At 44.4% G+C, this 62,181-nt stretch overlaps 1 protein-coding gene and 3 pseudogenes across 1 annotated transcript; 2 read left to right on the plus strand and 2 right to left on the minus strand.

The window, feature by feature from the left end:
* Positions 1-1,243: 1,243 nt before the first annotated feature.
* On the plus strand, positions 1,244-4,334 carry LOC114082007 (zinc finger protein 333-like; annotated as a pseudogene).
* Positions 4,335-5,926: 1,592 nt separating this feature from the next.
* Positions 5,927-30,917, minus strand: LOC114082279 (adhesion G protein-coupled receptor E2-like). Its single transcript, XM_071618391.1, has 24 exons — positions 30,893-30,917; positions 29,411-29,464; positions 29,117-29,236; positions 28,431-28,586; positions 22,282-22,428; positions 22,103-22,149; positions 21,915-21,992; positions 21,337-21,514; positions 18,648-18,755; positions 18,084-18,307; positions 17,701-17,880; positions 17,333-17,374; positions 17,145-17,222; positions 16,560-16,737; positions 15,301-15,408; positions 14,736-14,959; positions 14,371-14,547; positions 12,093-12,290; positions 10,587-10,822; positions 10,289-10,355; positions 9,621-9,712; positions 8,666-8,834; positions 8,472-8,582; positions 5,927-7,073 (listed from the first exon to the last, which is right to left on the minus strand). The coding sequence occupies exons 1-24, from the start codon at positions 30,915-30,917 to the stop codon at positions 7,065-7,067; spliced, it is 3,006 nt and encodes a 1,001-aa protein (XP_071474492.1). The 3' UTR covers positions 5,927-7,064.
* A 4,943-nt stretch (positions 30,918-35,860) lies between these two features.
* On the minus strand, positions 35,861-36,612 carry LOC139707304 (olfactory receptor 7A40-like; annotated as a pseudogene).
* A 17,782-nt stretch (positions 36,613-54,394) lies between these two features.
* Positions 54,395-61,586, plus strand: LOC114082358 (olfactory receptor 7A5-like; annotated as a pseudogene).
* The last annotated feature ends 595 nt before the right edge of the window (positions 61,587-62,181 follow it).

Genomic DNA, 62,181 nt, shown 5'->3' on the forward strand with positions numbered 1-62,181 from the left:
ATGACCATCACCCTAGCATATCTGAGTCCCAGTGCCCTGCCTTGAGGTAGATACACATGCATGCACATCACACTCTCACCCCTGTGGCCTCTGACCTCCTTACCACACTGTTAGACTCCTAGTGTATACAATGCAAGCTGGCCAGATCAAATTATCTTTCTCCTAATGTAGAAATGGCAGCCAGAATGTTCATTTTGTAAGCCTCCCCTGGACAAATAAACACAGGGCAAATACTATTACATTGTGCTAGATTACACCCTGCATTTAAAGAAACACACATATGGAGAAAGATGTCAATAGACAGGAAAGTAGTGGGATGAAATGGACACGGGGAGGGAGGGGTGAGGTAATCAGCTCAGGGTCCCTGAGAGACCAACAGGAGGAAACTGCTCCCTTGGTTCTAGCAGCATTCCAGCCCAGTCTGTCTCCTGGGTGCCCAGCAAAATAAGAAAGGAGCAGAAATAAACACATCCAAAGTGAAAAATGGAGATGTCTTTATGGTTTCAAAGCGATATAGAAATGATACAAAGATTAAAGGACAAAGGGGAATAAATTAACAATTCACAAAAGGTTTCATAAAAGTACAACAGAATCTTGTCATGGTTTTATATGATAGAGGACCTCTTGTTTTTCCTGTGCCTCTACCAGGTCTCCTTGACCAGTTGGTTTTGATCTGGTGGCTGAGGAGTCCTCTTCCTCACTTCTCTCATGTGGCATCTCTTCTTTGTTATTCTTCAGGTTTGGATTTTAATTTTTTTAACAAAGCCCACAGGTGTACTCTGGCCCTGGTTCTGGACTTCAGCCAACCAGCAGAGGTCTCCCCAGCTGTTCTCCACAAACCCATGCACATGTCATGACCCTCCTGTCCTTTGCTCCCTTCGCATTGCTGGGGGCATTGTGTTATAACACATTTTTCTCTCTGTTGTCAGTCTATGACCTGATAAAACCAGATATAGGTGAGCAGAAACTTCATCTGCTTTGTTCACCTTTGTATTTTCCCAAAGGTAAAGAAGTGTATCTGCAATTACTAGAGAAAAATATAAGAAAGTAGTAAGTTAGGAAATTCAAAAAATGCAAGGAGAATGCAACCACAGCCCATAGAATTGCTTCCAAGCAACTGGGTTCAACAAATTGAACAGAGGTCTTGGAGATCCAGAGGCAGACAGACCGGCCAGGAAGTTCTCATGATGCTTGCAGTGGCCTCCCCATGGAGGTGAATATTTGTCCTCTGCTTTGTCTCTCCATGATTAAAAGCTTCCAGGATTCTCAAGTATGTTTCTGAGCCTGGCCCTAGTTTTGGGACCAAGGATCCCCCTGTCCTTTATGTCCCAGTGAAGAGGCTTGGATTCTGTTCATTAGTGTCCCTCAGGATTCAGGCATGAATTTCTAGAACCTCAAGGACTTTGGGATGTCAGTCTACATCTGGGTCACAGCAGGGCATGGTCATCTCACACTGGGCATCTTCTTTCCCACAAGCATGAGATGAACTAGTCAAACCCAGTATGTTGTCCCCCTGGGAGCAAAGAGAGGAGCTGTGGAGCTGTGAGAGAGGAGTCTTCCCAGAGACCTGTTTAGGTGAGTTCAGGCAGACCTGGTGAGCACTAGCTCTAGGAGGCAAAAGGGGCGTAAGAGTTGGAAATTTTCAACAGGGGACTTTCTCAGTGCCTTGAATGAGAGGGATGTTAGGTTGAGCTCCTTTGGAAAATCAACCTTTCCTTTTTATCTTTAATACTTTCCTCTGATTTGGTAGAAATATTTGTCCCTCCTCCTCTTCATATTTACTTTTTTTATGCATGTATTTTATCTGTACCTCCCCACTGTACATTCTTGCTAATATTTCCTTCAATGTCAGTCCCAGTCTTCATGGAATCTTTTCTCAGCAAATTGTCTATGATTCTTATCCCTTGTTCTGTGAGTATATAACTATGCACATAGTCAAATGACTTCAGTAAACTTTCTTGGCTCTCTGATACATTCTTCATCTTTGCAATAGTCTTCCTATGTTTGGGATCAGTATTGAAAAAAAAAAACATAACTAGCCTTGTTATGCTTTTTGGTCATCTGGATACCAGAGCTTCTTTCTCTGTGCCTTTAATTCTTTTATTAATTCATTTCAGAACCTCAACTTCAACCCCAAGAATCAATTCCTAGCCAAAATATTTCTGCGGGGATTTTTTTCCATTGAAACAAAACAGATAAGATTCACAAGGTGTTACTCTTAGATCTCTATAGTAGGACAAGTCTGTGGTTGCCATAGGGTAGAAAAGCTGCCTAAGAGCTCAGAGAGAGATTGGTGGCAAAGGGTACTTTCCCAGGAGGAAGCAGTTTTTTTTTTTTTTAAAGTCAGTGAATGTCATAAGTTGGAGAAAACATTAAATGTAGATTAAGACTTGTGTCTTGGTGCCAGGATGTAAAGGATAGCACATGGACTTAGCATTGGAGAGACCCTGGGTTCCATCCCCAGCACTGGAAAGAAACCCTTATATCTTCACAGAGTGTCCTTCAGTAATCATTTTCACAGATTGAATGCAGGTATTGGGTGTTCAAAACTTAATTTTGCTTAAACAATTCAGAAAACCTCTGATCTAAGAAGCCCCAGGAAAGTAATGGGGGAAAAGAGCACTGGGGGATAGTTTCCACCCTGTGCCTCTCGAGGGAACTCTGAGTAGATGTAGGACTTTCTCCTGAATTCAGCTTACATGGGGAAGACGATCTCTGAGTTTGATAAATCCTTTGTCTTCACATTTTCCTTAACCGACAGGAGAAACCACAGCCTGGAGATCTCTATGAATATAAGGAGCCAGGGAAACCCTTTAATATTATAGACCACTTTTTCAGTACCAGACAATTCCTTCTGGAGAGAACGCCCCCTCACCCCGCCATGAATGTCCAGAGAGCAGGAAGTCCTTCTTCCAGAACACTCACCTAATCACACCTGAAAAAATCCGCAGCATGGATAAGACTTATGCATGTGACCAGTGTGAAAAGTCCTTCTGCTACAGCTCTGACCTTCTCAGGCACGAGGAGGCTCATACTGCAGAGAAATTCTTCCAGTGCCAAGAATGTGGACAGGCCTTCAAGTATTCCTCGAATCTGTGGAGACACCTGAGAATTCACACTGGAGAGAAGCCCTTTGAATGCAGTCAGTGCGGGAAAACCTTCACCAGGAACTTCAACCTGATTCTGCACCAGAGAAAGCACACAGGAGAGAAGCCCTTTGCATGCAAGGACTTTGGGAAAGCCTTCAACCAGCCCTCATCTCTCTGGAGCCACGTGAGAACTCACACTTGAGAGAAGCCCTTCATGTGGAGCCAGGGTGTGAAAGCCTTCAGGGAACGCTCCTCATTGAAGACACACCTGCGGACCCACACCAGAGAGAAACCCTATGAGTGCACCCAGTGTGGGATGTCCTTCTGGACCAGCACACACCTAAATGTGGACAAGAGAATCCATACGGGGGAGAAGCTGTATGAGTGTGCGACCTGAGTCAGGTCTTCAATAGTCTGTCCACCTTTAAGAGTCACATGCGGACTTACACTGGAGAGAAGCCCTACCAGTGCCAGGAGTGTGGATGAGCCTTAAGTGAGCCCTCGTCCCTCAGGAAACATGCGAGGACTTACAGTGCCAAGAAGCCCTATGTGTGCCAAGAGTCTGGGTGAGCCTTCTGCCAGTCTTCACACCTCATTGTGCATGTAAGGACCCACACCTCGGGGAGACCCTACTAATGCAATCAGTGTGAGAAAGCCTTCAGGCACAGCTCCTCACTTGCCGTGCACAAAAGGACCCACAGTGGCAGAGAGAACATCAGGAAAGGTGGCTTGCCTTTGTCAGCGTCTCACTCCTACAGTGGCCCCTCGTCAGTTAGCAGTGGGTTTGTAGAAGTGTAGACATTTGGGTTGTTAGAATACTTGTTAGTATGTGTCTCATATTTTCACGTCCAGAAGGTGAAACCAGCCCTGGCCTATTTATTTCTCGTTACATGAAAAGAATGCTTTCTTACTAACATAAGACATTGTTTTTGAGGAAAGAATAGGAGAGAATGGGGGTGTGTTTGTTTATTTTACCACAAATCCCTAACTGATGCATTCAGCATGTCCATTTATATAAACACTTCATGGGTGGTTGAAATCAATGTATTAATTTCTACATTTGCCCAGGAATCAAGCATATTATTTGTGTAAACACACACTTATAACTATTGATTTCATTTTCTGAGAGAGGTATATTATACTCCCCACCATGGTGATAGAGTGTGGAATAATTCCATCAGTTTTTAAGTGCATGTGTATATTTTGAAGCAAAGGAATTAAAGAAAGCTGTTCACATTTTGTGCATTTCCTGTGAACCATTACTTTTATAAACTGGCCATTTTCCCCTAAGGGTGGCCGTACAGGCCTGCACCCTGCGACAGCCACTTGCCCTTAAGCTTGCTATTAATAGACTTCAGCCTCTGCTGGAGGCGATGCATCTCTTAGTCTGCTCAGCAATGCCTTGAGGTGGGTCCTGTGTTCACCCCTATCACACGTGGAAGCTGGGGCTCAGCAAGTTGAGGGGAGTACTTGAGGCCATCGGGTGAGGGACAGGGGGTGACTTTCTCATGGTGCTCTGACTCAGCATGGTGTCCATTTGTGTGTCTTCTCACTGTGTTCTTTTATGTTTTATAATACTGTTATTTGAGGGATGATTTACACCAAAATTCATAAGTCTTAGTGTGAACCTTGATGAGTTTTATGTGTGTCTACACTGACTACTACCCCATCAAAAGTAAATACTTTATCACTGCAGAAGTCTCCCTTGGACACCACCCCAGTGCGTAAGCCCTATCCCCAGAGGTCACCACTGCTCTGACTTGTACCACCACAAGTTTTCACTTCCTGTTCATGGAAATTGAAGCATACAGAGCCCTCTTCAGTTGTTTTTTCCACTGTATGTATCCTATATTCACGTGGCACCCCTCAATACCATGTCAGTGAGGTTGATCCATGTGGCGTAGTAACAGTGGCTGGTGTTGCCTTTTAGGGGCTTGAGCTCTTCTGTCAACAGCGCTTCTCCTGGGCCTGTGCAGCTGTGAACTGCCTCAGCGTCTCTGCCTCCATATCGTGTCCACCCCCTTGGTTGCCCCGACCACTGATGAGACTGTTTCTGCTCCATTCTGCATGTGGATGTGTTTATCTTTTCAGGAATGTTTTCCCAAACTAGCAGCACAAATCTGATTTATCTGAACCCTCCCTAATCTCTCTCTTCCCCCTTCAAGGCTGATGATACCAAGATAAGCATAACTAAGACATTTTCAGGATTTATAGGAGCTCCATGATCAACAGGTGGCCAGTGTGGGGCCATTGGAGAGATGTCTAGATGTCTGGTCACCTGTCATTTCCTAACCTAACTCCCCTTCTTTCCCCCTTGCCTGAAGATTGAAAGGAGCGCAAGCGTCTGCTGAGTTAAGGCAGTCTTTCAGGCTGCTAGCCCACCATCAGCTCAGTTTTGTTGACTTAGCAAATAAATGATTTTTCCTCACCCCAACAACTGTCCTTGATTCATTGGACCCTTTTCAAGCAGGGGAGTAAACAGACTTGGGTTTGGTGGGAGATGTAAGATTTCCATGTTTTATATCCTTTTCACTGATTACTGTAACAATATAATTAAAGAGTTCCAAAGAAATAATGGTAACATTGTATTTATGCTAACCTCCCTGTGTATTTCCTAACCTCTTTCTTACCCAGTGCTTTGTGATGTTGTGGTGAACAAAAGCCTGTTGATCCTTGAGACAACATTGGATATTTCCTATTGCAAAAGTGATCTATCCCATTGCCTAAAGGCTTAAAAAATGTCAAAAGCAAAAATTCATTCTAAAACTCATGACCCAGAGATAAACATTCCACACATGGAAAAATATGCATCTGCATTTTATTTAGAAAATTGGGAGTATGAAAATATTTAATGGATTTTATTTAAGGCAAAAATTCTGATTTAAATGATTTTTGGAAAGAAAACAAGATTATTACTAATGTAGCATAGAGCGTGGGGTTGGGTTCTTTCTCTCAAAAATTTAAAGAATGAACTTCTATGGACAAAAGAGTGAGAGCAAAGTAACAGGATTTATTAGGGTAATAGAAAGCAGAGCTCCCCAAGAGGGAGGGGTCCCAGAGAGGGACACTGAAGTGTGGCTATTGTCTAGGGGTTTATATAGATCTAGAGGTTTAAGGAAGTCAACCCCCTGCCCACTCCTGGGCATGGCACGCAGTGTCCATGCAGCCTTCAGTCTATTCAAAATGTCCATCAGGCATTTTTTCTTCCGTGGAGAGGCACGGACCACAGTCACATATGTCCTGACTGAAAAAATAGCCTTTTTGTAAGTTTCTTAGCAAATATCTGAAGGTGCTATTTGTACTCACTGCCCAGGAAGTGACCCAGGCCCATCTCCCTGTCTGCTCAGTCTTATCTCCTCCTCCTGATTTCACTAACACAACTGTCATGACATTATCCAGGGATCTATTTTCTTGGCAATTTGGCCATGACTTCAGCACTATGAAAGATTTAAGCATATGGCATTCTTGGGAGCCTTCCACACCCTGAAAAGTCCAAATCCCACATAGGGCATGCCATCTTCCTTGCAGACACCATAATATTTCCATACAAACCTTTTATGTTTTCTTTTCTTCCTTTTTTTGTTAAAAATTTAAAGCACATTCAAGTCCTTTTAAATGCTGTGGATGTGAGCATCCTGGGAGGCTGGTTTTCTTGCTTCTAGAATTTTTGCATTGAAGAGGTCTCATAGGAAGGGGGGCAGTAGAAGAACATTTAACAGAGAAACTGAGGAATTGGGCTGCAGATGGCATCTGGATGTTGAGTTTGCTCAGCACCATGTTGGGCATGGACAGATTTCAGGTTCTGCAAGAGTTGAATGTTGATCATGTCCTCCAAGAATCCCTTCACATGGCCAACACCATGAATTTCTTGAAACACACAGCACAGAGTCTTTGTCCTTTCCTAATGGCTAAAAAGTAACCCATTGGAGGTTCAGATTTTCCATGGGGAAGGAGGCTGTAGCTCAGATGGTCTTTTTAATCAGTCTGGAATGATAATTATTTAAAAATGACATAGAAGTTTGTAGAAAAGTAAGTTACAAGTTCCATTTATAAAAGGAAAGAAGAAATTTGCTATATAAATAGATTTTAGTTGCTTGGTTTAAAAAAAAGGAATATGAGATGGTGGATAAGTTAATTTGCCTTATTACAGTAACCATTATATTTTCTGTATGTGTCCTATATTCATGTGGCACACCTCAAATATACACAGGGAATTTTAAAATTATATCTATTAAATTTGGTGTGCCTGGGGGATGACCACAGGCATATCTTAGCCAACATCTTGCTCCCTAGTTTTTGAAATGTTTAGTCAGCAAAAAATAATCATATATGTTTATGGGGTTTAATCTCTCTCTCTCTCTCTCTCTCTCTCTCTCTCTCTCTCTCTCACACACACACACACACACACACACACACACTTCAAAGGAAGATTTCAATCACAAAATTGTCTTGCCTAATGGATTTCTCAGGGCTTGATCAACAAACTACATTGGATGTAATTTTGCTCTTTCTCAGAAGTCTCATCTTCCTACATTTCCTAACCCTTAAGTTACAAAAGATTAGAGCAGGTGAATGTGCTCAAAAACACACAAAAATATATCTTTCAAAAGATGGATCTGAACTAGGTATGATGGTCCATGCCTGTAATCCCAGTAGCTTGAGAGGCTGAGGCAGGAGGACCATGAGCTCAAAGCCATTCTCAGCAACAGTGAGGCGCTAAGCAACTCAGTGAGACCCTGTCTCTAAATAAAATACAGTGTGGGGGTGGGATGTCGGTCAGTGGTTGAGACCCTGAGTTCAATCCCTGGTACCTCTCTGCCAAAAAAAAAAAAAAAAAAACGCTCAGCACACTTCTAGTGTTTTAGTGGACAACCTCACTTGAGCTTTATGAATGGTGTGCTTCAGAAAATTATTCAGAACTGATTACAAGTCAAATGTTTTGTTTTTACTAAATGATCCAAGGGAGGGATTCCGAAATTAGAGGAAGATACTCCAACAACTCAACTCCTGGAGACTCCCAGTTTAAGGAGTCACTGGAAGATAAAATGACATCAGGGAACCAACACAGCGGTCCAGTGCCCAGGATGGTAGAAACACCTGAATTTCACTATCTGATGGCTTCCTATTTTCTAGACAAAAAGTTGACATTTCTTTTCCTCAATGTGTATATCATTCCTAGGGCTGTGGTGGAGGGAGGGGGTGGTGAATCTATTCAGTTATCTACAACCAGAGGCAGATTTTGACAGCTCCATGAGAGAGAAACCCAACCTATGTAATTGGTGTGGAGTCCAGGAGGCAGGGGAAGCATGGTCTGTGTACAGGAGGAGAAAAATCCTGCCAATACCAGGAAACATGAGCTTTGGGAGCAGGAAGTGACCTTACCGTGCTGGGTCTGGAGGCATCAGACACAACCTTGCTAGAGAGAGTATAGGACTCAGATTCAGTTGTCCATTTCCTGATCCTCTTGAGCCATGTCCTGTACTGCTCCTGGACCTGCAGAGGCAATCCACACTCTGGGTTAGCTCACAGAGGTGGGTGCGGGTGGGGAGGCATGGGTGGGAGCTGGGCAGGGGTACCTGCTGACTGAGGAGGCAGTACACCAGGAAGATGAAGACGCCCTGCAGGCTGTTGATGATGGTGAAGAGGTAGGCCATGACGGGGCCCAGGGAGCCCACCTGCAGGACACCCAGACACCAGGTGCAGCCCAAGATGAAGAGATGAGCCATTGCTTTAAATGTCAGCACCCTAGGTTGGGGGAGAATGGAGGCTTATAATACACTCTCAACAAAATCAGGCTATTCTCCTCTCCACCCATGGATGCACCTACTCTCCCCTGTAAGCGATTTCTTGGGTGAACTCTGATATTTACTCTCAATGATACCCCACAGTTGAAATGCCATTTTGGGTCCAGGATAGCTTTTTGACTTTGACCCAGGACAATGATAATTCATAAGCTTACTTCAAAGAGTTTTATGATTTTCCATGAAGATTCCTAATTTCATTAATCTAGCATGACTAAGGATGCCCCGTGCTAGGGCTTGGACATAAAAAATCACAAAGGGAAGCTGGGGGCAGGGGTGCACACCTGTAGCCCCAGCTACTCAGGAGGCTAAGCAAGAGGATTGGTTGAACCCAGGAATTGGAGGCCAGCCTGGGAAACATAGTGAGATTGTATCTCAGAAAACAAACACAGGGCAAAATTTCTGTTTTCATTAATCATAGGCTCTGTTCAAGTGTCTAATACAACAAAATGATGATATGCAAAAATTTGAAAGGTTATTCAGAGGAACCCAGAAGAAAGAGCATGGATTTTACACAAGATGTTGAGTGAAGGAACAACCCCACCCCTTGGAGGATTGAACTGGAGTAAGCAGCAGAGCCCTGAGTCTGAGATGGCAGCCATAGAAGCGCAGCTGCATTTGTTAATTGTGGGCCACTCAGAAGCCCCAGAGGAGGGACATGAGGGGCTGTTCAGGCACATGGCTCTGCTCTTGGGCATCATTGTCATCTATGTCCCCTGGTCCATCTCACCTCGTGTTCTGGAGGGTGGATACATCTCTGTTGATGGAGGACAGCTTGCTCTTCACAATACAGAGGGTCATCAGGAAGAAAACCATATTGACCTTCAAAAAACCACAAAAGTAAAGGAAAGGCAGCAGCATGAATCTGACATAATTTTCCTGTGTACATATATGACAACATCACAGAGAATCCCACAATCATGTACATTCACAAGAATGTGCTCCTAACTAGATAAGGTATATTCCATGCTTGTGTAATTATATCAGAATGGATTCTACTGTTATGTATAACTAAAAAGAACCCCCCAAAAGATACCGCAGAAGTTTATGAATATCTTCTTTTCTCTTTTGCATTTCTGGGATGGGAACCCAGACCCTAGTGCATGCCAGGCAAGCTCTCTGCCCTAGGGCTACAATCCCATCCCCCACAGCAAACTTTTATTGAATAAAAATTTAAATCTGTTATCTCTCCATTCTAGTCCTTGCAGCATCAATTCTACACTGGAGCGGGTTTTAGTATTTGACAATATTGTTAGAATTTGTAGATGTAAAAGTCTTGGAAAACCCAATGCAACCCATAACAATCCAGGGATAATCCTGTTCTGTCACCATCCTTATAATCCTGCTCTTGTAGTAACCCTCAGATGGATAGCAAGGAACTCTGATGATATTACTCACAGAAGAGATGGCACAGGCGGGTCCTAGGAAGCCCCATATAAACCCCTTTTCTGTGTGGAGCCAGCATCTGAGCAAGAGAGAGAACAACATCACTTTGCTGTGTTCATGTAGGAATCCATGACCAGTGTCACTCCACACCAGGAACAACCACAAGAATGGCAAGCCAGACTCCCTGTGTGTGTGATATGTCACAGTATACTCTACTGCTTAAGCTCTGAAATACTCAAAAGGCTACTTTGGTTCAAGTGTTGGCCGTGGACATGCTCAAGAGGAGAAGGACAAGTGGGTCCGCATTTACCGAGCAGGGGTGCCATACAGGTGAGGTCTGGTTGCTGCAGACACGGCCACGATGGCGGCCGGGACCCCGTAGCCCACAGGGAACATGAGCCTCTTCACGAGCCTGTTTCTGCTGGAGGAACTGAGCACGGTCAGGTTCCTAGCGGTGAGGAGGAGAAACAGCCCCTCCAGCAACATCCAGGTGAAGGAGGCCAGGTAGAGGTAGTGCAGGGCGCCCGCGGTGACAGCGCAGAGCACCTGGGGAGGAGAGAGACCCGGGGCAGCAGTCAGGGTTTGGGCGTGGCCCGGGAAGCACCCTGAGCCCTGTGGTGGGGGATTCTGCTGTGCACCAGGCTCTGCACTGTGTTGCTTCAGCCATGGGCTGCGTTTGTGCTCCCATAGATCACAGCAGAGCTGGAAAGGGCCTGCTGCCCAGTGACGTCACAGCCTCTCATCGCTGTGGAGTTCCTCATGCAGTAGTGGTGACATCACAATCTCCCATTGCTGCCCTACGGAGTTCCTCATGCAGTAGTGGCTATGCTCTTGTGAACAAACCCACTGTGCTGCCCTTTCGGGAACAGCAGAGCCACACAAGGATGGGCAGGACCTACTACTTACAAATGGCAACCAATGATCATGTGGCAGCTTATGCATTTACTACACAACGCTTTTCACATTATTTTAGATGTGACTGTAGTTCACAGGGTTTAGTATATTCTCTCCAAATGGTGCTGATCCTGGGCACAGCTGAGGGCGCACATTGAATGACAATATCAGTAGCTGAATATTCTCCCATCCCTGGGCTCTTAAGAGACAGAAGCTCATTAAGTAATTCTTTGAATCAAAGCAGAGAAGATAATCAACCCAGAAGGTGGGCAGACCTACAATCAGCAGGAAAGAGCAAGGGAGCAAACCACACAGCCCACAGCACTCCAACAACTGACTCTGTAGGCATGACAGCAGAGGAAATTTGGGGGAAGAATTTAGAAAGCTCCTAGTTAAAATGTTGAAGGAGCTAAAAGAAGATGTAAGGGATGAAACTGGAGAAGATACAGGAAATGGAAGTTCGTTTCACTAAAGCCAGATTCTAAAAATGAACCAAATAGAAATTCTGAAAATGAAGGACTCGATTAACCAAATTAAAAATTCAGTAGAAGCTCCTTTTTCTCCTTGTGAAAAATGTCTGCTGTAAAACGGGGTGCCACGTGACTCCAGCCCAGTTGCCTCCATTGAATTAGGAGGCCACTTCCGGTGATTGACAGATGCCATCTAGAGTTTGCATCAGTTCACCCTACTGGTCCCTTAATGAAGGAACTCCCCCAGGATGCAAGCCCTGTTGCTAAGCAACACGAGATGTAGGCGATGGAGTTGTCAAGAGGGTTCGATTTCTCGTTGAATCTGTCAACGTGAAATGGGCATCGACCTCCTCTGGACATTCCCGGAACCCAGGCTGTTTGATTAGAAGCCCCGGCAGCCTGGCTCCTGAGTACAGCACCCCTGGGCGGGCCGGGCGGGGACACCTGGGTACCTTGGGCTGGGTTCTGTCGATGGCCGTGAGGAAGAGCAGGTGGGCCAGCAGGAGGCAGAGCGAGAGCTGCAGGTGCAGGGAGGTGCTGGTGTTCTGGATGGCTCTGCACAGGAGGAAGGTGAGGGCGGCCAGGACCAGGCACAGCAGCGACACGCCCAGCCCCACGCAGGTGATGAGGCTCAGCACGGGGTCGTCGTCCTGGGGCAGAGGGAGGAGCCTTCACAGCCACGTGCCCTGCTCTGGGGTGGGGGATCCTCTGCTATCTGTGTCATTTGGTGCAGCAGATTCAGGAATGGAGGGACCAGGTCCAGGTGTGAAGCTGATGGGGGAGGGGCTCCAGGTTCAGAAGGTTGGACTGTTAGGTTTTCTGATTGGAGCAGGTAAGCGGCTAGAAGGGCCCGGATGTGTAGAGTCGTAACTCAAGGAGGAGCCCCGCGATTCCTGACTTTGGGGCACAGTAAGGCACGTAAGTGATATGTAAGTGAGTGTGTGTGAAGCCCTTGCTGAGGGTTCCTCTGTCCTTATTCCATGAGGCCACAGGGCAGGACCTGAACCTCAGTGTCCAGGCATTAACTGGCCTCAATCCAGCTGTGCCTGTTCCTTACTGGCCACAAGTCCCTCTGAAGTTAGAATTAGGTACTTGGTTAAAAAAATAAAATGAATGATAACAATAGCTTAAAATTCACCTTTCCCCCTTTTCTTTCTGAATGTCATCTTAAAGCCGTAAGGACATTTAAAAGCCCACCATCAATTCTATTTCAATGTAATTGAGGGGAAGAGGAGAGAAGAGGAAAGAGGGAGGGGAAATGTTCAAATGGTAAATAATGAAGGTAAAATTTCAAAGCAGGTGCATCTGGATCAAGTGCACTCAGTTGTTGTTTGTGTGAATTTTGTTTTTGCAACATATCTGTCAATTTGAAATGGTTTCCCAAGAAAATGTTTGAAAACAAAGTTCAAACCCTGCAGGTGACATTTGTTCATGCTACATTTGAGACCCTGATGTAAAGACAAAATTGGGAAATTAGGAGGCAGGACAGGGGAGGAGCAGAGGGAAAGAATGACACCTGATAAATGAAACAGAGGTAAAACTTTCAAAATAGATGCCTCTGGGTAAAGAGTAATGGGGTGGTCGGTTTTCTTTTCATTTTCTCATGGTTTTAAGAGGACTTGGAGAAATAGGTGGGAAAGTGTAAATTTAAAGTTACTATCATCATTAACTTTCTTCCTTTAACCAAGTATCTGATCTATTTCTTCTATTTTTGTTCTTGAAATGTATCTAAAAAATAGAAATTGTTTCCTAAGAAAGCACTTAAAAATAAACGGTCCTCCAAGTGATATTAACATGTGCTGAATTTTGAGAACTTCTGATATAAAGACAAAATCTAACTTCAATAATATATTAAAAGCTCTTGGCTGAGATCTTTGTCATGCTCATAGTCACAGGGTGCTCACAGTAAATGCCCATAAGTGGGCTCACCTGAGAGTCTGAACCTGGGGAAGCAGAAGTGTCCACTCACCTGGCTAGAGGAGGAGGTAAACAGCCCCTGGTCCAGCCATCCTCTCTGACTCCCCTGACCCCCTTTGACTTCCACCCTCACTAGAACTTCCTTTTTTGTAAACCTGAAACCCCGACCACGGTTGACTTACAGACCCTGGTGGTAAGTAGAATTCTAACTTGGTCTTCATATGCCCACGTCCTGCTGTTAAACAAACCTTCTTCTAATTATTAAATTCTCTGATAAACTAGGTGTTGCTGTAGAGGGATTTGCAGGTGGAATTTAGGGCTCCATAGGTTGATTTTTAGATTAGGGTGTTTATTCTCCTGGATCTGGTCTGATCAGGTGATTGCTTTAAAGATCTGGACTCTTCCTGGGAAAGCAGATTCAAAACTTGAGAGGGTTTCCATACAATGCACATTTTCATGCTGGTTTTCAGATAGGAACACTGATATTTTGTGAGAAGGCCAACCAGGAGTCATAGGAGAGGAACTGTGGGTGGCTCTTAGGAACTGAGTGTGGTCCCCCCTGACAGCTGCTAAGAGAAGGGAACTAAACTCTGCCTGCAACCAGGGAGCTGGAGGAGGGCTGCAAGACCCAGAAGTGAGTGCGGCCTGGCTGAAGTGATCTTGTCAGTCTTTTAGAACCTGTACAAGGAACTCATCTCCCTGTGCTGGGTTGCTAACCCACAGAAACTTCGAGTGAACAAATTTGTTTTACATCAGCAGCAACATCTGCATAAGTGTGTTTTGTACCAATCAATGCTGAAGGCAGCCTCTCACCTGAACATTGTAGTGGACCATGAGGACAGCAAAGCTGCTGAGGTGGGTACAGTGGCAGGTGGTTCTGCCACCTCCAGTGCTCACTGTCCTGCAGCCTGCAGTGGTCCAGTGACTCCCATTCTGGCTGTGGTCCCAGAAGACACAGAGCACCTTGTGCCTTGGTGCAAGGGTCACTGGCTGTAGTAACAGGACAGGGATGTGAGCTGGTCTTCCTGCTCTCAGAGATGCTGACCCAGGAAGGGCTGGCTTTCCTGTGTGGGGTGCACCTGTGGGGAGTCCTGCTGAACCTCAAGGTTAAGAGGACAACGAGGGTGTGCCTGGGCCTGGGGCTCTTCCCACACCATGGTCTGCCCCCCACCACTCACAGGATGGGAGAAGGTGAAGGTAACTGATGAGCTGAGGTTCGTGGTGTCGTTGCTGCTCAAAAAGGCTGAGATGACATCTGAGAGCAGGACAGATGAGACTGTGGGCAGCAAGTCCTTGTGTGTCCCATGGGGAGCCACCTGCTTCTCAGGCTCCAGGACCAGGGGAGCCTCGTCCAGCAGCTTGGCCATCCCTGGGGTGGAGACCAAGCCCACCACAGAAGGGCCTGCAGGATGAGGCCACGGGTGAGTCTCAGGGTCTCCTCCAGGGCCTCCTCCTTAGATGGCCTCTCCTCCTTTTGAATTATTGTATTATAATGATACACAATAGTGGGACTTGCTGCTCCACATTCACACGTGCACACAACAGAATGTGGCCTCATCACTCCACAGAACCTCCCCTTTGGATGCTCTTCTAGTGACCTCTTCCCACCCACATAACCCTTTAGTCTTTAATTCTGTATTTTTTCACATCCTTGGGCATATTTTCTCACTTGGAGGCCTCTTCCAAACAGTATGGTATTGGTGTAAGGTGGACATTCCACCTTCTCCCCATCTCAGATGTTACCTGTGTAACAAGATTCCTGTGCCAGATTCCAGTTCAGCTGCATCTTTGCCTGATTCAGACTCAAGGTGACATTGCAAACTCCTTGCTTCTGTACCTCTAGGGACAGTTCTATGAGTCACAGGAAGAAAAAGAGTTATGTTAGGAATATATATATATATATATATATATATATATATATATATATATGGATATTGTATATGTACACATATATGTCACATATATCAAGGGCCTATGTGTAACTTCCAATTCACTATAACCACATATATGTGTATGTATATGTGTGTATATAGACACATATGTGTGCACATACATATATGTATATAATCCTTTGTAAATTCAAATTTTATATGTATGTGTATATGTGTGTTGTGTATACATATATGTGCATACATACATGGGTATGAAATCTGAAATTATGAAGAATTGTAACAGTAGGAGCAACTGTGCACCAACATATTAGATAACTGTGATGAAATGGACACATTCTGAGGGTCATAGAAACTACGAAAACTGACTCAAGAAGAAGTGGAAAATTTGAAGAGACCTATAATGGGTAAAGAGATTGAATCAATAGTGAAAAACCTCCTAAATGAACATGAGTGACCAGAGTTTTACCAAATCCATATGGCTGAATTTCACTAACCATATAGGGAATAATGAATATGCATTCTTTCTAAACTCTGGTTACAAAAGCATTATTCTAGGTGAAAGAAGCTAGAGGGACAGGTCACACTTTGTATGATTGCTTTTTACTAAATGTAGAATAGGGAGCTCTATTAAGACAGCAAGCAGGTGAGTGGATGCCAGGGTTGGGGGAGGGGAGGAATGAGGGATGAAAGCCGAGGAGGCACTGTGTTAAATTGTGGAGAAAAATGTCTTAGAAATGAAGGAGATGGCTACATCAGTTTGTGAATGTTCTTGATTCCACTGAAATGTAGAACTGGTGGATTTTATTTATATATTTTATTTTTGGGTGAATGATAAGTGGTGAACTTAAATGGTGAATTTTATGTGATGTGAATTTTACCACAATGAAACAAAGCATACTGAAAAAAGATTCATTTGTATTCTTCCACATTAGTTTTTTGAATCTGTTTCTATTTTACTACTTATATGTTTACTATTTGTGGTTTTCTGCCTTTTTCATGTTGTGATTATTTATGTGAGTCACACTGAGGTACAGTGTGGCCACTCAGCTCTAGTGGGATCAGAAGAGGATGAGGCTAGAAACAGGGGCTGGCGCAGAGCCAGGGACTTACGTGTGCCTGCAGAATAATTGAAGGTTGCTGTCCCCTCAGGCAGACCCCTGCTCAGGAGTGTCAGGGCACTCTCCAGTTCTGTCAGCAGGTGAGTGGCCACGTAGTGCTTCTGTGAGGGGGGCAGGGTCTCCAGGTCCCCAGGGGTCTCCAGCAGCTCATCCACCTCCTGCATGAGCCCCTGGAGGGATGGGGCACAGAGCAGGTGGACTTGGGCCAAAAGGTCCATACAAAGAGCTTGACCACTCAGCCTCAGAGAGCAGACCCAGACGCTGTCCAGTTGGGGACAGAGAGAGCATGATTTGGGACTCCTTGGGTGGTCCTTGCTCCTCAGAGGTCAGCCCTGGTGTGTGACTGTCAATGATGACAAAACCCAAAGACCAGGATCAGAGCAAGAGGACAGACAAGGCACGTGGGTGTCCAAAAGTGTGTGTGGCTACCTGTGTCCTCTTCCACCTGCCCTGGGAGAGTGGCCAGCTCAGAGCAGGACCCCACTGTGCTTGGGCCTGTCCCCCTTCCCCCAGACCACAGCTGCCCCCCTCCCTCTATGGGAGGTCTCCACCAGCTTCCCCTGGATCCTGCCCTTACCTGGATGGTGTCCTTGGCCACAACTGGCTTGAAATCCCTGTGCAGATTGTTGACTTTGTCAAAGAAGTGGGATAGACTCTGGGGAGGTGAGATGAGGGGTCATAGGTGGGTGGGAGGCTCAGGTTCAAGGGGTGGATGCTTGGCCATGCCAGGGATTCCCACCTCCCTGTCTTGGCTGGGGTGCTCACCTTGCTGTTGACTTCAAGGGGCAGAGGCCTGGTGAAGAAGGCCTACAAGAGGTCATATGAGAAGAAATGTGGGTGGCTCTTAGGAAGGGAGTGTGGTCCCCTGCTGAAAGCTGCTAAGGGAAGGGAACTGTATTCTTCCTGCAACCAGGGAGCTGCGGGGGGGGGGGGAGGGCTGTGAGTCCCAGGTGAGACTGCAGCCCTGACCAATGCAATTATTTCAGCCTTGTAAGACCATGTGAAAGGAACCTATCCCCCCTGTGCTGGGTTGCTGACCCACAGAAATGTGAGGTAACAAATTTGTTTCACTTAAGCAGCGATATTTGCATAAAACTGTTTTGCAGCAATTGATGATGAACACAGCCTCTCACCTGCACGTTGTAGCTGGCCATAAGGATTGCATGGCTGCTGAGGCGGGTACAGTGGCAGGTGGTGCTGCCATCTCTGGTGACCAATGTCTTGCAGCCTGCAGTGGCCCAGTGACCACATCCATTCTGGCCATGGTCCCAAAAGACACAGAGCACTTCACGCTTTGGCTCAGAGGACACCAGCTGTAGGAACAGCACAGAGGTGTGAGCTGGTCTTTTTGTCCTTGGAGATACTGACCCCTTAGGGCTGGCTTGGAAAGGGCTGAATTTCCTGGATGGGGGGCACCTGTGGGGAGACCCACTGAATCTCAAGTTTAAGACAAACAACAAGGGTGTGCCTGGGCCTGTGGCTCTTCCTACACCGTGGTCCCCCACCCCCGACTTACAGGATGGGAGAAGGTGAAGGTAACTGGAGATCTGAGGTTCTGGGTGTCCTTGCTGCTCAAAAAGGCTGAGACGACATCAGAGAGCAGGACAGAGGAGACTCTCATCAGTGAGTCCTCTTGTGTCCCATGGGGAGCCACCTGCTTCTCAGGCTCCAGGACCAGGGGAGCCTCGGCCAGCAGCTTGTCCATCCCTGGGGTGGAGACCAAGCCCACCACAGAACGGCCTGCAGGACGAGGCCATGGGTGAGTCTCAGGGTCTCCTCCAGGGCCTCCTCCTTAGATGGCATCCCCCCCTTTTGAATTGTTGTATTATAATGATACATAATAGTGGGACTTGCTGCTCCACATTCACACGTGCACACAACAGAATGTGGCCTCATCACTCCCCAGAACCTCCCCTTTGGACGCTCTTCTAGTGACCTTTTCCCACCCACATCAACCTTTAGTCTTTAATTCTATATTTTTTCACATCCTTGGACATATTTTCCCACCCTGAGGCCTCTTCCAAACAGTATGGTACTGGTGTAAGTTGGACATCCACCTTCTCCCCATCTCAGATGTTACCTGTGTGACTATATTTCTGTGCCAGATTCCAGTTCAGCTGCATCTTTGCCTGATTCAGACTCAAGGTGACATTACCATCTCCTCGCTTCTGTACCTCTAGGGACAGTTCTATGAATTGTGGTAATAAGATGACTTATGTTAGGAATATATATGTGTATACATGAATATTGTATATGTACACATATGTAAAAAGATATACATGTATTTGATTAACCTACCATTTACTATAATCACACATGTATTCAAGTGTATATAAAGACACATGTATATATGTATATAATCTTTTGTAATCTCAGATTTCATATATATGTGTTGTGTATACAGAGGAGTGCATACACACATGTATATGAAATCTGAAGTTATGAAGAATTGTAACAGTAGGAGCAATTTTGCACCAACAAATTAGAAAACTTAGATGAAATCGACAAATTCTTAGGGATGCAGAAACTACTAAAACTGACTCAAGAAGAAGTAGAAAATCTGAAGAGACCTATCACGGGTAAAGGGATTGAAGCAATAATGACAAACCTCCTAAATGAACATCTGAAATCAGATGGTTTTGATTGTGAAATTCACCCAAAATATAGGGAAGAATGAGCATGAGTTCTTTTTAAACTCTTTCAAATAACAGAAGAGGAACACCACCTGATATTCCTGGAGGCCAATAGTACTCTGATGCCCAAACCAGATAAAGACATCACAAGAAGAGACTTTATTGCTTATGAATACAGATACAACCATCTGTAACAAAATATTAGGAATCAATATTCTTGATTCCACTGAAACTCAAGAATTGTACTTACAGAACTATAGAGGGTATTGAAAGGAGACCCCAAATGAAGGGAAAGACACCTTATATTCATGGATTGGGAAACATTATATTGGTAAGATGGAGACACTCTCCAAAGAGATCTACAGGGTCAATGTCATCCTATCAATGTCCCAACAGCCCATTAACATTATAATTTGCTTAAATGGAAAACTCACCTTAAAATTAACACAGCATTGCAAGAGATCCAAGTAGTTAAAGCATGGCTGAAAATAGCAACAAAGGTGGAGGACTCACACTCCTGATTTCAGAACTGACCGCAAATGAGAGGATCCCAAAGCAGCGTGGTACTGGCATGAAGACAGAGGGAAAGGTGAGCCCAGAAATAAACCTACACCTCTGCGGTCAATTGGTTTTCAGCCAGGGGACCAAGACTATTCAATGGACATAAGAACAGTCTCTTCAATGATTGATGAGGGATTACTGGATATCCAAGGAAAAAGAAGGAAGTGGGACCCCTACCTCACACCACACACACAGATTAACTCAAAATACAAAAAGGCCTCAATCTAAGAACTGAAGCCCATAAGAGGACCTTGGATTTGGCAATGGATTGTTAAATACGACACTGAATGTACAGAATTGAAGGAGAAAGTAGATAAAGTAGACGTCCTCAAAATTGAAAACATCTGACATTAAAGTGAAATGATTATCACAGATGTGAAAACATAAATCTACAGGGTGGAGAAAGCATTTCCAAATTGCACATAATGGTCATAATGGTCTCCTGTCAAAATAGATGAAAAACTCTTACAACTCAAGAACCAAAGGACCAACCCAATAACAAATACACAAAGGATCTGAACAGACATTTCTCCAAAAAGATACACAAATGGCCCAGAGGCACATGAACATATGCTAACCATGACCAGTCAACAGGGAGATGAAATTTAAACTGGCAACGAGACATCACCTCATATGCACTAGAACAGCTGTGATAAAACCAAACATGATGGAAGTAACACTTTTTGTCAAGGCCATGGAGAGGGGACCCTTGTATCCCTCTAGTGTAATATACAAAAGTGCAGCCACTTTTCAGTCTGGTGGTTTTCCCCAAAATTGAACACAGAACTACCATGGTACCTAGCAAGTCTACTTCTCAGTAGATACCCCAAAACTGCAAATAGTTATTCAAACAAACACTTATACATTAATATCTTAGCAGCACTATTCACAGTAGTCCAAAGGTGGAACCAACCCAAAAGTTCAACAGTGGCTTAATGTTTCAACTCAACATCCATAGGATGGAGTAATATTCAGCCATGAAAAGGGATGGAGTGATGCTATGCCATGCTCAACAGCATTATTCTAGGTGGAAGAAGCTAGACAGACAGATCACACTTTGATTTACCCTAAATAGTAGAATAGGCAGTTCCATTAAGACAGCAAGCAGGTGAGTGGATGCCAGGGTTGGGGGAGGGGAGGAATGAGGGATGAAAGCTGAGGAGGCACTGTGTTAAATTTTGGAGAAAAATGTCTTAGAAATGGAGGTGATGGCTGCATCAGTTTGTGAATGTTCTTGATTCCACTGAAATGTAGAACTGGTGGATTTTATTTACATATTTATTTTTTGGTGAATGATAAGTGGTGAACTTAAATGGTGAATGTTATGTGATGTGAATTTTACCACAATGAAACAAAGCATACTGAAAAAAGATTCATTTGTATTCTTCCACATTAGTTTTTTGAATCTGTTTCTATTTTGCTACCTAAATGTGTACAATTTTTGGCTTTCTGCCTTTTTCAGTGTTGTGCTTATTTATGTGAGTCACGCTGAGGTACAGTGTGGCCACTCAGCTCTAGTGGGATCAGAAGAGGATGAGGCTAGGAACAGGGGCTGGTGCAGACCCAGGGACTTACGTGTGCCTGCAGAATAATTGAAGGTTGCTGTCCCCTCAGGCAGAGCCCTGCTCAGGTGTCTCAGGGCACTCTCCAGGCCTGTCAGCAGGTAAGTGGCCACGCAGTGCTTCTGTGAGAGGGGCAGGGTCTCCAGGTCCCCAGGGGTCTCCAGCAGCTCGTCCACCTCCTGCATGATTCCCTGGAGGAATGGGGGCACAGAGCAGGTGGACTTTGGCCAGAAGCACCTCACAAAGGGTTTGACCACTCAGCCCCAGAGAGCAGACCCAGACACTGTCCAGTTGGGGATAGAGAGAGCATGGTTTGGGACTCCCTGGGTGGCCCTTGCTCCTCAGAGTTCAGCCCTGGTTTGTGACTGTCAAGGATGACAAAGAGCAGGATGAGAGCAAGAGGACAGACAGTGCACGTGGGTGTCCAACAGAGTGTGTGACTCCCATTGTCCTCTTCCACCTGCCCTGGGAGAGTGGCCAGCTCAGAGCAGGACCCCACTGTGCTTGGGTCTGTCCCCTCCCCGCATCCCCAAACTGTCCCTCTCCCTCTGTGGGAGGTCTCCCCCTGCTTCCCCTGGATCCTGCCCTTACCTGGATGGTGTCCTTGGCCACAACTGGCTTGAAATCCCTGTGCAGATTGTTGATTTTTTCAAAGAAGCAGGAGAGACTCTGGGGAGGTGAGATGAGGAGTCATAGGTGGGTGGGAAACTCAGGGCCAAGGGGTGGACAGGGTGCTGCCCCAGGGATCCCCACCTCCCTGTCCTGGCTGGGGCGCTCACCTGGCTGTGGACTCCAGGGGGCAGAGGCCAGGTGAAGAAGGGCATGACTGCGGGGACAGGACAGTGGTTCATTAGGAGGCATGCAGGTGTGCGTGCATGGGTGTGTATGAGCATGTGCATGTGGGTGTGCACGTGTGTGTGGGGTGGGGGAGGTTCTGGGGTCAGGGAAGGCTGGGTACCTTCGCAGATGTTGTTGTGGAAGCCATTCTGTCTCCCAGGAATTGGCTCCCAGCCTGGGAGGCAGTGGCACCAATACCACCCCCAGGTGTTGGTGCAGGTGGTGGAGCGGTGGCACTTATGCTGCCTGGAGCTGCACTCGTCCATATCTGGAGACATAGAGAGACGGGTAGGTTCCTGCTGAAGCCAGGACCAGTGCTCTCCACCATCCTATCTCTACCCACTTTCCTCCCATTAGTGCCCTGCCTGGGCTGTGGTGCTGCCACCCAGTGACCCACATCCTTGTGTGTGTGTGTGTAGAGGAGTGTGCAAGCCCTGATGTGCCCCAGGCCTGCCCTGTACTGATGCAGGTTGTGAGGCTGCAGAAACATGTCCTCCCAGGTAGTTTTTTGCTGCTTCCCAGGTCCCCCGGGAACCTCCCATCAGAACCCCTGTTCCTTTCCCAGGACCCTGGTATTTCCATACAGCCCTCTGGATCCTTTGGCCAAGGCATGTACACATGGCACAAAGTGCACCCATAGAAACCTTGTGTCCTCAGAGTCCCCTTGATCCCCAGTTTACCCCTGTGTACCTCCTACATTCATGCACCTTCCATTTTCCCTCTGTGTACTTGGCACTAACATCTTCTCTGTGGGTGGGTCCTGGCTCCTGCCCACCCACTGCTGGATTCCACCTGGCCCCATGGGTCCTGGAAGCAGATTTCTCTGCCTAACCACCTTGCCCTGGAAGGAGGCAAATCCTGCTCATGCATGGAAGTTACTCCTCCTGGGAATCATGGTGTCAGGCCAGACCATGGCAAGGACCAGAGCAAGTTGTGTGGAACTAGCTTTCTTCTGAGTGGCAGGGACATGGCCTCCAGGAAGACCCAAACTCTGGGCAACTCCTTAAATGGATGAAGATGTGCTCATCTTTTAATCACATAAGATGAGTCCAGCACCCACCATGTGCCAGGCTCTCTTACAGGCACTTGTAATTTTCATAATCCTCCTGGAAGACACAGGAGGTAGGCACTGTTATGATCACCTTCATGATACAGATGGGTAGACCAAGTTCAAAGACAGGTAGTGATTTGACTAATAACATGCATCTAACAGGTGGCACAGGCAGGTTTTGGACCCAGGCAGCCAGTCACCGAGCTGGCCCCTGGCATTCATGCTACCCTGCGTCTGTGCTTGGTGACAGGTACATGCACACCTGCCTGTCTCAGACCAGGGCACCACTCCTGTAACCAGGGTTGTGCCTTCTAGATGTCACAGGAAAGGGTCTGGCAACCTCAACCCTGAGATGCGGAGGTGGGGGAAGGGCCTACCTCGCAGCTGTTCTCCTCTCATTAATAAAGGATTCTTGGCTCCAGAAATGAGCACACAGCCTGGGCTGCACGTGCAGCAATTATATGACCTGGCTGTCTGCAGATTTTCCACGGGGCACTCTCATGGCCCTCATTTGGTGATGTCTGCAACATGACAGGTCAGAGGCTCACCTTCCAAAGTAGTACTTTCTCTGAGGGAAGAGACCCTGGTGCTCAGCCTGACCCTGCTGTGAGATGTTGACAGAACTAAGACCCCAGGTGGACCTCCTGAGGCTGCGCTGCTCTGGAAGTCCCAGGACTACTCTGCTCTCTGGAGCTGAGCCTGAGGACATGTGGGTTCAGATTCTGTGCCATGGTGGGGCCTGGCAAGGGATCTACATCTCGTCTCCATCCTGGAGTGGCAGAGGGAGGCCCAGCCATTCCCTGGACCCTCCCCTCTGGGAATCTTTGCACCACTGGGGTCCTACAGGTGGTCTATGTTCAGGGAGAAGGTGGCAGTGATGGCCACCCTTGATGCCTAAGCAGTGGGGGGTGGGAGATCATGGCCCAGGGCTTCCCAGAGTGACACTCATCATTAACACCTGAGGATAAAGCCAGGTGCTCAGATAAAGAGCAAAGCTGGGCACACCCCATGACTTGACTTCAGAAACTACTGTGAAGCTGTAGTGACAACACAGTGTGGTTCTGCATGGGGACAGACACACACAGCCACGGAGCAGAACAGACAGCCCAGAAAAACCCACGTATTTACAGCTGATTTTTGATGAAGGTGCCAAGAGTGCACAATGGGAAGGACCCTTCAGTAAAAGGTCTGGGACCCTGGACATGCCAACCAGGAGAACATCAGACCCTCCCCTCACACCACATAAAAATCACCTCAGATTAAATAGTGAAGGTCAGATTGGAGCTGCCCAGCTGCTTAGCGGAGAGCACAGGGGAGAGCTGCGTGACGGTGGCCTGTCAGTGATGGTTTGGAGGGGACCCAAGGCACAGGCAGCAAAATACGAAGGGACCAAGGGGATCGTAGCCAACTAACAGCTTTTGAAAAGCAAAGGAAACAGTGGACAGAGTGAAGGACAACTCAGGGTACGCGAGGCACACTCACAAGCCCCACATCTTATTAGGTGTCAATATGCAAAGTATCATGAGGAGCTTGATCAAGCAACTCAGCAGTAAGAAACCCGCTCACCCCATCCGCAAATGGGCAAATGACCTGAACAGATGTTTCTTAAAGGATGACAGGTGAAGGGCCCAGAGGCCAAGGAGAAATCCCGTGCCATCGCCAATCCTCAGGGGACTAGAAATGAACTGTAGTGAAATGTCACCTCACACCTGCTGGGTGGCTGTTGGGGAAGCCAGATGGTCACACGGGTGGCCAGCAGGCAGAGCAAAGGATGCTGTGCACACCATGGCTGGGAACGTAAGTGAGCGCGTCTGTGATGGAAGGCAGTGGGGACGGTCCTCAGATATTAGAAATAGAACTGCATGGGATCCAGAAATCCTTCTGCTGGGTATGCATGCAAAGGAAACAAGAGCAGAATATTGATCTGATGTTTATCTATCAATAGAGAGATGAACACGCTTCATGTTGCAGCACTATTCACAACAGCCAAGCTCTGGAGTCAACCGAGGTGTCCATCCATCCACAGAAGAGTGAATAAGGAGAACACCCACCCACAGTGGGGTGCTATTCAGCCTTAAAAAGGAAGGAAATTCTGACAATCACAACAACACAGGTGAACCTGGAGGACATATCTTAAGTGAAATAAGCCAGACACACAAGGAGAAATACCACACGGTGTCACCTCCACGTGGGACCTGAACAGTCAAGCTCCTGGAAGGGGAGGGTAGCATGGTGTTTCCCAGGGGTCGGGGAAACAGAAGGGGGGTTGGAGAGATGTGCATCCAAGGTACAAAACTTCAGGTAGGAGGAGCTAAGTTCAAGAGATCTATTGTTCATAGTTATTTATTTTTGGTACCAGGGATTGAACCCAGTTTACTCTACTTCTGAGCCGCATCCCCAGAACTTTTTATTTTTTATTTTGAGGCAGGGTCTCACTAAATTGCTCAGGGCCTTGAGTCTGGCCTGGAATTTAAGATCCTCCTGCCTCTTCCTCCTGAGCTGCTGGATCCCAGGTGTGCACCACTGGGTCTGGCCAATGGTCTGTATTCTTGAAAATCACCAAGGGATTAGATTTGAAGTGTTCTTACCACAAAAATAAGTACCTGAGGCACTGCATATGCTAATCAGCTCCACTTAGCCATACCAGTGTGCATATATGTTTCAAAACATCATTCTGTACCTGATCAATGTGTACAACATTTTTATTTGTCAATTAAATAAATACAGAAAAAAAACAGGATTATATTCCTGGAGAGGGATGACTGAGATGGCTGTGTAACAGGAATGTGCTCAGGGCCACAGAACTAGTATACTGGAATGTGGTTAAAATGATAAGTTTTATGGATGCAGGTTTTATCACAATTAAAAAACCCTGCCAGTGAGCAGCAGCAAGAAGAACTAAAGTGAGGTGCTCAAGCAGGTGAGGTGGCACAGGCCTGTAATCCCAGTGACTCACGAGGCCAGGGATTTGGTTAGTGATAAGGCCCCAGGGTTAGGTCCCCAGGACCAAAACAAACAAACAACTAGAAAACCAAAAGCCCCAGGTGCCCAGGCCCCAGCAGGTCCCACCTGCCTTTTCTCACAGTGACACAAATGCACCCTCGATCGTCCCCAGGAATCCCCCAGCTCCTAGTGTGGCACTCAGAACTGTGGGTGGACACTGACAGGCCTTTCCAAGGTGCCCAGCTTGTCTCTGGGGAGTCTTGCTGTCACCACCCCTGGAGGAAGTTCCCCCTTATCAGAGATGGCCACAGACAGGAAGTGAGGAAGCTTCTGGAAGCAGCTCCCAGCTGAGGCCCTGGGGGTGTTTCCTGGCTTCTTATCTCTCCTGGTCTCTAAATGTGAGGGGGACATGCTCAGGAAGCAGGTCCCCTTTGAGTGCCACAGGGACCCACAGGACAGAGGCCTGAGGTGAATGGCCAACACAGCAGCCTCAGAGAACCCAAGACAGGAGTGAGTGACAGCTCATGGCAGAACGGCCCTGGGTGTCCCAGAAAGGGGCCAAAGATTCCCGGAGCCCAGAGGATTCCTGGGGTCAGGATGAGGCAGGGAGGGCTTCTGGTCTCCCTGGACCAATTTTTGCACCTGAGGATGCTCTGCTGGGACCCCTCATCTGGGCTGTGTGGATCAACAGCAGGACGGGCCAGGACAGGGGCTGATGCACCCTAAGGGCCCCTGTCCAGCCCCCATGGGGCGATCACAGTCCCCTCCCCTGTTCCCACCTGTTAGCAATGGCTGCAGAGGTGTGCCATAGGTGGAAAGGATGAGGTGGGGTGGGGTCACGTGGGGACACCTGGGAATGAGGAGCAGCAGCACCCTCAGGGGACCTTCCACCCAACTCCCACATTTCCCCACATCCTGGGCTCAGCCTCCCCTCCCCAGCTCCCTGGGTTCCCCAGTAATGAGCCACTGAGAGCCACCACCTCATGGGATCTCTGGGGCTCCAGGCTCCTGGGGGCAGATGCAAGGAGGGCTCCAAGAGAGGAAGTGGTTTGCTGATCCCATGCTGCTCACGGGTGGCCAGTCCAGGCTTTGGACCCAGGGACCTGATCCCTGGCTCTGACCTTGGCCTCCACACCACCCTCCCTCTCTGTGCTGGTGGGACAGTGGCCTGGAGTGGGCACCACCTGTGTCAACCATGGCCTTGGCCCCTGGATGCCACAGGATACCTCTGTCCCAGTCCTCTGGCTGACACCCCTGGATCTGGACCCAGGGGACAATGCTGAGGTGGGCGTGGGCTGGAAGCTCCTCATCCCCACCCCCAGACCTAAGGGCAGGATAATACCAAGTCCTGGGGCCCAAGCCCTGTTCAGTTCAGAAGCCATTGATAATAGCACTTTCTGGGAGCCAGGACCTGCTCAGTGCCTTTGGATCTCGTTTCCCTCCTTATGACTCTCCCCTCTCCCCCTTTCTTCCCCTGGTGCTGGGGACTGACCCAGGGACTCACACCTGCTAGACAAGTGCTCTATCACTGAGCTATGCCCCAGTACCAGGACTCCCCTTCTACAGATGGACACACTGCAGCACAGAGAGGTGAGGTGACCTGTCTGAAGTCACACAGTGAACCAAGAGCAAAGCTACCTCTGGTTTTGGTTTCGATTTTCTCAGTGCTGGGGAGGGAGCACAGGGCCCTGCTCATGCCAGGCAAGGGCTCTGCCCGGGAGCCGCACCCCAGCCTCTACCTTTGTTTGTAGCTTTAGAAGATAGGGGCTCCATCCTGTGGTTTTCTTTTTCTTTTCTGCCTCTCCCCCACATTTCCCCTCTACGGATGGGGTCTTTCTTTTTCCCAGGCTGGGTTAGACTCTTGGGCTCTAGTGGTCCTCCCGCCTCAGCCTCCCAACTAACTGAGACCACAGGCACAGGCCACTGGAGCCTGGCATTTTTTTTAAACAGAAAACAACAATGATGTTGACATCTCACATGTCCACAGGGTTTCCTTATAAGCACCCTGGTCATCGTCACAAGCAGAGCTATCAGGATGGAGCCAAGCAACTGGTCCCAGAGTGCCCTGACCCTCCCCTGAGCCTGGCAAGCTCTGGGCTCCAGCCGTGGCTCTCCTGGCCTGTGGTTGGGGGACTGGACTCATGCTGGTGATGGGTGCACGCACAGCTGCCCCATCTCACAGTCCAGATGCTGAGGCTATAACTGGGCGCTGTCCCCAGATCAGCTCTGGTGCCGTGAACGGCATGTGGCGGGGGGAGGTGAGGAGTGAGCCTTACCTTGACATGTGTTCTCACTCGCATTAGTGAAATTTTTTGCCCCAGAACGGAGCTCAAATCCTGGGAAGCACGTGCAGTAGTAGCTCCCCTGCACATTGTGGCAGTCAGCAAAATATCCACAGGACACTTTCCGGGGCAACAAACATTCGTTGATGTCTGCAACATAATTGGACCAAGGGTCACCTCCCAAAGGTGTGTGGTCTCTTAGGGAAGAGACTCATGTCCCCTACCTGACCCCCCAGCATGGGGTCTGATGTTGAGTTACTATCTTTTGCACAGAATCCTGGGATGCACTGCTGAGGCTATGCTGGGGCAAGCCATTCCTGAAGTCCACACAGTCTGATCTGCTCAACACAGTCCTCTGACTAACACCCCCAGGAGATAATTGGACAATTGGACATTGTCCACAGGGGATAATGTCAAGGTAGTGTGTGGACTACAAGCTCAGTGTCACCCTCCCAGACCTAAGGGCAGGCTGAGACCAACTCCTTGGGCCCAGGTCTTCTCTGTGACAGAAGCCATGTGATTCCCTGGTTTCTCTGCCATCTTACTCTTTCCTGTCTCTTTTCTGTCTTTGATGATGGCCTTTAGGTCAAAGGCTCAGCCCTTGACCCTTACCCATGACCCCACTGGCACTGGGCACCTGCAGTCTCTGATGTGCCTTGCCCCTCCCCCATCCTCTTTACCATCACAGATGTCCAGGGGGTTGGTGAAGATCTCTGTAGATGAAGAGGCAAACCCGGGCTTGCAGCGACAGGCGGTGGCGTTGACACATTCTGAGTTCAGAGGGCACCAGGGGGCACAGGCTGTGGGGGCACAGACTGGTCAGAGGCTGAAATGGGGCAATGTGCTCCCCAGAGGAGGTCCCAGGAGGTGGGGAGATGCCCCGAATCTCCCTGCCCAGGCCTCTCCTCCCTGGTCTGCGGGTGCAGGGCCCCTCCCAGGCTCTGGCTGTGGACACGCTGCTCCCCCACACTCACCCTGAGAGCCGTGGGCTCCAGCTCTGGAGAGACTCAGCAGGACAGACAGCAGCCCTGAGACACAGAGAGGGCAGGTCAGTGGGCCCAGCAGGCAGAGGAGGCCGGAGGTGATGCACTGGAGGGCAGGGGCTATGGACCCTCCTGGGCTTGGACCTGGTCCACTCCTCAGAGGGACCCAGGTGGCAACTCCCAGAGGGTCTGGGGGATGGGAATGGGGCTGAACCTGGCAAGCTCTGGGCTCTAGCCATGGCTCTCCTGGCCTGTGGGTGGGGGACTGGAGCCTGGTGGCCCTGGTTCAGACCCTGGAGCACAGGCAGGCTGCCTCACTGCCCTGCCTCAGTTTCCCTTTCTGTGGAGTGGGGACAAGATGACACCCACATCCTAGGGTCACGTGGGAACAAACCCCAGTGTGTCAGGGTGTTTACCACCATCGCTGACCTTTATGTGGGAAGGGAGGGTCAGGGCCAACTGTTCTCTCAGGTCCCCCAGATGCTCTGGCCCTGTCCCCTTCCTCAGGGACACACACCACACTAGCCTCCTGGACTGCAGCTGTGGTTGGAGCACCTGAGAGCCACATCTGCCACCACCACTGTCAGCCCCATGGCCTGTCCTGGGACCCCGTGGTGCCCTATTACCCCCCAAAGGTGCTGTGGACAGGTGCTGGGCTCAGGCTGGGGGGTCTCCTCCTGCTGTTCCTGCCTCTCAGCAGCTGCCCCCTCCAGAAGCACAACCTGGGGACCCTCCTCAACGGGGCCTTAGGTACATGATCCTCTTGCTGTTCAATAGAGAGACAGGCGAGGAGTCAAGGAGAGTCTGGTTCTCAATCCCTAAAATAAAGTCTAGGGGTATTGGTGGTTCCTTCTTGGTCAGTTTATCTAATGCGCTGCCTGGACAGCTGGTCAGGCTCTAAACATTGCCATGAGGCCTTCATCAGAGGAGACCCCATTGAATGTGAAGACGACAAGTAAAGCAGGATCCCCTCTCCTGTGTGGGCTCATCTAACCCATGGAGGCCCTAAGAGACCAAGACTGGCCCCCTGAGGAGGACGGAGTTATGGCCCAGACTGCTTCTGGACCTGAGATGGAACATCAGCTCCTCCCTGGTCCCCATCCTGCCACCTCCTCCCTGGTCTCCATCCTGCCACCTCCTCCCTGGTCTCCATCCTGCCACCCCTTTTCTGGGTCTCCATTTTGCCTCCTCTTCTGTGGATTTCCATCCTACTACTTCTTCCCTGGTCTTCATTCTGCCACCTATTCCTTGGGTCTCCATCCTGACACCAGTTCCCTGGGTCTCCATCCTGACACCTCTTCCCTGGTCTGGATCTTGTCAGTGCTTTCCTGATGTCCATCTTGCCACCTCTTTCTTGCTTCTCCATCATGCCACTTTTTCTCTAGGTCTCCATTCTGCCACCTCTTTCCTGGGTCCCCATCCTGCCACCTCTTTATTGGTCTCCATCCTGCCATCTCTTCCCTGGTCTGGCACCTGCCACCTCTTTCTGGATCCTCATCCTGCCACCTCCTCCCTGGTCTCCATCCTTCCACCTCCTCCCTGGTCTTTATCCTGCCAACTTTTCCCTGGCCTGAATCCTGTCACCTATTTCCTGGTCTCCATCTTACCACCTCTTCCTTGATCTTCATTTTGCCATCTTGCTACTTCTTCCCTAGGCCTCCGTCTTGCCACCTATTTCCTGGTCTATCCTGTCATCTCTATTTGGGTCTCCATCTTTCCACCTCTTCATTCAACCCCTTTTCTTGGTCTCCATTTTGCCAACTCTTCCTAGTCTGGATTCTGTACCTCTTTCCTAGTCTCCATTCCTCGACCTCTTCCCTGGTCTCCTCCTGCCACATACCCAGTATAGTCTGCACTTCTCAGCCTCTACAATTGCATGAGCATATCCTTAAAACAATCATCCTTCCCTCTTTCTGTATAGTGCCCTATTGGTCTTATTTATCTGGAGAACCCTGCTGCACGTGGGGAATATAATGACAAATCCCTGCTAAGTCCCAAAGTTTTTACTAAGAGTAACTTTCTAGGAATAAATTTCTCCTTTAAGAATTTAAATTTTTTTAAAGAGCTGATATCTTTTAAAAATATCTTCCCTTCTCTCTCTAACAGCGACAGTGAGAAAACCAGTCAAACATGAAGCAAAGGACTTGCTGGTGGCTCCTAGCTCCCTTTCTTGCCTGTCACATGGTCACGATTCCACTAACCATGGAGCAGTCTTTGACATCCGCTTCTCATGGTGCTGAGACCAGCCAGCCCAGTGATGGAGGACTTTCGGTTCTGGTTGGAGTTAAGAGTGCTTCCTGTTTAAATATGACTCGTGACGAAGTTGACCACAGTGAGGAAATCACAGTCTAGATGCTTTCTTCCTCCGATCAGTTCCCTGGTGAATTTCTCAAAACTCAGAGGTTTGTTTCCAAATTTTTGCTTAGTTTGGGTAATAATCGTGCTGAAGCTCTCCTGGAGGTGACCCACATCTTCTGAGACAGGAAGGTGGGGCACTGTGATTAGAAGCCTCAAGCATGAAGGATCATTCTCCTGGTCTTCTTGCCCCATAAGGACCTTGGTTTAGAATGAATACCATATTAACTATCCCTAGACTTACTTGTGTAACTTACATGAAAACAAGGTTCATGATTAAATATAGAACTCAGGGCTTCAGTAGATGGGACAGGAGAAGTCAAACAGCCCAACACGTGACTCTCCTCCACGGCAGGGAGAGAGAGAGTCTATGTAAGCTCATGTCTTACCATTTCCCTTCCACCAAAGCACCGTGTGCCCAGCCTGAGACAAGACTTGGCATTCCCAACACTCACATTTAGAAAGTCTGAGAAGGCAGTTCCCGAAGAGCCACCTGGTCCTCACACTACTATTGTTCCTTATAAATTTTAGCAGTATTTTTCTCTATTTATCTTTCATAATCACACTGAAAGAAAAATGGGTAATTGTTGTGAAAAATTAATCTATTCTTTCAAATATCTGGTAGACATCTTATTATTTGCAGTCTTTATTTTTAAGTGTACTAGTGTGCCATGGGGAATATAATGAAAAATCCCTGTAAGTTCAAATGTCCCCATCCCCAGGTTACACCAAATTCTGTATTGCTTCCTGGCCTAATCTGAGTTTGCTAGGCAGAAGTCTCATCTATTATGAATATGATGTGTGTTCTCCCTTATAAGCCCTAAGCCAACTCTTGTAACAATGAAATAATATTAATAATTATATATGCTATTGAAAAAAAATCATGTTACCAATGGGGGCTGTTATATTTAAAATCATTGCTCCTAAACTCAGGCTCTTCATCTTGCACTTATAAAAAGATACAATATTATACTGTAAGTATTAACTTGATAATACCATATGGATTATATTTCAACTTGTTTTCCCATTCAACTTCGTGTATTGGAAGATTTTTTAAATTAATTTTTTATTTGTTTTAATTAGTTATACATGACAGTAGAATGCATTTATGCCCTATGGCGGGGGGCTATAGTGGAGATCTTTTCAATATCTGTGTAGGAGCTATATCATGCACAGGTGTATCCTGTTTTTAAAATTTATACTGATATACCCTATTCATTTTGTTATTCTTTATTGGTGGTTACTTATATGTAATGAAATTTTTCACTCTTGCAAATATACTGCAGTAAATCTTATAAACAGCTTTCTGTGAACATGGGATTGTTTAACGTGACATAGATTAAAAGAGGTGTGATTGCTGGGCCTTAGGTACATCCAGATTAAATTTTCATAACAGGTACCAAATTGCTGAATAAAATGTCTATGTAAGTTTACTCTAGTACCTACCATATAGGAATATCCATTTCACCCCTGGTCTAACAACTATTGAATATAATCAATTTGGTAGATATTTCCTAAACTAATGCTTGAAATTTTAGCTCCTTTTTAAAAAATTAATTTCAGTTTCCTTGATTGTTGTGTATTTATTTGCCAGTCATTCTTCTTTTTCAGTTAAGAACATATAAATTTGTCTTTGTCCCAGTGGCTCAGGAGGCTGAGGCAGGAGGATTGCAAGTATAAACCAGCCTCAGCCACTCAGCACTAAATATGTGCTATGAACATTGGTGTACAAGCATCTATTTGAGACCCAGTTTTCTATTCTTTGGGGTGCACACAGATGGGGTGGAGTTGCTGTGTGATGTGATAATTCTATGTATAACCTTCTGAGCAACTGCCAAACTGTTTTCCACACTGGCTGGACCATTTTCCATTCCTAGCAGTAATGTATGAGGATTCAAAATTCTCCCCATTCTCACCAATATTTTTATTTTCTTTTTAAAAATGTTACTGTTTATATTACTTATTGACACCTATTGTCAATAATGTGTAATGATCATTTCAGGATAATTGACACATGCATCACCTTAAACATATATCACTTTTTTGTGCTGAGATTATCCAAAATATTCTAGATTTAAAAAAATTACATTCTGATTAGCTTTAGTCACTCTAGTATGCACCGGAACGCATTCCTCCTAACTGTGACTTTGTGCCTGTTGACGACCTTTACTACCCTTCCTCTTCCCTGTCCAGCCCTGGTAACCATTAGTTTCCTCTCTGCTCCCCAGACACCAGCAGTTCTGGGTTCCACCTCCAAGGGGGATTCTGCAGTCTTTGCCTCTCTATGTTCATTCTGGGGTGTGAAGTGCATCTCACTGTGGTTTTGCATCAAGTTCAAATTTTGGTCTCCATAAGTAAAGTTTTGTTGGGAGACAGCTACACCCACTCCTTTGGTATCTATGACGGCTGCCACGCTCATGGCAGAGCTGAGTCACTATAAGACACCATGTGGCCTGTGAAGCACAAGACATTTACTATCTGCCTCTTCACAGAAGTTTGCTGGGTCCCCCATTCAAGCAAGTAGGCAAGGTGAGAACCATGTTAGTGAGTGAGTGTGTCTGTGTGTGTGTGTGTGCGCGTGTGTGTGTTTGCATGAGCTTCTCTAGGTCATAGCTTTCAGAGCTGCTGGGTAAGTGGGGGATGTGATGGACAGAAGGACAGTCCCCCACAGGTATCCAAGCTCTCATCTTTGCAACCTGTGACTACTTTACCCCACCTTTTATATCCAACTGTGAATATTGTCTTTAAAATCAGAACAAATACCAAAGAAACAAACTGGCAGTTTATTACAATTACCCTCAGCTCTGTTCTCTTTAGTTATTGCAAGGGCTAGCTATTGCTGTAGAAAAAGCAGTCCTCAATGCAAATGGTTTAATAAGGTTTTTTGTTACCCAATGGGACTACCTGTTGGGGTTTTCTGAGTCTGACTCAGGAAAAGAACATTCATGTTCATAGGAGAGCCTGTGGCCAGAAATCACATGAAGGGCAGGAATCAACCTTTGATCTTGAGGACTGAAGTCATTCTGAGCCTGAAGACACACATAATGGAGCATACGGATATAGCACTTCTATTGCTGTGGCAAAATTCAGAAAGCGGAGAATATTTCACTTAGAACAATGGAAGGATTAATATTTCTAGGCAGCACTGGACATTTTGAAGCAGAAACACATCAATGACTCAATAGTGCAACTAGAAAATGCCGATTAACCTCAACGATCAAACCCCTGACACACGAACACCAACTTCCACACCTTGGTGATTGTACTTGCCAGATGAAAAGACATATTTTACATAGCAATACAATGTGTAATGTAGAGGTTTGTCTCATCATATTTAATGTCCTCTCTGCTTCTGAGACCAAAGTAACCAAACTTTCATTTTAAGTTTTTCTTTCCACGTAGACTTCAAGTGGAGACATATATTTGAAAATAAGCTTTGCCAGTGATTATGGTAGAGACTGTGGACACCAAGCTGGCCAAGAGAAAAGAATCCCAATGGTGAGAAGAAAAGCCAGTGCTCAGCCATGAAGCTCACTGGTCTGTTAGAATCTGCCTCATCAGGAAGAGCAGCTGAGATGGGGACACGCGAAGGCATGAGGGATCCACAAGGGCAAAAACCATGCTGTGGGATTCCCTCCAGTATAGGCTTATTACACAGGCCATCTTAACTGTCAAATGCATTCTCCCAACAGGAGTACCATGCATGACTGTGTGTTTTAGTATGAATAAAAGAAAAATTACTCCATATGATCCATCATGGGAAAAGAAATAGTTTTCAGAAATGCATGTCAGCCCATGAGATTCGTTAATTTCCAATATCTCTCTCCAGGATTGAAAATAATTTGAAGAAGTATGCAAGTGGTTAAGAGGAACACTGTTCATATCTCAGAGGGAACAGGAAGCTTATCAGGGTGTGCTTTATAATTTTCATAGGGAAGTTGAAATCAAAGGAAGAGAAACTCCAGAAAATGAACAGAAGGAACAAGTTGTACTTCTAAAATCAGATGAAAATATTGTAATTTTTTGCAATGAGGCTTTGAGCTCTGTGATCCAAAAAAATTTTCAGACCCAGCAACATGGGCCCTTTTATAGTTTTATCTTGAAATTGTTTTCCAGAGCTCTCTTGATGTCTCTATTCCTCAGACTGTAGATGAAGGGGTTCAGCATGGGGGTGACCACTATGTACATCACTGAGGCTGTGGCAGTAGAGCATGAGTTTTGGGTCACAGCAGAACTAAAATCCAACCCCAGGAGGGTGATATAAAATAAGGAGACCATGAAGAGGTGAGATGCACATGTTGAGAATGCTTTGTATTTTGCCTGAGCTGATAAGATTGCACTCATGGAAGACAATATTCTGGAGTAACAGTAAAGGATACCCACGAGTGGGCGTCCATCCAGTAGCAAAGGTGCAAAATACATCACTTTGTCATTAAGAAAAGTGTCAGAGCAGGCAAGTAGAACCAGTTGATTAAGTTCACAAAGTGTGGGATTTCCAGGTCTGTGCAGAAGGACAGCCACAATGTCACTAAAGTTTCTAGTAAGGAATTCAGGACATTTGTGACCCAGCATGCCAGCACCAGCACTCCACAGATCCTGTGATCCATGATGAGAGTGTAGTGCAGGGGGTGGCAGATGGTCACATATTCGTCATAGGCCATCACACCCAGGAGGAAATTTTCCAACCCTACAAATAATACAAAAAGGTAAATCTGTATGAAGCAGTCTTCATGTGTTATGGCCTTGCTCTGTGTCTGGATGTTCACCAGTATCTTTGGGACGGTGGTGGAGGTGAAGCAGATGTCCACAAAGGACAGGTTGGAGAGGAAGAAGTACATTGAAATAAAACAAAAATAAAATAAAACTTCAATCAAAAGAACTAATGTAGACCTTAGCTCTGTATCCATCTGATCCTGGGCTTTTCTTGGTTGGTAGGCTTCTCATGGCGTCTTCTAGTTCATTGCTTAAAATTGATCAGTCTAACTTGTGTATATCATCCTGATTGAGTTTGGGCAAATCCTATGACTCCAGAAATTTGTTGATGCCTTCAATATTTCCTATTTTATTGGAATACAAATTTTCAAAATAATTTCTAATTATCTTCTGTATTTCTGTAGTGTCCTTCATATTTCATTTTTCATCGTGGATGTTAGTAGTTTGACTTTTCTCTCTCCTTCTCTTCATTAGCATGGGTTATCTATTTTATTTATTTTTTCAAAGAACCAACTTTTTGTTTTGTCAATTTTTTCAATTCTTTTGTTTCAATTTCATTGGTTTCAGCTCTGATTTTTGTTATTTCCTGTCTTCTACTGCTTTTGGTGTTGATTTGTTCTTCTTTTCCTAGGACTTTGAGATGTAATGGTAGTCACTTATTTGTTGTTTTCTTTTAAGAAATGAACTCCTTAAAAAAATAGCAGGATATAAAATCAACACCCATGAATCAAAGGCATTTCTGTACATCAGTGACAAATCTTCTGAGAGAAATGAGAAAAATGACCCCATTTACAATAGCCTCAAAAATAATACTTGGGAATCAACTTAATGAAAGAGGTGAAAGACCTCTACAATGAAAACTACAAAATGCTACAGAAAGGAATTAAAGAAGACCTTAGAAGTTGGAAAGATCTACCTATCTCTTGGTTAGGCAGAAATAATATTGTCAAAATGACCATTTTTCCAAAAGCCCTAAACAGATTTCATGCAATTCCAATCAAAATACCATTGGCATTCCTCATAGAAACCGAAAAAGCAGTCATGAAATTCATCTGGAAAAATAAGAGACCCAGAATAGCTGAAGCAATCCTTAGCAGGAAGAGTGAAGCAGGTGGCATCACTATACTAGACTTGAAACTAAACTATAGAGCAATAGTAAAAAAGATGGCATGGTATTGACACCAAAATAGACTTGTAGACTTGTACAGAATAGAGGACACAGAGACAGCCCCACATAAATACAGTCATCTCATATTAGACAAAGGTGCCAAAACATATGTTGGAGAAAAGAGAGCCTCTTCAAGAAATGGTGCTGGGAAAACTGGAAATCAATATGCAGCAAAATGAAATTAAGGCCCTATCTCTCACCATGCACAAAATTCAAAGTGGAGCAAGGATCTAGGAATTAAACCAGAGACTCAGTGCCTAATAGAAGTAAAAGTAGGTCCAAATCTTCATGATGTTGGATTAGGGATAGGGCCCAACTTCCTTAATAAGACTCTGATAGGACAAGAATTAAATTCAAGAATCAATAAATGGGATGGATTAAAAAGTTAAATTAAAAGTTCTTCTCAGCAAAAGAAACAATCAATAAGGTGGATAGAGAGCCTACAGAATGGAGAAAATTTTTACCACACACATATCAGATAGAGCACTAATCTCTAGGATATATAAAGAACTCAAATATCTTAACACCAAAATACAAATAACCCAATCAATAAATGGCCCAGGAACTGTACAGACACTTTTCAGAAGATGATATACAATCAAACAACAAATATACAAATATATGAAAAAATGTTCAACATATTTAGCAATTAGAGAAATGCAAATCGAAACTACTCAAAGATTTCATCTCACTCCAGTCACAATGGCAGCTATTAATAATACATACATTAATAAGTGTTGGTGAGGATGTGGGGAAAAAGGCACACTCATAAATTGTTGGTGGGACTGCAAATTCATGCAGCCAATATGGAAAAGCAGTATGGAGATTCCTTGGGAAACTTGGAATGAATCCACCATTTGATCCAGCTCACTCCTCGGTCTATACCCAAAGGACTTAAAAACAGCATACTACAGGGACACAGCCACATAAATGTTTACAGCAGCCCAATTCACAATAGCTAAATTGTGGAGCCAAACTAGATGCCTTTCAGTAGATGAATGAATAAAGAAACTGTGGTATATTAACAATGGAATATTACTCTTCATTAAAAGAAAATAAAATCATGGCATTTGCAGGTAAATGGATGGAGTTGGAAAATATAATGCTAAGTGAAGATAGCTAATCCCCAAAAAAGCAAATGCTAAATGTTTTCTCTGATATGTGGATGCTGATTCATAATGGTGATGGGTCAGTGAGCATGGGAGGAATGGAGAAACTCTAGATAGGGCAAAGGGGAGGGAAGGGAAGGGAGGGGGATGAGGGTAGGAAAGATGGTGGAATGAGATGGACATCATTTGCCCTAAGTACATATATGAACACATGAATATGTAGAACCAGAGACATGAAAAATTGTGCTCTATATGTGTACCATGGATTGAAATGCATTCTGCTGTCATGTATAACTAATTAGAATAAATAAATTTAAAAAATAACCATCATCATGAGTCTCTAGTTCAAGATCGACAAATACCTGTAAATAAAAATAATAAAAAAAATACTTTTTTAGGAGCAGTGAAAGAATTGGTATTCCAACTTCTAATTTCAGCCTGTAAAAACATAAGTGGATCCAAATGTGCTTAGGATACTGGACACAACGGCAAGAATGATGGAGTGAGTAACCACCATGGTTAGAGCATCACCACGGCTCCCTTCATGAGTTCCCACCACACACGTGGGCCAGGAGTGCTACCTGCATCTTCCCACCTATTCCCAGCAGTAAAGCTATGAGGCTAGGTGCCTATTCCAACTGTGCAGAGAGGAAATCTCTGTAGGCATAATGAAACTCCTGTGTATTTAACATGGGCTTCTGAGAAAGACACAGTCGATTTTCACTTGAATATAACAGAATATGTTCCACAAAAGGGGAAAGGGTGTTGCTACTCATAAAAATAGAACCACCCCAAGGAAAATGGGAATAATAAGGAAAAACAGATAAGAAATTAAATGAGAATGGCAAAAAAGGAACTTGATTACTACACATCATGCAGAGGAAGATTAAATTTAAAAAGTGACGTGACCAACTCTTAGATTTGGCTACATGAAATTCATAAATTCACATGTTCCCTCTCTAAATTTCAAGACGTATTGTTGAGGGCTGTGCACCTTGATAGCAGCCGCTCCATGGCTCCTCTGTCCTCCTCCGTGTCCCCGCCTTCCCTCGCGGTGGCTTGCCCTGTCTCCACCTCCCTCCGCAGCCCCAGCGGTGGCCGTCTAGCCTGGTCCCGGGTGCTGCGTGCAAGCGGGCCGGGGATCCACGCTGCCCAGGACGCCTCCTCCAGGCGCTGGCTGAGGCGAGAGCGGGCCTGGCCCACAGGCAGCGGAGCAAGGCGGAGCAAGGAGCAAACCACTCTGAGGAGGCAAGATAGAGGGGCCGGGCTCCACCGGCTCAGCTGATTGGCTCCTCTGCGGTGAGGCTTATTGGGATGTTTCCCCGCCCTTTCAGACCACAGAGCTGCTCATTGGGGGACTCTTTTGGCTCCGCCCACACGACCCAGCCAATCTGCCTCAAGAGCGGGAAAATTGAAAATAACCTAAGAATTCCGGTTGAGTGTACTCCCTGGAAGTGCCAGAGGTGGTGGTTGGGCTCTTGGGGAATTCCTGGAGAGCTCACTGTGGTGCGTGGTGCAGCGTGGATGCTAAAAATAAAGTTCGTTCCTGCTTGACAAGTGGCTAGTGAATTGTGCCCAGCCAGACTGCGGCAACATACATAAAGAGCTCAATGGCAAGCAGCAATCTTAGTGAAAATAACTTCCAATTCTTTCTTTGAATGCAGAATATAAAGATGCCCAGTTCCCACAAAAGCAAAGTATCTGCAGTTGCAAATCAAAAGAAAAAGGCTTACAAGCTAAAAAATGAACTTACCCTGGGCAGTAAGGAAAGAACTGCAAAATAAAGCCCTTTAATTTTCTCTTTTGACCCATCAAATAAAAACTATTTCACTCAAATGAATACCCAGATTTAGAGAGGATGCTGTGAGATGTGTGTCCCCTGAAGGATGGTGGCAAGGCAATATTTGTAAGAAGCCCATTAGTCTCACCTTTGTAATGAATATGGAAATGGCTTGAATACACTCTAGGCTGAAATTAAAGAAAGAAATGCCCTCACCTCACTGCACAACCCGACACCCCTGAGACTCATTTTGACCAACCTGCTACTGGGGAGCTCCCTGGATATGTTCTTATTTTATGGAAAATACTTTATACACTTTCCCAGTCTTGTCCAATTGGACTCTGTTCCCATTATATGTTGTCAGCAATGATGTAAGCATTGCAGAGTCTGAGAGTTGCTTCTCTTTTTAACATGTTAACCAGATGCAGATGAGTGACTCAGCTCTCAGCTCTCAGCTCTGGGCTGGCTGAGTCAATGTTGTCAGCTTCCGTTCTTGCTGAACATTTCCTGCAGGACCTACCAGGTCTGAGACTCACATGGATGGGATCTCTGAGAAGGTCTTACTGTGAAACTCTGGAGTCTGCCTCATTGATGGTGAAGACTGAAGCTTTGTCCCCTGACAAGACAGCAGGAGAGAGAAGCCCAGGCCCCTGAGCCAGACTTAGGACTACAGAACAAGCCACCACATCCTGCTCAGCCTGCGATTGCCTGCTCTGAGGGACAACATCAGGGTATCTGCATGTAGCTCCCTGTCTCTGCTCATTAGGTTCAGTCCTCTCCTAACTCCTTCCCCTGAGCACTTGGCTTCCCTGGGAGACATTGTTGTGAGCAGCAAGGAAAATGTTCCTGCTCCTTTTATGTTCCCAGGAGATCAGAGCATTTAGGTGAAACCAGGCTTTGCTTTTTTTGTCCGCAAAATCCTCCACATTCCAGAAGCGAAAACTACTTAGCATTTGTGCCCAACCCTTAGCTACAATTCTCTCAAATGTCTGAACTACTTGGCTTCCCTAGATTCCGTGGATCTCCCAAGCATGGTCTTGTAGAGGGGCACATTTCCCATGATCTTTAGGAAATTGCTATTTCCTCTTCATCAAGGGAGAGAACTGTCTTCATTTGTTAAAGTCATGGGAATTTGCTAGAACCCTTGGATTCCTGATGCTTTTTACAAGGCACTTATGAGTTTCATGCTTGGATATCAAGTTAAAAATTGTCATTTATGCCTTCATTTATAAAACATTAGGTAATTATTAGAGATATATTTAGAGATATTCTTGAGTGTGTGCAGCATAGACTGAAGTTAAAATCTTACAAGGATTGCTTCATTTCATTTTTACAGATGTACGAGGATTAATTTTTTATATCTGCATAAATGAGGCCCAGAGGCTAAGAGATTTGCCTCTAATTATGAACTGAGTAAGAAGGAGCTTTCCTCCTGGTGTTGCTGTTTTCTTGCTCCAGGGCACTGGTCTTCCACCAGGCATGATGATGGAGACAGGTGGCAATGGTTGAGGAAGTCTGGGGTTGCTACAACTTGGGATTTTTACTGTGCCTAGCAGGTTGAGGCCAAGGATGCTCCTCAGTGTCCAGCAAAGCACAGGACCCCTCACACCAAGGTGTTGTTTAGCTCAAATGTCAATGGTGGGAAGTTTGAGAAACACTTTTCTGACCAGAATCTTTCCAACTTCAGTGTGAATATGAATCACTTGGGGATCTGGTTGAAATGCAGGTTGTGATTTGACACGTTAGTGAGCTGAGAATGTGTTAGTCTAAGAGCTCCCAGTTGGCATTGAGGCTGCCAGTTGGTGGTGGATAACTCTTATTAAATATACAGGAAAATTGTGTTTATGGCATATGGCAGAATATTTTCAAGAACACATGCATTGTGGAATGACTGAATCCAGCTAATTTTCAGGTGCATCACTTCACATAATTGTTATATTTTGTGGTGAGACACTCAATATCCACTCAGTATTGTTAAAGATTCTGTAGCTAACTAAAGTCACCAGTTGTAGAACTCTGAACTCTTCCTCCTGTCTAGCTGAACTTCAAATCCTTTGACCAACATCTCTCCCCACAACCACACAAACCACTTCAGTCCCTGGTGACCACCATTTCACTCTTTTTATTTCCATGAAATCAGTGTTTTTAGATTCCACATATGAGATTCCATATTTGTCTTTCTGTCTCTCTAATTTCACTTATTTAGGGAACTTCCATTTCCATCTGTGTTGTCACAATTGACAGGATTTCTTACATTTTTATGGTTGAACCATACCCCCTTAGTATACATAAGGTGTTTTCTTTATCCATCCATCCATGAATAGATACCTAAGTGGATTCCATATCTGCCACCTTCATTTTCTTGGATGACCATTTCCATTGGTGGGACTATAGGGTCACATGGTGGTTCCATTAATTAGCACTGAGGCTGTGGTCTAGTGTTAGAGTCAAGTGCAGGCATTCAAAGGTCTTCTTCACCATGAAGGCCTCCATTACCTCAGTTCTGATTTTAGGAGGTCAGGGTCTGGACTCTCTAGCTTGGCTTCTGTCTAAATAAGTTGACACTAGCCTCTTGAAGGCTTCCCTTGTGACAGGAAATCAAACTTACAAACATAGCCTCCTTATAGACATACTTGGCAGATTCCCCCTTCATCAGTTTCTGTGTGAACTAAGGTTAAAGCTCACAGGAAATGACCTGCCCAGAGCAGATGCTCCACAGATAGCTGCCATTGTGACCATTATCTTGCTCCTCATTGGCTCAGATCACTGTGACATCACAAGGGTTTCCTGGCAACCCTTATCATGAGTCCAGCACTGAACGGCTCCTGGGAGACAGTGATGGTGGAGGTGGAGCGGACGTCCTCCCAGGACCCAGGCAGGCAGCTCAGAGCCTGAGTCCACCTCCCTGTGCTGTGCTGGACTCACGGACACCATCTCTGACCCACTCAAGATGGCTCCAACTAGGCACAGTAAGGATTTTCAGACTCTTTTCCGTTGTTTTACTATTTTCCACTCTTGGGAAAATCTATAAAACTGATATTTCTTGGTGCATCAAATTACTTTGCTTCTCACCTTCCTGGTGCAAATTCATAGAATATATTTCATAAACTTTTTTGGTGCCACTGGAAAAATAAAGTATTTTCTTCTCTGATTCTGCCCCATGGAGACCTTGTTTTATATTTTACAATTAGTCATCACTTCCACATTTTCTGCAGAAGGACTGTCCAATCCTACAGACTACTTTGGGTCTTGACTGTGGATGGAAGCCAGGGATGTCACTCATCAGTGCACAGGAGGCCACACCACAGGGTTCCCTCGCATAGAGGGCAACATGGGGAGTTGAGAAACATCCTTTCTAGACCAGAACTTTTCCAAAGTCAATGGAAATATGAATCACTTGGGGATATGTTTGAATGTAGATTATGATCAGGGAGGTCAGGGTGGCCCAGAGATTGTGCATTTGAAACTAATGCCCAGTTGACCTTGAGGCTCCCAGACTTGATTGGTGGACTACTTTTTTGAATTGACAGATAAAGTTGCATTCATTTATAGCATAAACCATAATTTTCTGAGTATATATGTACATTTCAAATATATATGTCTATATGCGCACATTCCTAGGTACATATCAAATATAGGTACATATGAATATTCATATACATTATGTATTTATCATTTGTGGTGTAGAATGACAGTATTAATATCTAATTAAAAGCTTAATATCTACTCCTAATACCTACTCTTGGTGCTTTTAAAGATTCAATATAATTAACTGTATTGACCATGTTGTACAGTAGAGCTCATGAACTTATTCTTTATCTGATGGAAATATGTATTCTTTGGCCAACATTTCCCCAACTTTCTCTCCCCCAAACCAACTCATCCCTCATACTTGAATCTTCAGTTTGATGAAATTAAAATTTTTATATTTCACACAGGAGTGAGGTCATGTGGCAATTGTCTTTCTGTGTCTGCTAATTTCTCTTAACATTATGAACTTTAGTTCCATCCATTTTGTTCAGATAGGACTTCCATCTATTTTTATGGATGAATCCTGTTTCATTGTGTATATGTGCTGCGTTTTCTTTATCCATTCATCTGTTGATGGGTACTTAGGTGGATTCCAGGTCTTGGCTACTTTGAATAATGTTGTACCAAATGTAGAAGTGGAGATGTTTGAGATACTTCATTCTTTTGAATGAATACTGACTGTTATGGTTTAGATATGAGGTGTTTCCCAAAGGCTCATGTGTTAAACAGTACAAGAAAGTTCAGAGCTGAAATAACGTAATCAGTGCACTCATCCACTGATAGAGAATTACTGGGTGGTAACTGAAGGCAGGTATGATGTAGTTGGAATATTAGGTCAGTTTGGTTGTACCTTTGGGGATTATGTTTTGTCCATGGTGAGTAGAGCTGTCTCTTATTCCTTATTATTTTCCATCTCCAAACCGTTCTGTGATAATGTTTTGCCTCATCTCAGATTCAGAGTAATGGAGTCAGCCATCTATGTACTGAGATCTCTGAATCCATGAGCCCTAAATCAACTTTCCCCACTCTGTGTTGCTCTTGTCAGGTCTTTTCCTAACAACAATGACAAGGCTGACTAAGCAAACAGCAGTGGTGGGATTGTGGGTCACATGGTAGTTCCATAATTTAGCACTGAGGCTGTGGTCTAGAATTAGAGTCAGGTGCATGCATTCCAAAGCTTTCTTCACCATGAAGGCCTCCACCAACTCAGTTCTGATTTTAGGTCAGATGCTGGACTTTGTAGCTCAGTTTCTGCCCTAACAATTTGACATTTGCCTCTTGAATGTTTCCTCATGACAAGATATCAAACTTACAGACCTTGGCACATTATGTATAAACGGGGTAGATTCTCCCTTCTTCATGGAGGATCTGTGTAAACTAAGCCACAGGTTAAAGCTTAGAAGAAATGACCTGCCCAGGGTCACCAAATAGTGCTAATTTAAGTTCATTTTTATTATATATATCCCTTTAATTTCTTTCGTCTAATTGTTCTGGCCAGTGTTTCAAGGACTAAGTTAAATAGAAGTGGTGAAAGAGGCCATTCCTGTCATGTTACAATTTTTGGAGGGCATGGCTACAATTTTTCTCCATTTAGAATGATGTTGGCCTGGGGCTTAGTATAGATAGCCTTTACAATGTTGAAATATATTCCTGTTATCCCTAGTTTTTCTAGTGTTTTGAACATGAATGGATGCTGTGTTTTGTCAAATGCTTTTTCTCCATCTATTGAGATGATCATATGATTCTTATCTTTGAGTCTATTGATGTGATGAAATACATTTATTGATTTCCTTATGTTGAAGCAACCTTGCATCCCTTGGATGAATCCCACGTGATCATGGTGCATGATTTTATTGATATGTTTTTGTATTCAATTTGCCAGAATTTTATTGAGAATTTTTGCATCTACGTTCATTAGGATATTGGTTTATTTAAAGTTTTCTTTCTTTGGTGTGTCTTTGCCTGGTTTTGGAATCAGGATGATATTGGCCTCATAGAATGAGTTTGGAAGTGCTGCTTTTTTTTCTATGTACTGAAATAAATTGGAGACTATTGGTATTAGTTCTTCTTTAAAGGTTTTGTAGAACTCGGCTATGTAACCGTCTGGTCCTGGGCTTTTCTTGATTGGTAGGCTTCTGAAGGCATCTTCTATTTCATCACTTGATACTGTTTAAATTGTGTATATCTTCCTGATTCAGTCTGGGCAAGTCATATGACTTAAGAAATTCATCAATGCCTTCACTAGCTTCTATTTTATTGGAGTATAAGTTTTCAAAATAATTTCTAATTATCTTCTATATTTCTATAGTGTCTGTTGTGATATTACCTTTTTCATCATATATGCTGGTAATTTGAGTTCTCTCTCTCCTTCTCTTCATTAGCATAGCTAAGGGTCTGTCAATTTTATTTATTTTTTCAAAGAACCAACTTTGTTTTGTCAATTTTTTCAATTGTTTCTTTTGTTTTGATTTCATTGATTTCAGCCCTAATTTCAATTATTTCTTGCCTATTTCTGCTTTTGATGCTGACTTGTTTTTCTTTTTCTAAGGCTTTGAGATGTAAAGTGAGGTCATTTATTTGTTGACTTTTTCTTCTTTCAAGGAATAAACTCTATGCAATGATCTTTCCTCTTAGATTTACTTTCAAAGATTTTGATATGTTGTGTCTATGTTCTCATTTACCTCTAAGAATTTTTTAATCACTTCTTTGATGTCTTCTGCAACCCATTGTTCATTCAGTAGCATATTGTTTAGTCTCCAGGTGTTGGAGTAATTTTTATTTTGTCATTGATTTCTAATTTAATTCCATTATGATCTGATAAAATACATAGTAGAATCTCTACTCTTTTGTATTTGCTAAGAGTTGCTTTGTGGCATAGCATATGGTTTATTTTAGAGAAGGATCCATGTGCTGCTGAGAAGAAAGTGTTTTCACTTGATGCAGGTTGAAAGATTCTATATATGTCAGTTAAGTCTAAGTTATTGATTGTATTATAGAGTCCTAGAGTTTCTTTATTCAACTTTTGTTTCAAATATATATCCGATGTTGAGAGAGGTGTGTTAAAGTCACCCAAGATTATTGTGTTGTGATCAATTTGACTCTTGAACTTGAGAAGAATTTGTTTGATGAACATAGCTGCACCATTGTTTGGGGCATATATATTTATGATTGTTATGTGTTGTTGGTTTATGGTTCCCTTGAGCAGTATGTAATGTCCATCTTTATCCTTTTTGATTAACCTTGGCTTGAAGTCTACTTTATTTGATATGTGGATGGAAACCCCTGCTTGCTTCTGCAGTCCATGTGAGTGGTATGATTTGTCCCAACCTTTCACCAACAGTCTGTGGATATCTTTTCCTATCAGATGAGTCTCCTGGAGGCAGCATATTTTTGGGTCTTTTTTTTAAATCCAATCTGTTAGTCTATGTTTTTTGATTGGTGAGTTTAAGCCATTAACATTCAGGGTTACTATTGAGACATTGTTTGTATTTCCAATCATATTTATTTATTTTTGTTATTTAACTTGACTTGATTTTCTTCTTTGATTAGTTTTTTCCTCTAGGGTACTACCTCCCTCTGCTGATTTTCTTTGTTTTTTGTTTCATCTTCATGGAATGTTTTTCCAATGATGTTTTATAGTGTCGGTTTTCTAGTTATAAATTCTTTTAACCTTTGTTTATCACAGAATGTTTTATTTCATCTTCAAATCTAAAGCTTAATTTTGCTGGATACAAGATTCTTGGTTGGCACCCATTTTCTTTCAGAGCTTGATATATGTTGTTCCAGGATCTTCTAGCTTTTGGGGTCTGAGCTGAAAAATCTGCCATTATCCTAATTGTTTTTCCACTATATGTAATTTTATTCCTTTCTCTTGTGGGTTTTAAAATCCTCTAATGATTCTGTATGTTGAGCATTTTCATTATAATGTGCCTTGGTGTGGATCTGTTGGGATTTTGTACATGTGTCATCCTGTAGGCTTCTTGAATTTGGATTTCCAATTCATTCTTCATGTTTGGAAAATTTTCTGGTATTGTTTCATTGAATAGATTGTTCATTCCTTTGGTTTGGACCTCTATGCATTCCTCTATCCCAATAACTGTTAAATTTGGTCTTTTTATGCTAACCCATAATTCTTGAACATTGTGCTCCTGGTTTCTTACCATTATCACTGTGTGCTCTATATTCTTTTCAAGATTATATATTTTGTCTTCATTGTCTGATGACCTATCTTCTAAGTGGTCTACTCTGTTGGTGGTGCTTTCATTTGAGTTTTTAATTTGGTTTATTGTTTCTCTCATTTTAAGGATTTCTGTTTGTTTTTTTAGCACCTCTATCTCCCTGTTGAGATGATCTTTTGCTTCCTGTATTTGTTTATGTAGCTCCTGGTCGAAGTGACCTTTCACTTCCTGGAATTTCTTTCTTATATCTTCCTTGAGTTCAAAGAACACTGTAACCATGTACATCCCAAACTCCTTCTCTGTCATTTCTTCTTCTATGGCTGCCAATGATTCTAATGATGTGGTGTCTTGATTTGTTTGTGGCACTTTCTTCCCTTGTCTTTTCTTGTTGCTCATGTCTACCTTTCCAGCTCTGTGGGTCTAGATTGTTATTGTTTTTACCCTATAGGTTTGTACGGCTCTTGTAGGGCTCCAAGACCTTTCCTTTGTGGGGAAGGACAATGTTAACAGATCCCAATATCAACAATATACCACCTATGAACAATTTCTTGTTATTAAAATGTTTACAGTTTAGTCTCAATGTAGAGAAATGTTGGATTCAATTATTATCTAAAATATAATGGGTAGTTTTTAAAAAGGTTTACAGTTTCTGACAGTGGACAATAAACTGGGGGTGTGGATTAGGACGATGTGCTGAGGAGGTAGGATGTGAGGATATAGAGTTAATATATCTTAGGAAGTGTGCAGGAGAATTCTAGTGAAGAGGGTTAGTAGCAAGAGGAGTAGTTAAGTACATGGAATGACAGTAGAGTACATAAAACAAACACACACAGGTATTTAGAAAAATACATATGTTAACACAGTAAAAATTGGAGGGGGGAAAGAAAAATGAAAGAATAAAAAGGAAGAGAAAAGAGGGGCATATACAACACCTCTATATTATATTATTCAGATGACTCAGTCCTCAAAGTCTTATTTCATGCAAAGTTCTTGGTTTCACATATATTGGGGATGTGAGGGCTGGAGAATGGAGGGGTAGAACAGAAAAAAAATCAACCAACCAACCAACCAAAACCTCAAAGGAATAAGCCTGTGTCTAGTTTTAGAGATCCGCATCTGTCCTGATTGTCTTCTCATCCAGTAGGTGTCGTCCTCTGTTGTAAGCTGGTGCCTCTGACCTCTGGATGTTGGAGATAACCAGGGTGGGAAGACAGGTCTTAGAGCAGGGCTCCTGGATGCGAGGAGTGGCACCACCAGTCCCTGCAGAAAGACTGCACCTCACGGGTCTCCTTTTGGGACTGCTCGTATGACTTGAGTGCCCTGTACTATCTCCCTCTCTTGCCTGGAGATTTCCCGGTTACTGGTCTCTCCCTCTCCGTTAGCAGTTCCCAATTGAGGAAACTCTCAATTGAGCTGTGGGAAGCTCCCTGGTCTCACTGCACACCTGTTTGGGTAACTACTGTGTTGGGTTCCCTACGTTGGGGAGAGGGGAAGGTTGGAAATCTGGTACCTGGCCACTAGAGATCGTGTCTGAGATCTGCCCCCAGATAATATGGCGAGAATGTTGAGCCAAGATGGTGATGGCCTGTTTTCAGTGCCTGGGTGTCTGGTGAGGTGGAGGGAGCCTGGTGAGGTGGGGAGAGCTTGTTGATGGCATTGGGCTCTAGGTAGTTAGCAGCTGAGTGACCTGTGTGGGAGCCGAGTGACATCTTGGCCATCTCTGATTGTGTTCATAGGTGATTCTGCTAAGGCCCTCACCCAGGCTTAGGTCCTGCTCCAATGCTGGATAACCTCCTGGAACGCTGAGGCCCGGAGCCCTGCATGGGGTCACAGCGCTGGTGATTTCTGCAGAGAGCAGCTGGATAGGGGTGCTCCTACACCTCAGAGATGCAGTATTCTGACTAGGTGAGATCTGCAGGTCTGGCAGCACAGGGCCCTGGTGGCTCACTCCCTTCCCACCACCATGTTTTTCCCTCCCAAATGCCTATTGAGCACCTGTTCAAGGCAGGTAGTTCCTGGTCTGGGGCAATTCTATTCTGTTATTGAATTAATATTTCTGCCTCTTCCAAAATTCATGTGTTGAGATCCTGACTCTCAATGGGCCCAATGGACACATCACTTAACCATTCCAAGCCTCATGGATAAGATATGTTCTTCCTGTCAGACTCGGAAGAGAACCTCAGCTTGGGGTGTCATGAGGTTAAATCTCTGGAAGGAAGAAGAGGGCGTGAGATGAAGTAATAGGATGAATTCTGCTGACTTTAATTCTGTCTCTTAGGAATAGAGAATCTACTTGAAAAAGAAACATTCTTGTGTACAGAACAGTGTCCAGCAGGGGAATTGGTTGTGTGCCCTGTGTTGCCATAATGAGGAACACGCCTAATGAGCAGTCTGAGGAGCTGTATATGTCTCCTCTGCTGCCGTTCCTCAGAATGCTCCACCTTGGACTGACAGGACGTGGCTGTTCTCTTCCTCTCATGGCCAGAGAGCAGCAGCCTCAGGGAGGCCATTCCCTTGCTGTTCCGGGGAGAGTGTGAAGAGTATTTGTTGTTCTTGGTAAACTTCTTTTTGTGGGTTGTTGGCTTGCAACATTCAGTTTGTCTATTTGAATGTGTATGTTTCTGGACGCTGAAAAGATGCCCTTTCTTTATTTTGATCCCTTATATTTTTGCTGGCCACCGAGGGAAACATGGAAGGGGAAATGCCACCAGAATCAAGGCAGCTTCTCCTTCCTTGCAGCATCCTAGGGACCCCTGCCTCCTTAGACGGTTCCTCTCTCAGGTCCCTTTTGCATCCCCTTCCCTTTATGGAACATATTTCTTGTTTCTTTAAATGCAGAGCAGATAATGACCATACCAAAATGGATCTCCAAGGTTACCTGTGATGGGAGACTGCGAACCTGGAGTTTCTGAGCACCATTGCTTCATTCTTTAGGGGAATGTGAAACTGAATTTGACAACTTGCCTTGTATCCATTCCTGTTGGATAGTGCGGCTGGGGTGAGAAAAGCATGATATGAACACATTGGGCTATTGTGTGTATGTGTGTGTGCGAGTGTGTGTGTGGGCTCATCAGCGTGAGACTCAGAAAACATTTTCCGGCAAAGCAGTAATGAAGTGCCAGGAGGCAGGACCTCTGGAAGGCAGGTGGGTCCATGGAGGAGCAATAAACTCTAGGTTTCATGGGTTATAAATAGGTCTCCTGGGAACAGAGAATCAGCAGGAAGAATATCCTGTCTTTCAAGGCCAGTGTCCCTTGGGGGAATAAGAGGGAAATGAGCTAATGAGCAGATATAGGGAGCTGTGGCTCTCTGCTCTGATGTGGTCCCTCAGTGCACAACCCTGTGCTGGACAGGACATGGAGGTGTCTTTGAGGTCTTCAGTATGCCTAGGAGCCCAGCACTTGACTCCTTCCTGGTGTGTTTTCTGGGGACAGAGCTTCAGTCACCATCAAGCCCACCCAGGCAGGACTTTGAACTTTCACAGAGAGACCTTCCTCTCAGAGCTGGTCTCCAGGTGGGTCTGAGAGCTCAGTGGACACTGCAGGAGAGCAGCAGAGAGAACCAAACCCAAGACTCTTTAGCTGAGGTCAGGGGAGAGCCAGGCTGAGCTAACCCACAGCAGGGCTGCTGTGGCTGCTTGCTGTCCTGATGGATGATTTATTCACAGGCTGCATTGATTCATAACACTTCCAGAGAAGTGAATGTTGCACTAACACAGGGTTCTCTGCTGACCATTAAGTGGTCCTTATAGTGGCTGAAGAGAAGATGGGAGGGAGGTGTCCAGAGCTTCCAGAGAAAAAACAGAGACCCAATAATCTTTGCAATGAAGGGGATAAAGGAATAGGCTTCAACTATGAAGGGTAAATAAGTTAGATTAGGGAATTTAAAAAAATGTGTTTGCTTCCAATTATAAATATTTGATTATGTTTGTGTATTGTTGGCAAGGATCCATATTAAGGATCTTGCAAGTATTATCTTGCAACAGAAGTTCATGGACACACTTCTGATAGTATTGTCTCTCCCTTTGATATTCACATGAAAAATCATTATGTCACACCTGAATACATATATATCTAGGAGTCTTACTTTGCAATATCTGTGAGGCTGCACATTTGTGTGTGTTGGTAGCCAGTTATCACTGTCCCCACCCCAAACTCCCTGTTTGCATTTTACTTTATTTGTTTCAGGTGTGTATAGAGATATTTGTGGGAAATGTGTGAAAATTTATGAACTTTGTGTAGTTCAATATGTCAATTGGATTATGTTCCCACTTTATTTCTGAAAGAGCCCAACGATCGGTATTCTTTACTTGTGAGTTCTTGCTTCACAGTTCTTGTGCATCTCTGGTGCTCGTGGGTCATGTTTTATGTGTATTTACAACTTGTTTTCACATATCTGTTGCTGTTTTTTGTGACCCTTACCTTTTTGTGATCAGGTACATTTCTCAGAGAGGCATTGGCTTCAGCCCGCCCTGGGAAGGCATTCCAGCTTCCTTCCCATTTGATGAAAGCTCGTCCTATCTATATTGTGTGTATAAAACCAATTCAGACATTCAACATTGTTACCACTGTGCATTGTAGAGGATTTTGTTCATATTTTAATATTTATGAGTTTTTGGCAATTTATTCCTGAGTTAGGAACCCGGGTGGATATTATTAAATCATTAATATTTCATAACTTTTCTTTTAGATTTTCATTCAATTTTGTTTCAGTCAGTGTGAGCTTTTTGCTTGTATTGGAAAATGACATGAATCCCATTAATATGCACAATGAGTATATACAAATAAAAATGATAAAATCAACAAATTAAATAGTGAAAAATAGAATGTGTGCTCAGTGGAGCGGAGGAAGTGTGGAGGAGAGTCAGGAGGAGGTTGTTGATGGACACCAACACACACTTATATAAGAGCCATAAATCCTGATGTTCACAGGATAATGACTGCAGCTCATCTTATTCTGTATTTTTATAGCCATAATTTTATATTTATGTGCAAAACATAAAATTACTTCAAAACAGTAGACCATCTTTTAATTATATATTCTTATAAAGAATTAGAAGAGAGAAATTAGAAGTTTCCCAACACTGAAAATTGATAACTATTGAAGGAGAAGGAAATGCTGATTATTCTGATTTCAACATTTCATTTTGAATACGTATACTGATTTCTCACACTGCACCCTGTTAACATGTACAGGTATTGTGTATCAATTCGGGCTAAAGTTGTAGTTCAATTGTAGAGAGCTTGCCTAGCATACACAAGGCCTTGGGCTTGAGACCCAGCCCTGCCAAAGAAAACAAAAACCAAAATATAATGAATAAATTGATGTCTGGGTATTAAATAAACTTTTAAGATAGAAATAAAACCCATAATCTTATGCCTTAAAGAAAAAAGCACTATACTTGTACTAATTCAATCTATGCTGCCATTCTATGTTCTATAAAATCTCAGGCTATTTTAAAACTTTTCTTTCTATGTTATGCATACACACATGCTCTTACACTTTTATGCAAACACATGAGTACAATCCTATGCACATCATAAATGCTCTCTGCAGTGGTGCAGTATTCTTTTCTAGTTTATCCCCACTTACCTTCTCACTCCATAATTCCTGTGGACTTCCTGCAGTCAACTAACTCCATGCAGTTGAAGTACTTCAAAGGATGCACAGTATTTCATAATGTTATTGTGCTACTCATACTTTCTAGGCCTTTCATATTTGTTCTCATTAATTCAATGTTATATCAATGTTGCAAGAATAGGTTGCTATTGTTAAGTTCAAACAAGTGCTTCTCAGCCAGTGTTGAGTTGATCTATGTTCTATGACCATTACCCTGGCCTATCTGAGTCCCAGTGCCCTGCCTTGAGGTTGGCACACATGCACACACATCACACTGTCACCCCTGTGGCCTCTGACCTTCACACCACACTGTTAGACTCCTAGTGTACACAATGCAAGCTGGCCAGATCAAATTATCTTTCTCCTAATGTAGAAATAACAGCCAGAATGTTTATTTTGTAAGCCTCCCTGGACAAATAAACACAGGGCAAATACTGTTACATTTTGCTAGATTACACCCTGCATTTAAAGAAACACACATATGGAGAAAGATGTCAATAGACAGGAAAGTAGTGGGATGAAATGGACACAGGGTGGGAGGGGTGAGGTAATCAGCTCAGGGTCCTTGAGAGACCAACAGGAGGAAATCACTCTCTTGGTTCCAGTAGCATTCCAGCCCAGTCTGTCTCCTGGGTGCCCAGCAAAATAAGAAAGGAGCAGAAATAAACACATCCAAAGTCAAAAATAGAGATGTTTTCATGGTTTCAAAGTGATATAGAAATGATACAAAGATAAAAGGATAAAGGGGAATAAATTAACAATTCAGAAATTGTTCCATTAAAGTACAACAGAATCTTGTCATGGTTTTATATGATACAGGACCTCTTGTTTTTCCTGTGCCTCTTCCAGGTCTCCTTGACCAGTTGATTTTGACCTGGTGGCTGAGGAGTTCTCTTCCTCACTTCTCTCATGTGGCATCTTTTCTTTGTTATTCTTCAGGTTTGGATGTTATTTTTTAACAAAGCCCACAGGTGCACTCTGGCCCTGGTTCTGGCCTTCAGCCAACCAGCAGAGGTCTCCCCAGCTGTTCTCCACAATCCCATGCACATGTCATGACAGTCCTGTCCTTTTGTTCCTTCCCATTGCTGGGTAATTTTGTTATAACACATTTATCTCTCTGTTGTCAGTCTATGATCTGATAAAACCAGATACAGGTGAGCAGAGATTTCATCTGCTGTGTTCACCTTTGTATTTTCCCAAAGGTAAAATTTGTATTTGTTTATGTAGCTCCTGGTCGAAGTGACCTTTCACTTCCTGGAATTTCTTTCTTATATCTTCCTTGAGTTCAAAGAACACTGTAACCATGTACATCCCAAACTCCTTCTCTGTCATTTCTTCTTCTATGGCTGCCAATGATTCTAATGATGTGGTGTCTTGATTTGTTTGTGGCACTTTCTTCCCTTGTCTTTTCTTGTTGCTCATGTCTACCTTTCCAGCTCTGTGGGTCTAGATTGTTATTGTTTTTACCCTATAGGTTTGTACGGCTCTTGTAGGGCTCCAAGACCTTTCCTTTGTGGGGAAGGACAATGTTAACAGATCCCAATATCAACAATATACCACCTATGAACAATTTCGTGTTATTAAAATGTTTCCAGTTTAGCCTCGATGTACAGAAATGTTGGATTCAATTATTATCTAAAATATAATGGGTAGTTTTGTAAAAATGTTTACAGATTCTAACAGTGGACAATAAACTGGGGGTGTGGATTAGGACGATGTGCTGAGGAGGTAGGATGTGAGGATATAGAGTTAATATATCTTAGGAAGTGTGCAGGAGAAATCTAGTGAAGAGGGTTAGTAGCAAGAGGATTAGGTAAGTACATGGAATGACAGTAGAGTACATAAAACAAACACACACAGGTATTTAGAAAAATACAGATGTTAACACCTTAAAAATTGGAGGGGGGAAAATGAAAGAATAAAAAGGAAGAGAAACAAGGGACATATACAACACCTTCATATTATATTATTCAGATGACGTAGTCCTCAAAGTCTTATTTCATGCAAAGTTCTTGGTTTCACATATATTGGGGATGAGAGGGCCAGAGGATGGTGGGGTAGAAGAGAAAAAAATCAACTAACCAACCAAACAACCAACCAACCAACCAACCAAAACCTCGAAGGAAGAAGCCAGGGTCTAGTTTTAGAGATCCATATCTGTCCTGATTCTCTTCTCATCCAGTAGGTGCGTCCTCTGTTGTAAGCTGGTGACTCTGTCTTCCGGATGGTGGAGGTAACCAGGGTGGGATGACTGGTCCTGGAGCAGGGCTCCTGGATGGAGGAGTGGCACCACCAGTCCCTGCAGAAAGACAGCACCTCACGGGTCTCTTTTTGGGACCGCTCACTCATATTACATGAGTGCCTGTTACTATCTCCCTCTCTTTCCTGGAGATTTCCCAGTTCCTTGTCTTTCCCTCTCCCCTAGCAGTTCCAATTGAAGAAACTCTCAATTGAGCTGTGGGCAGCTCCCTGGTCTCACTGCACACCTGTTTGTGCAACTACTGTGTTGTGTTACTGCCGTTGGGGAGGGGGGAAGGTTGGAAATCTGTACCTGGCCACTAGAGATCCTATCTGGGAACTGCCTCCAGCTAATATGGCGAGAATGTTGAGCCAAGATGGTGGTGGCCTGCTTTCAGTGCCTGGGTGTCCGGTGAGGTGGAGGAAGCCTGGTGAGGTGGAGAGAGTTGGGTGATGGCATTGGGCTGTAGGTAGGTAGCAGCTGAGTGACCTGTGTGGGAGCTGAGTGACATCTTGGCTATCTCTGATTGTGTTCATAGGTGATTCTGCTAAAGTCCTCCCCCAGGCTTAGGTCCTGCTCCAATGCTGGACGACCTCCTGGAACGCTGAGGCCCGGAGCCCTGCATGGGGTCACAGCGCTGGTGATTTCTGCGGAGAGCAGCTGGATAGGGGTGCTCCTACACCTCAGAGATGCAGTATTCTGACTAGGTGAGATCTGCAGGTCTGGCAGCACAGGGCCCTGGCAGCTCACTCCCTTCCCACCACCATGTTTTTACCTCCCAAATGCCTATTGAGCACCTGCTCAAGGCAGGTAGTTCCTGGTCTGGGACAATTCTATTCTGTTATTGAATTAATATTTCTGCCTCTTCCAAAATTCATGTGTTGAGAACCTGACTCTCAATGGGCCCAAGTGGACACATCACTTAACCATTCCAAGTCTCATGGGTAAGATATGTTCTTCCTGTCAGATTTGGAAGAGAACTTCAGCTTGGGGTGTCATGAGGTTAAATCTCTGGAAGGAAGAAGAGGGCGTGAGATGAAGTAATAGGATGAATTCTGCTGACTTTAATTCTGTCTCTTGAGAATAGAGAATCTGCTTGAAAAAGAAACCTTCTTGTGTACAGAACAGTGTCCAGCAGGGGAATGGGTTGTGTGCCCTGTGTTGCCATAATGAGGAACACACCTAATGAGCAGTCTGAGGAGCTGTATATGTCTCCTCTGCTGCCGTTCCTCAGAATGCTCCACCTTGGACTGACAGGACGTGGCTGTTCTCTTCCTCTCATGGCCAGAGAGTAGAATCCTCAGGGAGGCCATTCCCCTGCTGTTCCGGGGACAGTGTGGAGAGCATTTGTTGTTCTTGGTGAACTTCCTTTCATGGGTTGATGGCTTGCAACATTCAGTTTGTCTATTTGAATGTTGATGTGATGTTTCTGGATGGTGAAAATATGCCCTTTCTTTATTTTGATCCCTTATAGTTTTGCTGGCCACCGAGGGAAACATGGGAGGAAATGCCACCAGAATCAAGGCAGCTTCTCCTTCTTTGCAGGATCCTAAGGACCCCTGCCTCCTTAGACGGTTCCTCTCTCAGGTCCCTTTTGCATCCCCTTCCCTTTATTGAGCATATTTCTTGTTTCTTTAAATGCAGAGCAGATAATGACCATACCAAAATGGATCTCCAAGGTTACCTGTGATGGGAGACCGCGAACCTGGATTTTCTGAGCACCATTGCTTCATTCTTTAGGGGAAAATGAATCTGAATTTCACAACTTGCCTTGTATCCATTCCTGTTGGATAGTGTGGCTGGGGTGAGAAGACCATGATATGAACACGTTGGGCTATTGTGTGTATGTGTGTGTGCGAGTGTGTGTGTGGGTTTCAGAGCAAGTGAACCTGAGAATGGTATGCAGACAGTCCCCCAAATTATGAGGCTCAAAATAATCATGACTTTTTGAACTTTATGAGGATCTAAAAATGATATGCATTATAAAAAGAATCTACTTTGAATTTTCAATTTTGATCTTTTCCAGGCTGGTGATATGCAATACAATACCCTTTAATGATGCTGCACTCTTGTAGCACAGAGCTGGACTCCTGGTCAGCCAGACCATCCCCCTGGGTGAGCACTTGAGACTCCACAGCTGCCATGCTACTCAGCTGGGATGTTGGTGGGTTGAGGATGTTAGTGCATTTTTGGCTTATGATGTTACAACTCTTCTGGTGGCTTTATCAGGACATAACTCCATCATAAGTCCACCAGCTTCCACATTCCTAATGGGGATTCCTGATACAGCGGCCAGGTCTCAAGACAACAGGTAGAAGTCAAATGACAATGCACTACAATTCAAAGGAAAAATTTTGTAGCAAATTTAATAGTGCAAAAGCAAAGAGTTGGGCAGAATCGTTTGTCTTGATGTTTCAGTGGCACAAGACTACTTGGTTCTTCAACATGCTAAATACGATTTTTAAAATATTTTAATGGACACATAACATCCCTATATTTATTAGGTGCGTAGAATAATTTGGAAGATGCATGTTTTGTGAAATGAACCAGTCTGGGTAGTTATCATTTCCTTCTCCTCAAGCATTAATGACTTCTACATATTGAGAAACTTCAGACTCTTCTAGTTACTTTGAAATGTTGGAAGGTTTCTATGGCTACTGTTCCCCTCCCCTGCTACAGACCACCAGAGCTGTTCCTCCTGCCTATCAGTGTGTGGGAGCTTAGCGTTTCCCCTGCCTCAATCTTCCCTCCCTCCTAAACTTCCCTGTCTCCAGCGACCATGATTCTACTCTCTTTCATGAGCTGTAGCTTCCACACAAGAATGACAGCGTGAGGGATTTGTCTTTCTGTCTGGGCTTATTTCACTTATAATAATGAGCTCCATTTCTATCCACATTGCTACAAATAACAAGATTTCATTGTTTCTTAGGCTGAATAAGATTCTGTTGTATTTTGTATCCATCCTACTACTAATGGACATTTTCTTTCACTATTCATCCCCTGGCAGATTCCACATCTTGGGTGTTGTTAACAGTGCTGCAATAATCAGAGCTGTGCAGGGATCTCAGCATGGATTCATTTATTTTGCATCTATATTCAACATTGTTCACCATCTCTGTCCACATCCCTCTCCACTACCCACCTTCTGTAAATTAAGTTAAAATTACCTACACATTACCTCATTTGCTTCTCAAAATGTCCTTATGTATTGGGTACTATTGTCGTCACATTTACAGTTAAAGAAATGGAGTTTCTGGGTGTTTTACTACGTTCATGCAATCATAACAAATACAATTACTGGGCTGACATTTTTTAACTCAGCAAGTTGCTTTAAGCTCTGAGATCCAAAGAGCTACACATGGATCTTCTCTTAACAAGCATAATCACATCTTGGGATAGATACTTCCAAGGAAACTATCCTACAGAAGAAATTATAAGGAGAACCTTCTTTTTAAATTCATTTACATGTTCAGATCACACATATTTAATTGCATATATTTTGATGAAGAATAATGCATCTCTCTCTCTCTCTCTCTCTCTCTCTCTCTCTCTCTCTCTCCATAAATACATGTGTAAATGTTTAATGACCAAATTGGGGTAATTATCATACCCATGCCCTTGAATGTTTACCATTACTACCGACAGGAAATCTCAAACTCCTGTTTTCTAACTACTTTGAAATTACAAAAAAATATGGGTAGTCCAAGGCCCACTTCTGTGCTGTGGAACACTAGAATTTAATTCTCCTGTGTTTTTGTACCCATCAATTAACCCATGTATGTCCTCCCTTCCTTGCTCACCTTCCCATCCCCGGGTAACCACTGTTGTGCTCTCAGCCTTTGAGCCGCCCCTGTCCCTCTTGGTCTTTCCTCTTGCCACCCTAGTTCTTGTTAGCCCTAGATATCTGAAATGGGCACCTTCCTCAGGGCCTTTGCATAGTCTGTACCTCCTGCCAGACAACCTTCCCTGACGACTTGCTCTTTGTGGCACTTGCTCTTTCTCTCTTCAGATTTTGTTCAAATCTGATTTGTCACTTTCTTTGCTGGTCTCGCCAGAAGTTGATTTTTTAAAAAGCATCTTTATCCACTGTCTTGTTTCTTACCTTCTTTCCTCTTCTTTCAAGCATCTGTCTTCCCTGGCATGTTGGATAATTTTGCAAGTTTGCTTTTAATTTTTATCCATCTTTAGATTGTAGGGACATTTTTTTTCTGAATGGTTCACACATTTTCTAGATTATTTCTAGAACATAGTATATACTCAGCTTTTGTTCTTCAAATGCATTAGGAGTCTCTCACTATAATTGTAGAATACTGAACTTGAGGAAATGCTGAGAAATGGGAAGAATTTTCTAAAATAAAAAGTTTAGGGTGATGTCTTGAAAGGAGACCATATAAAGATAAAATATAAAAATGATGTTTTACTACAACAACATATGAGAGCAAAATAGAAATTAAATAGTAATGCATCTCTCTCTCTCTCTCTCTCTCTCTCTCTCTCTCTCTCTCTCTCTCTCTCTTTCTCTTTTCCACTAATTGTCACAGCCACCACAAAAATCAAGGAATGACACACAGATTTCAGAATTCATTCTTCTGGGATTTTCAGAGGACCCAGAACTGCAGCCCCTCATCTTTGGGCTGTTCCTCTTGATGTACCTGGTCACTGTGAGGGGGAACCTGCTCATCATCCTGGCCACCATTTCAGACTCCCACCTGCACACACCCATGTACTTCTTCCTCTCCAACCTGTCCTTTGTGGACATCTGCTTCACCTCCACCACCATCCCCAAGATGCTGGTGAACATCCAGACAGAGCAAGGCCATCACCTACGCAGGTTGCACCACCCAGATGTACTTTTTCATACACTTTGCAGGGCTGGACATCTTTCTTTTTACTGTGATGGCCTATGACCGGTATGTGGCCATCTGTCACCCACTGCACTACACAGTCATCATGAACCATGGGCTCTGTGTGTTGCTGGTTCTGATGTGCTGGACCTTGAATTTCCCAAATGCCCTGTTACAAAGCTTAATGGGGTTGCGACTGTCCTTCTGCACAAATGTGGAAATCCCCCACTTCTTTTGTGAACTTAACCAGGTGGTCCACCGTGCTTGTTCTGACACTTTTCTCAATGACATAGTGATATATTTTTCATCTTTACTTCTGGCTTGCTGCACCTTCACTGGCATCATTTACTCTTACTCCAAGATCGTGTCCTCCATCCGTGCAATCTCTTCAGCTCAGGGAAAGTACAAAGCCTTCTCCACCTGTGTGTCTCACCTCTCTGTGGTCTCCTTATTTTATGGCACAAGCCTGGGTGTGTACCTCAGTTCTGCTGTTACCCCAAACTCATGCTCTACTGCAACAGCCTCTGTGATGTACACTGTGGTCACCCCCATGCTGAACCCCTTTATCTACAGTCTGAGGAACAAGGACATTAAGAGTGCTCTGAGAAGACACTTGGGAGGGCAACTATAGACAGTAATTTTCCTTCTTTGTCTGGTGAGTCCACTTAACATGATGTGCTCCAGTTCCATCCAAGTTGTGTTGAATTACAGGACTTCATTCTTTTTTTTTTTTTTGACTGAATAAGAGTCGATCATATGCTTGTACTACATATATTTTTTCTGCTCTTCAGCCAATGGACACCTTGGTTGATTTCTCATATTGACTATTGCAAATAGGGCAGTCAACATATATATTCAGGTTGATCATAGTTTTTCTTACTCTAACTCTTTTTATTTTGTTAGTGGAATTTATACAACAAAGCAGAAATATTATAATGTGCTTTCTGTTTGTGTCTCAACTCATAGTTGTCTCCCTGTTTCACTGTGCAAGTCAAAGGGTTTCTTGGTTCTAGAACCTTGAAGTGCCTTGAAGTGCTGCAGCCTTGATGGGGTTCACCATCATCACCCCCTAAAGGAGCCTACTCAGCCACAATCTGTGGAATAAAGAAATAAAGCTGGCCCAAAAATATTCTTTGGAAAGAAAGCCTCTAAGGGCTCCCAGGATGAAGAAGTGATTCGGATGGCAAAGCCCAAAGCTTAAAGCCAGAAAAGGTGATTCTCAGTCA

Source organism: Marmota flaviventris, chromosome 1 (genome assembly GCF_047511675.1).
Source record: "Marmota flaviventris isolate mMarFla1 chromosome 1, mMarFla1.hap1, whole genome shotgun sequence".
Taxonomy (NCBI): domain Eukaryota; kingdom Metazoa; phylum Chordata; class Mammalia; order Rodentia; family Sciuridae; genus Marmota; species Marmota flaviventris.

Excerpts from the sequence above, each read along its gene's own strand:
- LOC114082279 (XM_071618391.1), bottom strand. The coding sequence starts at position 30,917 with ATGAGGATCCAGAAAGAGGTGGCAG. Across the intron at positions 16,738-17,144 it reads TGGCCAAGGACACCATCCAG|GGGCTCATGCAGGAGGTGGA; the intron begins GTAAGGGCAGGA and ends CCATCCCTCCAG. Across the intron at positions 15,409-16,559 it reads CAATTATTCTGCAGGCACAC|AACTGTCCCTAGAGGTACAG; the intron begins GTAAGTCCCTGG and ends TGTGACTCATAG.